The sequence below is a fragment of the Callospermophilus lateralis genome, chromosome 1, assembly GCF_048772815.1.
Source record: "Callospermophilus lateralis isolate mCalLat2 chromosome 1, mCalLat2.hap1, whole genome shotgun sequence".
Lineage (NCBI taxonomy): Eukaryota > Metazoa > Chordata > Mammalia > Rodentia > Sciuridae > Callospermophilus > Callospermophilus lateralis.
Window position 1 is genome coordinate 67501128 of NC_135305.1, and position 72089 is coordinate 67573216.

The 72089-nt window shown below is 35.6% G+C and overlaps 1 protein-coding gene across 1 annotated transcript; it reads right to left on the bottom strand.

Moving 5' to 3' along the window:
- Positions 1–7436: 7436 nt before the first annotated feature.
- On the bottom strand, positions 7437–49178 carry Pnpla8 (patatin like domain 8, phospholipase A2). Its single transcript, XM_076835149.2, has 10 exons — positions 49046–49178; positions 42705–43849; positions 42408–42557; positions 37714–37865; positions 35938–36032; positions 34068–34239; positions 29140–29197; positions 24307–24501; positions 16767–16962; positions 7437–9718 (listed from the first exon to the last, which is right to left on the bottom strand). Exons 2-10 carry the CDS (start codon positions 43758–43760, stop codon positions 9444–9446), a joined length of 2349 nt encoding a protein of 782 aa, XP_076691264.2. The 5' UTR covers positions 43761–43849; positions 49046–49178; the 3' UTR covers positions 7437–9443.
- Between the last annotated feature and the right edge of the window lie 22911 nt (positions 49179–72089).

The following is a 72089-nucleotide window of genomic DNA, read 5'->3' on the forward strand; positions in this document are numbered from 1 at the left end:
GCTATAATCATTCACCAAGAGTTGCTCTAAGATGAGAAGAGATGCCAAAATTCACATCATTTCCAGTTTGATTCCTCTTTCTAAAATTAAAGGACCTTCATATTAACAATTTAACAACTTTACTGTAACATCACATGAAGGTATCAAATTATAGATTAAAATGATGATTAAGACTGAAGAAGGTAAAAATATCCATAAACTATACTTTAAGTGAATACTGGAACACAAAATGGTATGTGCTCTTTATTGCAACTCTAAAAATACAAAAAGGAGAAAGATAATATACATTCTTTTAAGATAACAGAAATTTGGGTGATTTTTAAATCAGTTATCTATCTAAAGTGTGATTAGGTATGTTATATTTAAAATAAAATGTTTTAAGATCTTAATCTGTTTTCTCATTATTTTCTTTTTCCTTTCCCCATTTTACTGTCATGCCCTAGGCCAGGCAGTGGTGGCACCTGAATGTTCAGCCTTGGCACAGACCTTTAGAGCCGAGGCAGCTGATGTTCTTACTTCAAAGTCTAGGGATTGCATGTCTCAGAAGTGTGTTCTGGGGTAGAGGGGACTCCACATTCTGGTGATCTTCAAAAATGGCCCAGAGATAGAATGCACTGTAGTTTTTTGACCTTATAATAAGGGAAGCACACAGTGTAGTGACAGATTATATGCTTACTATAAGAATTTCTGTACTTTGGCCTTTTGGTAGTTCTTTTTGGAAATACATGGTATTTTAAAATAAAAAGACCTAAAGATAGAAATAAAAACAAACAATTCTAAACTTTGAAACTGGTAAACTTTTGCCTATTATTGCACACAGGCACATAAAAGATCTCTGTGATAAAGTATTCTGATTAAATCCTCATTTTTTGAAAGTCCAAATTTTTATAAAGTAATATGGGTGCTCAATGTCAACAATACTATTTTGTGACAACAGCAATGAATTTCTTTTTTCTTTTGTACCAGGATTGAATCCAGGGGCACTTAACCACTGAGCCACATCCCTAACAATTTTTTTATATTTTATTTAGAGACAGGGCTTCACTAAGTTACTGAGGCAGCATTGAATTCATGATTCTCCTGCCTCAGCCTCCCAAACTATTGGGTTACAAGCATGTACCACCATGCACGGCAACTTTTTAAACAATATGCAGTGGATGGTTTCTAAGTTTATGGTTAGTGTTTTATTTTCAAATCAATTTCACAAACAAGGGTTTTAAAATTATTTGGAAGCAAATAACATGGACTGCACAAATTCATGTGCTGTATGAGCACTGATCTCTAAAATCTAAGACATTATTTCACATAAACAAGAGTGGGCATTATCTAGATCCTCAGTCTTTATCCTCAAACTATAATACAGATTAAGCATCTCTTATCTGAAAATCGTGTCACAAGAAATGTTTCAGATTTCAAATTTGTTTTTGAATTTTGAATTTTTTGCATATATAGAATGAGATATCTTGGCGACAGGATTGAAGTCTACATGAAATTCATTTAGGTTTCCTGGATATCTTATACATATGGCCTAAAGGTAATTTTAAACAATATTTTTAGGTTTCAGATTTTGAAACATTTCAGATATCGGATTTTCAGATTAGGGATGTTCAACCTGTACTAGTATTAATGTGTTTAGGCAGTACATTACATGGTACAATAAAACAGAATAACAAAAGGCAATGCAAAAAATACAGAGGTCATATCAAATGATTCCATTATCCTTTCAAAGACTGGAAGAGAAAAAGGAGAGGCAAAGTTAGACTGTATTTGAGACACTGTATTTGAGAAGCAGGCACTTTGCTTTCAGAACTATATCTTTCGGTGAAAATTATTAATTTAAGGCACTTTCCTTCCGGTACATTAATTTCTGGGAACACAAAGATAATATTTAATATTTTAATTAAGCACCTACTAGATTTCAGGCACTTTGACCTATATCATTGCTAGTGCTCACAACTCTGCATTTTTCAATGATAAAAATCTGTCTCTAAAGCCATACTTTGAACTAGTTAAATTTCTCCAAAAACCTTTAACACAAAACCTATTACCTCCCATGAGCTATGACCAGGAGCTTTGGAGAAAGTACATATAAAAAAAGATATCAATGCAACATACTTTGTTCCCTTTGTGTGTTTCTACAATATAAGATACTGTTATGCTTTTATTTATTTACTCATTTATTCATTTTGCAGTACAGGGGCTCAAACACATGGCCTCACATGTGAGGCAAATACTCTACCACTGAGCTATATCTCCTGTTTTTGTTGTTGTTTGTTTTTTTTGTTGTTGTTTTTTTTTTTTTTTTTTTGTTGTTGTTGTTGTTGTTGTAACCTAGATCTTCATTGTGTCTTGAGAGGATAAACTCTTTGAGATGCTAAAATGCCATACAGAAGCAGACTAATGGTATAAATGGCACTTAACAAATGTCATTTAGATGACAGGTTATTTCCATTTTATAAAAATAAAAGCAAGTTTCACAGAAATACACCTTTTATATTATATGACTGGGAAGGAACACAAATTACCACCATGATCAAAACCTATTAAAACCCCCAACAAAGTCCAACTATCTTTTGGAAAGCACTGGAGAGGTGTGAGCAGGGAACTGAACACGCAGGTCATCAAAGGTAATGAGGAGCGCACACAGACCTTGGCCTTCTTTGTACCATAATTTTCACAAGTTCTTTGTGGAATTACTGCTGGCCTTGCCAAAGCTACAGGATAGTTATAAGAATACAACACGAGGAAGTTGTTTTAGAAAGAAAATGGCTACTACAATTATACGTGTGATGTGTATAGATGTGGTATTATAGTGGTTCACTGAAGGTAGAACCCAGTTGGCCATGTGTTAAGAGAATGTGTGGAAGGATCTAGGCAGCAAGGCAGCCCAAGAAAAAGATTCAACCTGACAAGATGAGGAGGATCCCAAGTTAGGCTGCAGTGATGAGGAACGGGAATATGGTCTTAGAATAAGTAGATTATCACTCAAATAGAGAAAAAAGCTCACCTTTCGAACAAAAGAAGGCTTTTATTCTGTGCCCAGAAGAGCTGCATGAGTCTCTGTCAAGATGAGAGACATCAAATGGTGTGAATGATGTTTACTGCAGGCACTAGGTGAAAGGAAATGACAGGCCCTGTGATCTGCACATTTTTTTTTTTTTTTTAATAGTCTAGAAAGGATCCTGGCTCACGCTGAGGAAACAGATCTCAGCTGTGATTCTGCCTACTAGCACAGGGAGCAAGTCCCTTTTTCAGACTCTAAAAAGAAATGAACTCAAAAAGTACTTTTTAAAGCATTTTTGATTTCCCTATCTCCTCATAATGGTATAAGGCAGATGATTCAATAAAGCCTAACTCAAGAAAAATATTACGAATTCATATAATGTATGTAGCAGTGTCCTAGAAGCTATGAGATATTACTAAGAAGCATATGGCAAATTGAAACAGGAATGCATAATCTAGTTAGATAAAAATAACCTGTATTTCAGTTAGGTATTGGCCAATGAGAATATTTCCTTCATTTTCATATAGTTTCAGCTATATGTTTAAAAATTGAAATCATCACTTTTGCAGACATTTTCATATGATTGCTATATTGGCTTTCTTCTGAATACAAGGTACTTTTTTTTTCTTTCTTTCCAGGTAACAATCTAGTTGTGAAAATTACTCAAAATAGGGTTGGTGTCAAATTCTTATTCTTATTTGCACTGAGGATTATGCTTGTGATGAACTGGACAACGCAAGTTTCCACATGTTGTCTAAGGATCAGGACATCACCATTTTCCCATACTGAAAACAATGAGAATGGTATACAAGCCTGCTTTACAAAATTCTGTGCCGTCTAAAGTCACCAAAACCCTTGTAGCATATAATTCCTTATTACATTCTATTTGCATATAAATATAGGTATTTGTATTATATACCAACATAGTCTAAAGTTCCACTGCTTCTACAGTTTTAAGTGTCCACAGACAGCATTTTCCACATTATTCATCACAGGAAATTACTACTAAGGCATGCTTAGATGTGTATGGATTAATTATACCCTGAAACCAAACATGTTCATTCAAAAATCAGTAAAATAACAGCACCTGTGATTTACAAAATGTGGTTTCGATGACTGAGGGATAGAATAGGTTTTAAATGGCTCAATTTTAGTGGCATTATAGGAAAAAAATGTGGTTTTTAAGACTAAATCTGAAAGATAGAGAGAGGTAAAATTAAATTGTCTTTGTTTAACATTTTGTTTTGGTTTTTGTTACTGGGGTTTGAACCCAGGGGCATTTTACCACCAAGCTATATCCTCAGTGCTTTTTTATTTTTTGAGAAAGGGTCTTGTTAAGTTGCTGAGGCTGGCCTCAAACTTGTGATCCTTCTACCTCAGCCTCCCAAGTCACTGGGCTTACAGGCATGCACCATTATGCCTGGCTTGATTAATTTTTTCAATCTGAGAGACTGTTAAGAATTGCTTGTAATGCTCATATGTGTTACAATAAATACAAAAGCTGAGAACTGAAAACTGTTATCTTAGAACACTTTTTCCCCAGATGTGACCCAATTACAAAACAATATGAATAATAAAAAATTTCCCTTTGCAAGATTCATATGTGCATACTAAAGATATGTGTATTTTGGATCTTGGCATATAATATTCTGTTCTGCTTGATCAAAATACAGATTTTTAAAAAACCTTTGTGTGTGGTACTGGAGATTGAATACAGGGGTACTCTATCATTGAGCTACCTCCCAGCCCCTCCTTCTTTCTTTTTTGGTACAGAGGATTGAACAAGGGTGGGGGTGGGGGGGTTATCACTAAGCCACAATCCCAATCCATTTTTTAAAATTTCTATTTTGAGACAGGGTCTTGCTAAATTGCTTAATGCCTTGATAAGTTGCTGAGGCTGGTTTGAACTTGTGATCCTCCTGCCTTAGCCTCCTGAGCCACTGGAATTACAGACACAGGCCACCACACCTGGTTCGGCTTTCTTTTTGAAACAGGGTTTCCTTAAACAGCCTAGACTGGCCTTGAACTTGCAATCTTCCTGTCTCAACCTCAGAAGTTACGGGATTACAGGCATGGGCAACAATGCCTGGAATTTGGATTGTTTTTAAATGCACATTCTTTTAAAATTATTTTGATGACCAATTTAATTAAAATAATGCTAAATTACTTTTTTTGGATCACAATCACACAATATAAATAAGATGACATCACCTTCCTTTCTTCTCAAATAACTGGATGGACTTTCAGATTGTTTATCATGTTTAATAGTAGTAGTGTATACTAAAAGAAAGAGTAGTACCAAGTAACAGCTGTTGACTTACTATTTTTCTTCTATAAAGTAGGTCCATTTATTTTGATCTTTGAAATTCACCTTAATAACACAAATTAGGAATTTAAATGTGATGTAGATTCTTATCGTGTAAACTGCTCATATTAATCAGACTGAATCTTTCAAATATACCTCACAATCTATGTTGCCTGGAGACAAGAAATGAATCTGTATTAAGCTGAAGATTTTTATCATGAAAGTAAGTCAACATTACAGTCAATATTTTATTTTTAATAAATGAATTATTCAAATGAATAACATATCTGTGGAGTGTGATGAATTCTAATCTGCTCACATCAGTTGAATGAAGATTATAATAAACAAAGTAATCAGTGTGACTTATGAGAGACACATTTATCAAACCTTGGACCAACACATGTAAACTGTTTAGCCCAAGGACATCTGTACTCTATGAATCTTTTTGGATGGTGGATAGCTCCTGCCAGCAACAGAACAAACTGGTTTTTTTAATGTGCTCCCCCTCCTTTCTATTTCCTAGTCATGAAAGAGTAATTACCATAGATTTGCTTCAATAAGTAAAATTAAGTGAACAGTTCAGTTGTATTTAAACTTGGCAAGAGAGAGAGAGAGAAAGAGAGAGAGAGAGAAGGTAAATAAGGAGAAATAAATACAAAAGAATTCTTGTTACAATAGAACCAGAATGGAATTTCATAAAGGATCCATGCATCCTAACTTTAGGCAAAGTAGTCTTCAATATCTGGAAGAAGAAATGTTATTACTTGCATTTGTTGGTGTTTGGGGTGGAGTTCTTCATTGTAAGGGACTGTCCTATGCCCTGTGCATTACATAATATTTACCTCCTCTGACTCCTGGAGTATTAAATGCTAGTAGTTCCCCAAGGCAAATCTCTCCTCCCACTACCCTGATCTAGATTTGCAAATCCTTCAGGGAGATGGGTAAAACCACTGCCAATAGACAACCACTTTAAACAAAGACTTAAGGAGCAGTATCCATGTAATTTAAGTTGGAATAATTTCTTTCCCCTAAAATACAACTCTGAGGTCAAAAAGATTGAAATGACATCTACTGAGTGGAGTACATTTTTTTTTAATCAATTAAACTCAACATTTTAGATTCAGTTTAGTAAAATGGATTTCAAGTTCATTTCAATACCAGGAAGGATATTTTAGGAAAGAGGAACAGACGTGGGGCTAAGGAAATGGATTGGTCCTAGCTCTACCACTTCTGGCTGTGGCATCTCAGGCAAAATTTTCTAAGAAAGGGATAATGATATTCATGTCACAGGCTTGTAATGACAATGAAATGTGCTAATACTGTAAACCTGCTTAGCCTAGTTACCAGTACTCAGTAAGCACTCAAAAGGTACCTATGTTATTAGTTACGCTACTGACATTCGGGCTGGTGAAATATTCTAAACTGAGTACAACTGTTTCTAGGGCAAAACTCATTAGGTAAAATTCTGGGATTTGAACTTTAGGGGTCCGAGGTGCTTCAGTAATAAGCAACTCCATCATACATGAAAAGGAGGGGGCTGTAACTACTCTCTGGGGTTGAAAAGCTCAAAGGGAGCTCCTCCCTATCATCAAAACAAGGCAGCAGAATACAACAGACCCTAGTATGGCAATATATAAATCAATGGAAGTGTAACTGATGTGATTCTGCAATTTGTAAATGGAGTAAAAATGGGAGTTCATAACCCACTTGAATCAAAGTGTGAAATATGATATATCAAGAACTATGTAATGTTTTGAACAACCAACAATAAAAAAAATAAAAAATAAAATAAAAAAAAAAAAAAAAAAAAGCTGAAAGGCTCCCCTCTGTCCCCTCAGACTGCATGCCGGCTTTTTGACTTCATTCCCTCTCAAAAGATTCCTTTGACGTCTGTTTTCTCCTGGATAAAAATGTGGTGTAGGAGGGGAAGAAGTACACAGTATAATTATAACCCAGCTTGGGTGCTCTCCACCCACTAAGGGAAATCCCATGCAGCCTCTGTGCCTCTAGGGACAACTCCATCTAAGGAACTATTTTTAATAAAAAATAATATCTGCAGCAAGAACAGAACTGAAATATTTCCAGTATATCATTTATTACAGAAATAATAAACAAGACAGCCAGGAGGGCCTGAGCATCAAAATAATTTTTATTCTACTTTTCAATATAATTGAGTTGGAGGATTTATTACATTTCATAAAGCAGATTATTATTCCTCATTGCTTCTTTGAGAATGGCAGTCATTGTATAGGATTGGAAATTCACTTGAATATCTCTTCCTATCTTTCTCTTGCATATTTACAGAATCTTCTTTTTGGGTTGTTTTTCAACAAAGAAAGCACTGGCCTCATTATAAAATGCAGGTTATCTCAGGTGAATTACACAGTTGTTCAGATAACCAGTTTCAAGTACAAATGGGGATAGGAACAATTGAAAACTAGTGCACCACACAACTGGATGTACCTACTACGTAGATGTCATGCTATGCGGTTGAAGAAAGAAGCTACGACCAGAGTTTACTTGTGTATTGTCCCTTTCAAGAGAAAAATAATTGGCCAAGCACAAACAAGGAACTGAGAGTAAACATCAGCTGCAAAACAGATGAAGTGTGTCAGGTTGCAGAAAGAGTGACCTTATAAAAACGTGCACTGTAAATATTACTTTATTGTGCTTGAAATTTGCTTTATAACAAAGAATTCCCCCCAAATATTCATAATTTCAGTCATCTGTATTTTCTGACATTTATAAGTTGTCCTAGTTGTATAAAAGTTTGTATATATTTGTGATCTGAAAGGGCTATTTTACATTATTTTTAGCAGTCACTGGAAGCTTACTTATCCTGTGCCTAAAAACAAAGTAATTTAGATGTCACAAAATTTTAGAGTTAGCTTTCTTCTTTTCGCAAGTAAAATATCTAAAGCCCAGAGACATTGTCCATCTTCCTTAAAGTCACAGAAGGCCTGTGCATCAGACACACCATTAACATCCATACTGCCAACCTCTCCCAGCACTCTTAGAATGTCTCATTGCTTCTGAGAATCAATGTTAAAAAGCAGCAATATGACAATCTGGGCGACAAGGTAAGCTTTAGCTTATAAGTACAAAGCAAAGGGTTCTTACATTTATTTTTCTTGGGAAATCTAGACATGATTTACATGGCAAATAAATAACACTACAAAAATGAATCTGTTTGGCACAACGTTTCAAGGCAATGTTTTAACTTCTGTGAAATCCAGATGGTTAATGAAGTAAGACGCCTAACAATTTGTTTAAGTATTACTGCTCATAGGTGGGTTCAAATGCTATAAGAAATGGGGAGCTATACTGTGAACAATAAAAAATTCAAAATGACATTACCCTTTAATAATAGATTATTTCAGTAATTTATTTTTGTTAATGATAGAACTATTTTCTCAGTAACTTCAAACAATTAATTTTGTAACAGCAAGTGATAAAGTTAAATCTAGAAAGGTAAACACAAATTTATCATATTGAAATTTCAGGGGGAAAAGGTGGCTCACTGGAACATCACCTATTTCTTTAACCAAACAATGTTGAAATAAGCAAATTTTGAATAGAAAACGGTATCTGCTTATTTCTTATTTCAAATGTAAAAGTATTTTAACAGAGAAAATTCCATTTTCCGCATTTATGTAGATGATAGTACAGTAAAAGGATTGCAGAATTCAGCTTATGAAAAAAATATGTAAGTGTAAGGAGAAATTAACTTTCCTACATGAAAGAAAATCAGTGATCGCGTGAATTCAACATGATTTTGATGACTAAGCAAAAATACAAAGGATAATATGATATTCTCAGTTTCTTGTTTGGCACGTATATTAATGATTTCTCAAACATCAAACAATTTAACACCAACATCTATTAAAACTAGCACAATAATAAAATTCCTAAATCTTAGTTAACTGTTAACATCTTAAAAAACCTAATTCCCATTTGAATTCTGTAACCAAGCATATTTCTGTACTGTGCAAACTCCTCAAAGCACTATCATTTTCAGGATTCCCCAGAATTCATAAGTATTTCAAAGTTAACTGATGTTGAACCACAATTCCTTACTGAATCTGGCGGACCTTTTGAATAGGCTTTCTTTTTCAGAACATACGCATACACTCATCACAATTTTGAAAAGAATGGAAGACCTTCATACATGTCAGTTTTTAACTTTATCCAATCATTAATTTTCTGCAGAGTTGTTTTTTCTTGACTTAATATTTTTGCAACTTTTTTCATTTTTTGTTCATTTCTTTCTATATACTTCAACCCTTCCAATTGCAGCTGATCCAGTTTTTCATTTCGACTTTCATCGAGAGGTATGTTTTCACACATGACAGGATTGAATCTAAAATAGGTGTCAGGAGGTAACAGGCCATCAAGCATTACATGGACTTCTGTTAAAACAAAAAAGGAGGGTAAAAGGTGGGTAAGAGAGGGTGAGTTATTCTACAATGATCTATTCATCATTATTTAAATCATCTTCCTTATAGGTCCATTACAAAGATTTGTTTATTACTCAAACAGTAGGAATATAGAATTCATCAATGAACAGAACTTCAAAATGAAATTCATCTTCCCCAAATACCATATACATTCTGCTAAATTAGGATACTTGTTCCAATACTCTTTTCTCTTTCCAACATTTTTGAGGATCATCTTTATTGAGGTATAATTTATATGCAATAAAATATACCTATTTTAACTATATAATTTGACAAACTTAACAGCAAAGAATCATGACAAGGCATTTCAATACCACCACCCCCCCCAAATTCCTTCAATTTCCTTAACAGCTGGTTCTCGCCTACCGTTTGCCTTTTCTAGCATTTCATACAAACAGAATCCTAATTCTGTAGTTCTCCGTCTACTTCCTTTCACTTGGCAAAATGCTTTGAGACTCATCCACAGTATATCATATACCAACAGTTCTTCTTATTGCTGAGTAAGTGTTTCATTATGTAGTTTTATCAGATTTTGTTCTCAGTTCTTATTGTGGCTCTCTTCAGCTTTTAGCTTTAGGAATAATCCTGCAATAACATTTACACTTAAGTCTTAGTGTAGACATATTATTCCATTCCTCTTGGGTAAAAACCTAGGAATAAAATTCCTGGGTCATATGGTAAAAGTGTATGTTTACTTTTTTTTTTTTTTAAGAACTACCATATTGTCTTCCAAAATGGCCACACCATTTTGACATGCTAGAAGGTAAGCAGCAATATCTTGTGGTTTTAATTTTCATCGAATGACTAATGGTGCTGAGAAGCTTTTCATGCACTTATTAGTCATTTGTTTTCTTCAATGAAGTTTCTTTTCAAATCTTTGGCGCACATTTTCCCCACTGAATTGCCTATGTTCTTTAGATATTCATTCATGTTGCATGTACGTGTGCACACATTCACACACACAAGGTTTTACAAATATTTTCTTTCAGTCTGTGGCTTGACATTTCATTTTATTAAAAGTGTTTTTTTGAAAAGCAAAGTTGGTGAACCGCAGTGCTAATTTAACTGTTGTTTCTTTATTGGTTCATGCTTTTGTGTTCTATTTTAAAAATCTTAACCTACTCAAGATCATTAAGATTTTCTCCAGGGCTGGGATTGTGACTCACCGGTAGAGTTCTTACCTAGCATGTGTGAAGCCCTGTGAGGCACTGGGTTTGATACTGTGTCCATTTATAACTGTGTTCAAACTGTGTTTGAACTGTGTTCGATACTGTGTCAATTTATAAAAACATATTTAAAAATTATCTTATCCAGCATATCCATCTAGAAATTTAGAACTCTTACATACTAGGTCTAATAATCTATTTCAAGTTAATCTTTGTATGTGGTGTGAAGGGTCAAGTTCAACTTTTTGGACTCAGGTATCTAATTGTCTCATCATCTGTTGAAAAAGCTTTCCTTATTGAGTTACCCTGGCATTGTTATCAAAAATCTTCTGAATTTAAATAATGAATCAATTTCTGAACTCTGTTATATGCTATTAATCTACATGTCTATCTCTCTTCAAATACTGTAGTTCCTTTCTAACTATAGTCTTACAGTCTTGAAATTGGAGAAGACTGTTTCCAACTTTCTTCTTTTTTCACTATTGTGTTGGCTATTCTAGGTTCTTTGGAAAACATCTGTATACTTTAAAAAATTATTTTAATTCTTAATTGTAGATTGACAATACCTTTATATATTTATTTTTATGAGGTGCTGAGGATCAAACCCAGTGATTCACATGTACTAGGCAAGCACTCTACCACTGAGCCATAACCCCAGCACATCTGTATATATTTTATAGTATTTGTTTGTTTTTAGCCCCCCAAAAGTCAGTTTGGATTTTCATAGGAACTGCACTGGGTCTACAGGTCAATTTGTGATCTGATACCTTAACAATATTGAGATTTTTAAGTCATTGGCATGGTGTATCTACTGATTTCTTTTGGCATTTAATTTCTCAGTAATGTTGTATACTTTTCAATATTTAGGTCTTGTACAATTTGTTATGTAGTTAAGTATCTAATGCTTTTAAAATATATAGTCTTAGTTGTAGATGGACCCAATACCTTTATTTTATTTATTTGTTTTTATGTGGTGCTGAGGAGCAAATCCAGTATCTCACTCATGCTAGGCAAGTGTTCTATCTCTGAACCACAATCCCAGCTCTAATATTTTTATGCTATTATAAATGATATCTATTGATCTATGTACATATCTATTTCAGATTCCAATTGTTCATTGCTTGTATGCAGAAACACAATTGACTTTTGCATATTGACCTTGTTATTTAAACTTGCTAAACTTAATTTTAGTTTTAGTGGCATTTTTATAGATTCCTTTAGGATTATCAACATAGACAACCATATTGTCCATTTTACTTCTCATGTCTTTCCTTTATTGCCTTATAGCATTGGAACAAACCTCCAGAACAGTGTTGACTTTTTTGGTTCATGCTTTTTGTGTTCTATTTTAAAAATCTTAACCTGCTCAAGATCAAAGGTGGTAAGAACAGAATTCTTACTCTGTTCCTGGTCTTAGGTGGGGAAAGTATTCAGTCTTTCAGCATTAAATATGATGCTAGCTCTATTATTTTGTTTATGCCCTTTTTCAGGTTGAGGAAGTTCCCTCTGTTCCTAATTTGCTCAGTTTTTATCTGAATGTATGTTAGATTTTATCAGATTTTTTTTTTTTGCATTTACTGAGAGAATGTTTTTTCTTTTTTAGTTGAGATGGTGAATGACACTAATTTTTGATTGTTAAACAATCCCATATTCATGAAATGAACCCTTGTTGTGCATATTGTATGTATTTTCCTTTTAATATATTTGCTGAATTAGATTTATTATTATACTTTATGGATTTCTGCATGCATATTAATGAGAAATAGTGACTCGAGTTTTTCTGGGGTTTTAAGAATATAATGTTTTAGTATCAGGGTAATTCATGCTGGTATTTTAAAATAAGCTAGAGAATATTCTCTCCTCTTCTATTTTCTGCAAGTGTTTATGGAGAAATGCAAGTACATATTTTGAGATATTGCTTTTTTACCTCGAGATATTGCATTTTTTACCTTTTTCTTATTGTCTCCTCCAGTTTATTAAATACAAGGAGAAGACTTACAATAGCTACTATAATATCCTTGTCAGCTAATTCTGTCATTGGTTTAATATTTAGGTCTGTTCCAATTTTTATTTGGGTTTCTCCAGGTTAAGGGCTGTCTTTTCTTGCTTCTTTGTATGCCTACACATTTTTTTACTGAATGCCTCACATTCTGGGTTTTACATATCTGTACACAGAGAATTTGTTGAATTCCTTCATATATTGTTGGCTTTTAGGTCAAACAACGATGATGTTAATTGGATTACATGTGTATTTGTGTGTGTGTGTGTGTGTGTGTGTGTGTGTGTGTGTGTTTAGGGTTTCTTCTAAGCTTTCATGGTAGTTGGACTCAATCTGATTTTTTTTTTAAGCTTTCCTAGAGTGGATCTATAGCATTTCTTAGTCTAGAACTAATTTGATGCTATTACTACTTCTATGGACTCCACCACAGATCCTGTGTATAACAAGGCCTTTCTCATTGATGAAAATCTAGTTGATGGAAATTCAAGCTATTCTGGTTCCACATGAGCTCCAAGTATTATTTTCTCTAATCCTTTTTGGTGGATCTTTCTTCTGCCTTGAGTAGTTTCCTCACATGCATACACAGATCAGTACTTGATCAAAGACCAAAGGGACTCTCCTGCATTATCTCTGGTACACTATTTATTACTTATGTAGTTGCTTCTCTGTGGTATCTTGTATTATGATACAAGACATCTTTACATCTCTAAACTCTAAATTCTGTTTACTGAACTCCAAGAGACTGATCTATTGTTTCGGGTTCTCCCTCTATGTGCTAAGTATAAAAACTCTTCAGGTAGCAAGCTGGGTAATCTTGATGATTACCTCATTCATTTTCCTTCTCTCAGAAATACCTTTTGTATGCTGCCTGTAATCTAATATGTGAAAACTACTGTTTTGTCCAATTGTTAATGGTAAAAGGAAATATCTGGGCCCTATTAATTATATACAAGGTTGAACCACATGAATTTACTGTCTTTGCAGGTATATAACAATTTAGTATCAGTAATTATATGCCTCAATAAAATTTTTACCACATCTTTTTCAAAGTTAACATTATTACACTATTCACATACTTGTATCATTAACTAGAGTGTAAGTACACTGAAGCAGCATTTCATATTTCTAGAAAATTCCACAAGGGCTGACAACATGGTTTACAGGAGGTACTAAATTAAGTATTATGAAGCTGGCTGATTAAAGCTGTGTCTCTTGCTGGGGTTGTGGCTCAGTGAGTGGTACAGCACCTGCCTAGAGTGTGTGAGGCACTGGGTTCAATTTTCAGCACCACAAAAAAATAAATAAATAAAATAAAGGTCTATCAACAACTTAAAAAAAATGTTTTTTTTAAAAAGCTGTGTCTCGGCAGATGGCTAATGGCAAGAATATTTTATTGAATCAGAGAAATGCAAAACAAAATCACAATGAGATACCAATTCACACCTATTAGGTTGGTTATTAAAGGCAAGAGATAACAAGTGCAGGTGAGGATGTGGAAGTGTACTGTTGGTGGAAATGCAAACTGGTGCAGACATATGCAAAACAGCACAGAGGTTTCTCCAAAAACTAAAATTAGGCCTGACATGGTGTCACACGCCTGTAATCCCAGCAGCTCAGGAGGCTGAGACATGAGGATTGTGAATTCAAAGCCAGCCTCAGCAACGGTGAGGCGCTAAGCAACTCAGTGAGACCCGTCTCTAAATAAGATACAAAATAGGGCTGGGGATGTGGCTCAGTGGTTGAGTGCCCCTGAGTTCAATCCCTGATAAAATTAGAACCAAAATATGATCTAGCAGTCCCACTCTGGATATATATCCGAAGGAAATAAATAAGAATCTTTTCTTAAAACATTTTTTTAGTTGTTTATAGACCTTTATTTTAACCATTTATTTATATGTGGTGCTGAGAATCGAACCCAGTGCCTCATACATGCAAGGCAAGCACTCTACCTCTGAGCCATAACCCCAGCCCTTAAATAATAATCTTGAAGAGATATTTGCATTTGCATGTTTGCTGCAACATTTCTCATAATTACCAATATATGGAAATAACCACTGTTTATCCCACACACAGTGGAATTTTATTCAGCCTAAAAAAAGAATAAGCCCAGCAATTTGCAATAACACAGATGAACCAGAAGAACATTATACCAAGTGAAATAAGCCAGACACTGAAAAACAAATATTGCATATCGCTCCATATATAGAATCTAAAATATCCAGAGAAACAGAGATTAAGATGGTAGGTGCCTGGGGGCTGGGGATAGGAAGATGTTGATCAAAGAATATAAACTTTATAAGATAAATAAGTTCTACAAATGAAATGTATAGTATGGTGACTATAGTTAATAATAATATCTTGTATGCTCTACATTTTTTAAGGGAGTAGATCTTAATGGTAACCTTGTAGATACGTTAATTAGTTTGGCTGTGTGAATTATTACATAAGGTATACTTATATTAAAACACCCATGTTGTATACCTTAAGTATTATCTGTCAATTATAATAAAGTTGAGGAAAAAACAATATCCTATTAATGTAACAATAAAATTTCAGATGATAAGAATTTTAAAGATAAAAGACCTTAGTGGGGAGTTGAAAATCCTCATTTAGGTTAATGATACAGTCAATAACATGCTGATATGCAAAGAATGACATTTGGAAATAAGAAGCTGTTAAATGATAATCCTTTAAATTTAATAACGCATTTCATACACATAAAAATAAAACAGTACTACAAAGAATGTAAAACCAAAATTCAAACTAGAAATTCAAAATATACTCTCTGACTGCCCAGTACATGCCATGCCCTGGAGTCAATGGGAAACTGGGGTAAGGCAAAGCAAACTGCTGGGGATTAAACATTGAGCCTCACACATGGCAGGCAATGCTCCACCACTGAGCTACATCTCTAGCCTTTTGCCTCACATACTTGTGGGACTAAGAAATAAGTAAACAAACAAACAACAACAACAACAACAACAACAAAATATATATATATCCATGACAAAACAAATGCTCCAAGAGGAAAACAAAAACAAACAAAAGAAAGAAGACTAGAAGCAGGGTAAGTGGTAGGAAGCTGGGCAAGTGGTCAGGAAAGGTCTCTCTGAGGAAATGACATTTGAGCAGAGACCTGAATGAAGTAAGGGTTAAGCACATACCCAGGTATGTGCTGTACAAAGAGAGTACAGCATCTGCAGAGGCCCTGAGGCAGAAGGGTTCTTAGTAAGTTTGAGGAATAGTAAGAATCAAAGAGTGGCTTTGAGAGGATGAAGAGATATACTAGGTCTTATAGGATGTATGATAAATATCAGAGAGAGAGGCTGTTGAATTTTGTTCCACATGTTACAGAAGTCTAAGGGGTTTTGAAGAGGAAGGTAATTTGATTTACATGCCAGATGGATTTTAAATGGATTCAGGAAGAAAGGAAGCGATAATTTATTTAATTCCAGTTTGCCTCCACATCACTAATAATCTAATTCCATAAATACTCTCACAATATTATTATGTGTACATTCGAACCAACCTGACTCCTTTTGTGATTTTTGCTTTCTTAACTGGCTAAAGAATCTCCATTCAGGCTTTTGTGATATTCCTCCAATTCTAAGGAAGCAAAGAGAGCACCAGCTCCTAGGTAGAAAGCAGTCTCTCTACTTAGGGTAACTCTAATAAAAGTGAGGAAAAAGGAAAACAAAATACTTGTTCCCATGTGTTTCCTAGGCACACAATATAGATACAACACTCATATGAAGTTAAGATCAACATGTTCTATCTACCAAAAACTAATCACTCTAAGTTGAAGTATCTTGAAGTAACACAGAAACAAACTAACCTTCTGTGTCTGTAGCACTGTTGATAACATTAGAAAGTTTGGTTTTCAGGCTTGTGTATGTTGCAGTATTTCTCACATCACTCTCATAACGTCCAGTGCCCAGGGATACTATACACTCTAGTGGGACATCTGGCCAAAGACATTTACACTCATGCATTGCTAATGCTGAAGGGTTATTCAGAAGCAAACCTCCATCCTGTAAGAAACATGTTAAAAAATAAGTGAAATTACAGGTTATGAACATGAAAACAAAAACTGTATTTTAAACAGATCGGTATGTATACATTTGGACAACTGAACTATATAATAAGCCAACGTATTTAAAAACAAGAGGTTCTTTTAAATAAATTTATTTCATATATCACAGCTGTAAAATTAGCTGCAAACCCACCAACCTCATGAGGAAATTTTGTATTAAGCTTTCCTTTCTCATCTGAACAACTTCTTGGACTGTTTTGCATATTTTTCCCCACTCCCTCCCGCAATACTGAATTGAACTACTTTTTAAAGGCACACTGTCTTTAACTGGTGGTTAACAGATGGTACATTCTTGGTAAATCCTATAAAAAGTTAACAGAAGAGAACCATGGTTCTACCAATTGAAACTTTCTTCTCTCACAAGACAATTATTTAAAATTTCATCAATGATACAATTTCAAGGTATTATATCCAAGATAATGCAGTTATAACCTAAACAAAATAGGCCATACTTTATATTTCTAAGCATTTACCAATAATCAAGATTACTTTAAAGAATTCAAAAGAAAAGAATGTAAAATATGCTAGTAAAATACTATAAAATTCAGCAAAATAAAAGTATTTAAAATTTAGACAAACTATAACAGGATGCATTGTACGATTATATTAAAATATGCTAAACTGTTAATATTATATATTTTACTTAAAAATTTTGATATTTATTTATTTATTAGTTGTAGTTGGACACAATACCTTTATTTTATTTCTTTTTAAGTGGTGCTGAGGATCGAACCTAGGGCCTCACACTTGCTAGGCAAATGCTCTACCACTGAGCTATTTTACTTAAAACTTAGGGAAAGACGTCTGATTTAAGGTAGTTTAAGTGACTAATCAAGTCTTTTCCTATATACATCTAGTAATCCAGTTAAATGCTTATCACTCCTAAAGACCAAGTAGCATGACAGAAAATAAACAGCAAAGAGCAAAATCCTAAACTAAATGTTATCACAGAGCAAATTAAGAATGTGAGAAGTGGGCCTGGAGTAGCACTGGTAAAGTGATTGCCTAGGATGTATGATACCCACCATTCAATCCTTGGCAGTTTCAAAAGAAAATGAGAAGTAGGCCTTTGACTTTCTCTGGTACCAAGTACATGGTTTCAGTTCACTAAGAAAACCCTAAATGACTACCTCTGTACTCGGTGGCTAGCCAAAAAGTTTAGTGACTACAGTTTTAGGGACTGCGATCATTATGTGGACTGAGTTTAAAGTCCATGAACTGCGCCTGCATTTGCTGAAACCAATCACCATGGATGGTGGAACAAGTTTTTCTGGACCTTAGGCCCATTTTCCTCCAAGTAACAGCAGAGACCAAATATGCATGCCATTCTAAACTCCACTGTGCCTTCCATTCTCTTCTTCCGTCCCACTCATGCAGCCCTCCTCTTTTCCTACATCCTAAAACCCTCCCCTGTGCTCTTACCAAACTGTTCCACAGTTTAAACTCCCAGTGTAATCTCACCTTCTTCTGAAAGTGCTATCTTCTTTTCTGACTTAAGTCTTTTCCTGATATTACTACCCAGGTACCTCAGGGTTGGGAGTGGGCTGGTAGTATCTGATTTACTATTTCTTCTAGATCACTAGGGCAAATTAACTTGGAAAAATGCTTCATAAAGGCTCTGCTGCTCATTACATACTACATATTAATCTACAGTCACTCATTTGGTGAATGAAGTCAGCATCTGGTTCATAGATTTCTTTCCACCTCAAGCTTTTACATCACCCCCATATGACTTCAACATATTTTATAACTCCTTACAGTCTCAATTTTTAATCCCCTTAATCTCAAAATGCTATTCATTCATTTACTCTTCAAGGTCACAAATCAGATTATCAAAATATTTGAAATTATTTAGTAGTACCCTTATAGGTCTGACTTCTATCATATAAAATGCTTCTGACATTTATCCATACAGTTGAACATGTAATTCATTCCTCTTTACTGCTGAGTAATGCCATTGCTTAGATATACCATAGTTAATCCACCAATTGAAAGTAACTATTTTTAAATTTAGCTTTCTTTATAAATCTATTGAAAGTCATACATTAGTTGGGTATGAGTACTGCTGAACTTTGTAAAAAAAAAATCAACTTAAATTCTTCAAATGATGGTAATAATAATTATTTCCTAAAGACTTTTTCAAGTATGAATTTAAATTTAATCTTTCAACTTTTTCCTTTCTTTTAAATAATAGGACACTAGAAGGATACTCATCTCATGGTAGGGGAAACATTTAATTATAATTTAGTAAAAAAAAATCTTTTTATAAAACAATTTTTACCTTAAAGTCTATGTTTATTACACTCTGTGTAATTTATCAAATGGATATTTAAGACAAAATGCTTTCCCATTATTATAAAAGTCTGTTAAGAGGTTTAGAATAGACAAAAAGAAAAAAAAAAAAAAAAGAAGGGGCAAAAAAGGTTTACCAAGAACTGATTACAGCAAAATCAATCCCAAATTTAAAAACTGCCAGTTTTCTAATGGTTTCACTAGCCATTTTTCAAAGTAAATTTCTGTTCCTTACACTTTACCCACTTTTTAATCAAGAAGTACAATAGTTAAGATTTTTGGTATTGATTCTCATCTAATGGTGATTAGACTTAAGCTTTTCTTATATTAACTTACTCCTGTCAGACACCTCACCTCTTCTACTGGTAGGTCCTTAGGCTATTATGTCTATGGTACTTCCTTAGCCTTTCCATTGACTCAAGTATTTATAATTATGATTATTTATTTTAATGTGGACTTAGATGCCAGGCACAATGGTAGGTGCTGAGGATTGGAAAAATGAACTGATGGAGTAATTTACTAATTATCTTCTACAAAACACAGAAGCCTGCATCTTAAGTATATACTATACGTTTGCTTAATAGCATAAAATGTAAAGATTTTTTTTTACTTTTAATATACATTTAATCATTTCATATCATAAATCAGGGCACTTGCCAGGAACCAATGGACAATATCAATAACTCTTAATCATATCAGCTTTTCATTTTAGTTTAAATTTTATTGTAGTAAATTATATATAATATAAAATTGGCCAATTTAAAGAGTATGATTCAGTAGCATTAGTTACAATGTTTTATAATTTTTGTTTGTAATGTTTCCAAAAACATTTTTACCATTCAAAACTCTTAATCATTAAACAATCATTCCCCATTCCTCCTCGCTATTCTTTCTCCCACTCACCTCATATTTTGTAGGACCAGGGATGAACCCAGGGCTTCACACATGCTAGGTAAGCAATTTTGCTACTGTGCTACATCTCCAGTCCTGCCAATCTCATTCTATTCCTAATCAACTATTCATTCTTCATACATCAATTCAATTTACAACTTCTTTGATGACCCTGACAGAATAAATATCTAATTACTCTCAACACTGTACATATTTTTACTAGTGAATTTATCATCTCATTTTATAACCATGTTTATAGTTTTCTAGCCTGAGTTATTTGAGGACAGGATCCAGGAAGCACAAAAAATATGCAAGCTATTATTAAAAACCTTAATATCCTTCCCAGCTAGTACAATACCTAGTACTGAGTCAGCATTCACTACATTTATGTTTAGTTACGATGAAAATTATTAGTTGTGGCCCAGCACAGACATAATTTTGCAGGTGGTGGGCAGGCTCTTTCTGCTAAAAATATTCTTTACCTGCAATATTTGTATTGAATTTTTTTTTAAAAAAAAGGTTAATGTATCCTAACTTCTGAACATAACCTTTTCAAATATTAACAAATTCAAAGAGGAATGATATGTTAGAAGCTACCATCAAAACCTTCAATGTAATGGCTTCAAGTGTAGTTTGGTGGTAGAGCACATGCTTAGCATATGCAAAAACCTGAGTTCAATCCCCAGGACTCCTCTGCTCCCCCCAAAAACTCTTTAGCATAAGTCAATGTATCAGATTCTTCCTTTAAAGATAAGGAATGAACAATTTAATCTTGGAGGTAGAGATAAAAAAAGATAAAGAGATATGGGATAATTTTGTGTAAAAAAATACAATTTCAAGAAAAATATGCTACTACTTGGCAGGCAGGAGTAACTGGAGCCTATTCAAAAAGAATTCTTCCTACTCTACCATTTTCTAGAACATGTAACACACTTTATAAGTACTATAATAATATTCTTCTTCTTTTTATAGTCAAAAGAAAATGAAATCTTCCCATCCATCTACTCATACCTCTTAATTATAGCACTACTTTCAATAACTGCTCAAATAGAATATTAACCTATAATTTATATTCTACGTGGCTCCAAAAGCATATAAAGTAACTTAAAATAAGACATGTCAGACATGACAGTTAAAAGGGATTTTAAAAATGAGACTAGAAATAATTGAATATAATTATTCAAAAGTTTTAGGATAGGAAGGTTGTAGTAAGTATTGTGTTTTAGTTTTAACTTTGAAAACTTCTAAAGATCAGAACGAGGCAGGAACTCTGCTTGAATTTTTTCTTTGTTTAAGCAATCATTATCACTCAAACTTCAGAATATTCATTTCTTTTCTTTCAGTACTGGTGACTGAACCCAGGGCCTCATGCATGGTAGACAAGTGCACTACCACTGAACTAACCCATAGTTCTTAATGAAACTGAGATATCTTACTATATTGCTCAGGTTGGCCTGAATCTTGTAATCCTGCCTCACAACCTGAGTAGCTGGAATTAAGGCATGCTCCACCACGCCTAGCTTAGAATGTTCTTATCAATCTTTATAGTTGTCTTTTGAGGGGAAATATACCCCATGTCTTCTTCCTCTTGGAAGAAGAGAATGTATAATAAGAAAACTATTAAATAGTTGTTTAGATTCAGATTTCATTGGAATGTATAACAAGTGTGCCAATTTTTCTGGATGCTAACGATTTACATGAAAGTATAACCTCTGTCCACGTGGTTATGTATTTTACAAAAATTTATTTAAGCAATTTTTAAAATATGTAGTTCAAAATAAACTGAAAGGTTTGCTCATCAATATAAAAATGGCAGGGCTGGGGCTATGGCTCAGTGGCAGAGCACTTGCTTCGCACATGTGAGGCACTGGGTTCGATCCTCAGCACCACATAAAAAATAAATAAATAGATATAAAAAAGAGTTAAAAAATAAAATGGTGAAGCATGAAAAGAAATATCACTAGTCTATCTGATATAGAAAAAGATCCACTGAGTTATTTTGTTACACACACATACAAACACACATATTCAAGAAAGACTGAATTAAATATCTGAACTACTTTTCCTTCAGCAATAAAGAGAGCAAGTGAGATGACTTCTTTTTTTTTTTTTTTTTTTTTTTTAATTAGGGATTGAACCTAGGGGCACTTAACCACTGAGACACACTCTCAGCCTTTTAAAAATATTTTATTTAGAGACAGGATCTCACTTAGTTGCTTAGGATGGCTTTCAAGTTGAGATCCTCTTTCCTAAGCCTCCCAAACTGCTGGGATTACAGGCATGCACCATCCAGCTGGGTGAGATAACTTCTTTTGAAATCTGAAAACATTTGGTCCCAAAATGCAGGTATCCAAATTTATTACTTGAAATTCTTGCTGATATTTGGTGTAACTGAGAAGTCTTACCATAATGACCATCTTACAGCTATAACTTCTGTGTATTTTAAATACATTGTCTAAGTTATTTTTCCACTTGTGATATGGCAAGAATAAAATAAGAAAGAGGGAAGTTGTTATTAAAGACAGCAAGCTACATTTTACAATCAACATTTACTGTGACCAATAAATCCTGCAATCTAAGTCAGAAAGAAATTCAATAGCCATCACTTGCTGCCCTGAGGGGGTGGAAGAAAAAAAAGAAAGGCAAGAAGGGAAGTGCCTTACATAATTCAACAATGACAGATTTGACCAAGTAAGAAGTGGTTTGAAGTGACTCTTAAAGACAAAAGAAATCCTATTTTAATGTCTTGACTACAAAGATTATGATATTACTCTCAGAAAAATTTTTTAAAAAATAGGATCGTTGACCATAAAATTTTAGAATGTATCTAAGCTATTCTATCAAAACATAGGAGAAAATAAAATTGATAAAAATATTTCAGTTATTTATTAATAACACATGTAAATTAGAATTATGCATTAGAAATTTCAAAGCTTTATAGCCAATATATAGTTCATAAAGATCCAAGTATAGTAATGCTACCTGAAAATCCTTGTCAGTAATATTAAGACTTTTTTCCAAGAGATAGGTAATTACTAAGTAAAGAGAACACGCAAACTTCAGTAACTAGAGAGGAAAGTTAAAATTACAGATTATATAGTGAGACTGATTTTAAGTGGGACATCACATAAAAATTACCTCTTAAAAGCTATTGGTTTTATTTTTTATCATTTAGGTACAAATTATAGAGTAAGTATTCCAAGCCAGGTGTGGTGGCACACACCTGTAATCCCAGAAGCTCAGGAGGCTGAGGCAGGAGGAACACAAGTTCAAACCCAGTCTCACCATTTTAGCAAGACCCTAAGCAACTTAGCAAAACCCTGTCTCAAAATTAAAAATAAAAAGGACTGGGGATGTGGCTCAGTAGTTAAGTGCCCTTGGGTTCAATCCCTGTTACCAAAAAAAAGAAAACAACAACAAAAATTAAAAACTTAAGCATCCCACAAATAGTGGGAAACACCTGACAGAAAGAAATTAAGTACATGAGACTACATAAAAAGAATGACCAGAAACAATACTTAACTCTACAAATAACTTAAATTTAAAACTATAATTATAGGTAGTATCCTGTCACTGAATAGTTGTGATTCTAATTACTTAGCCTTTCTTAAGACCCCAATTCCTTACTTGTAAAATGGAAATAGTTGTCTCATAAGTAGCAGAGATTAAATGAGACAATCACGTAAAAAAATTAAACAAGTGTCTGGTACATAGCTAACTTAATAAATGTTTAAGTATCCTCCAAACTATACTCTCCAAAATTGTCAGACTGGGTTCTGCATTTGCTGGAACTTATTTCATATTTAATTTTCATGTTTGAAAAGCTACATACTGCCACATTTTTCATCAATAAAATTATCATAATTGGCTTTAAACCACACTGTATAGAATATTTCAAAATTTTCCTAAATTATACATTCAAGGCAGAAGACTTATAAATTTAAGACAGACAAAAATATAATGAATTGCACATCTTTTGAAATATAAAAACCTTAAGAAGTCATCTTGGTTGAGTCTTACAAAGTTGAGTAACAGTTAATAAATGCTGATTGTTTTAATCATGTAAAATTATAAAAGATCGCCATACAAGTCAACTTACTTGATGAAGATCATTTCCCAATGCGTATTCTGCAAAGTAGCCTGGAGCTGCTGATGAAGCTCGAATGGCTTGCCACATTTTATACTGACAGCCTCCCAAATAATGAGAGTTGATTCCAGGAAAATGACCATAGTTTCTGAACACAAAGGCTTTTGGCGTTATCCCTCTGTTTACTATGGTACTTACAGCAGCTACCTAGTGAAATAAAAAGTGACAGTACCTCTGTAAGCAGCAATATTTGGCATTTAGAAGTTAAATACTACTAAGTAGTATGAATAAACAATCTACAACTCTCCAAAAGATCAATGTGTGGCATAAATTTAAAGTTCAGCAAAAATTTTAAATTAGATATTTCTTTATGGCACAATAGATGTAAGATGTTATTCACCACATCAATAGACTTAAAGATAAGAACCATATGATCATCTCGATAGATGCAGAAAAAGCATTCGACAAAGTACAGCATCCCTTTATGTTCAAAACACTAGAAAAACTAGGGATAACAGGAACTTACCTCAACATTGTAAAAGCTATCTATGCTAAGCCTCAGGCTAGCATCATTCTGAATGGAGAAAAATTGAAGGCATTCCCTCTAAAATCTGGAACAAGACAGGGATGCCCTCTATCACCACTTCTATTCAATATAGTTCTCGAAACACTGGCCAGAGCAATTAGACAGACGAAAGAAATTAAAGGTATAAAAATAGGAAAAGAAGAACTTAAATTATCACGATTTGCGGAGACATGATTCTATACCTAGAAGACCCAAAAGGGTCTACAAAAAAACTACTAGAACTAATAAATGAATTCAGCAAAGTGGCAGGATATAAAATCAACACACATAAATCAAAGGCATTTCTGTATATCAGCAACAAAACTTCTGAAACGGAAATGAGGAAAAACACTCCATTCACAATATCCTCAAAAAAAATAAATAAAATACTTAGGAATCAACCTAACAAAAGAGGTGAAAGATTCATACAATGAAAACTATAGAACCCTAAAGAGAGAAGTAGAAGAAGATCTTAGAAGATGGAAAAATATACCCTGTTCATGGATAGGCAGAACTAACATCATCAAAATGGCGATATTACCAAAAGTTCTCTATAGGTTTAATGCAATGCCAATGAAAATCCCAATGGCATTTCTTGTAGAAATAGATAAAGCAATCATGAAATTCATATGGAAAAATAAAAGACCCAGAATAGCAAAAGCAATTCTAAGCAGGAAGTGTGAATCAGGCGGTATAGTGATACCAGATTTCAAACTATATTACAGAGCAATAGTAACAAAAACAGCATGGTACTGGTACCAAAACAGGCGGGTGGATCAATGGTACAGAATAGAGGACACAGAGACTAATCACAAAGTTACAACTATCTTATATTTGATAAAGGGGCTAAAAGCATGCAATGGAGGAAGGATAGCATCTTCAACAAATGTGTTGGGAAAACTGGAAATCCATATGCAACAAAATGAAACTGAATCCCCTCCTCTCGCCATGCACAAAAGTTAACTCAAGATGGATCAAGGAGCTTGATATCAAATCAGAGACTCTGCGTCTGATAGAAGAAAAAGTTGGCTCCGATCTACATATTGTGGGGTCGGGCTCCAAATTCCTTAATAGGACACCCACAGCACAAGAGTTAATAACAAGAATCAACAAATGGGACTTACTTAAACTAAAAAGTTTTTTCTCAGCAAGAGAAACAATAAGAGAGGTAAATAGGGAGCCTACATCATGGGAACAAATTTTTACTCCTCACACTTCAGATAGAGCCCTAATATCCAGAGTATACAAAGAACTCAAAAAATTAGACAATAAGTTAACAAATAACACAATCAACAAATGGGCCAAGGACCTGAGCAGACACTTCTCAGAGGAGGACATACAATCAATCAACAAGTACATGAAAAAATGCTCACCATCTCTAGCAGTCAGAAAAATGCAAATCAAAACCACCCTAAGATACCATCTCACTCCAGTAAGATTGGCAGTCATTATGAAGTCGAACAACAACAAGTGCTGGCGAGGATGTGGGGAAAAGGGTACTCTTGTACATTGCTGGTGGGACTGCAAATTGGTGTGGCCAATTTGGAAAGCAGTATGGAGATTCCTGGGAAAGCTGGGAATGGAACCACCATTTTGACCCAGCTATTGCCCTTCTGGGGCTATTCCCTGAAGACCTTAGAAGAGCGTACTACAGAGATACTGACACATCGATGTTCATAGCAGCACAATTCACAATAGCTAGACTGTGGAACCAACCCAGATGCCCTTCAATAGAAGAATGGATTAAAAAAATGTGGCATTAATACACCATGGAGTATTACACAGCACTAAAAAATGACAAAATCATGGAATTTGCAGGGAAATGATGGCACTAGAGCAGATTATGCTAAGTGAAGCTAGCCAATCCCTAAAAAACAAATGCCAAATGTCTTCTTTGATATAATGAGAGCAACTAAGAACAGAGCAGGGAGGAAGAGTAGGAGGATAAGATTAACATTAAACAGAGACATGAGGTGGGAGGGAAAGGGAGAGAAAAGGGAAATTGCATGGAAATGAAAGGAGACCCTCATTGTTATACAAAATTACATATAAGAGGTTGTGAGGGGAATTGGAAAATAAACAAGGAGAGAAATGAATTACAGTAGATGGGGTAGAGAGAGAAGATGGGAGGGGAGGGAAGGGGGGATAGTTGAGAATAGGAAAGGTTGCAGAATACAGCAGTCACTAATATGGCATTATGTAAAAATGTGGATGTGTAACGGATGTGATTCTGCAATCTGTATTTGGGATAAAAATGGGAGTTCATAACCCACTTGAATCTAATGTATGAAATATGATTAAAAAAAAATCAAGAAAAAAAACAATGATGTAAGAACTGAGACCATTCTGAGAAATGTATTAGAATAATAACAAAAAATATCTTTGACTATATAATTGGATTTGACTTAAAGACATTCAAGAAGGCATACATTTCTCGATTTTTATGTGTTAAAAGGCATAGCAGAAGTTAACAATTAATAAAAACTACTTAAAGATTAATAAGTACACTATTTTCACAATATTATTTACAAGTTTAGTCTTTGTTTTTGTGCTCTTTGAAAGCATTATGACTTTGGTAAAGCTGAAACAACACTACACAAACTCCTAGGGCTTTTATTTGTGTCTTTTTTTTTTTTTGAGAGAGAGAGAGAATTTTTAATATTTATTTATTTTTAGTTTTCGGCGGACATAACATCTTTGTTTGTATGTGGTGCTGAGGATCGCACCCGGGCCCCACGCATGCCAGGCGAGCGCGCTACTGCTTGAGCCACATCCCCAGCCCTTTTATTTGTTATTAAAACTTGGTAGCTGATAATTTTTATTAAAAAACTCTAACACCAATCACTACATGTCTCAGATTTTATGGCTGTACATTGAATGTATGCAAAATATGTTGTATGATGATCTGCAATACAAACTTAATAAGCAGAAATATACCAAGGCCAAAGTTTTTAGTGTCCTATGCCAAGCCCTACCAAGGACCCATCTGCTTTGCTATTTAATAAACAAGTCATAGCCTGAATTCCTATAAGTAATCCAACTCTGTCTCTAGGTTGCTATGGTTAAGAGTTGGTCATGCACTTAAGATCAGAAGGTCTTTCTCTAATTATTATAGGTAAAACTGGATTAAAACATGTATAGATGACTGCTGCCTTTATCATAATGAAGCACTTTTTAATATGGCTAAAGTTTCCTTCTATTCAGTCTATTCTTTTGTTCAAAGTCAACAACTTCTGTGATTTGGAAGGAGGCAAATAGAAATGGAGCCCTGAAGATACAGGGAAAGAAGCAAGAGGCACAGAGTCCATCCCAGGATCCTCTCCAAAGAGCTATCACAGCCTATAAGGCCCCGTACACAGTCTGATCTGCCTACTGCACCAGCCTTATCCGCACGTGCTGCCCTTGGGTTCCTGGGCTGTAGTCTTCAGGAACTCTTTCAGTTCTTGGAATTGTCTATGACTCCTCCTGCACAGCCCATTCCCTTTGTCTCTTTGCCAGAAATGCTCCTACTCATCAGCCTTCACGTTAAGATCTCAAAGTAGCCTTCTTTTACATCCCTTTAAATGTGTGCTTTCAGAAAACTGTTTCTGTGTTCTACAGATCTTATTTCAGAAAAAATATATCTCATCTGCGTGATTATTGAATGAATAGCTAAACTGCTGTACTGGACTATAAACTCCATGTCTATGGTTGCTTATGAATACATCCAAAGTGCCCAGCACAGTGCTGCCACAATGGGCACTAGTAGATAACTGCACAATGAAGGAAAGCATGAAAGACCAGAGTTCAAGAGCAACAGAGGAGCTGTATCTATTGGACTTTTCTTATTACAGCTTGTTATCCGAGAATACATATAAGCTGCAAGGGATTCTTAGGCACATAAATTATAAGAAAACAAAACTCAAGTACTACTCAGGTCATTGAACTTCAAATAAATAAATGGGGAGCTATACTGAGCTTATATATGACATATAGATTTTTTTTCTTTAAAATCTAGGGGAGGAAATGCTATAACTTTCCTAAATTTGATTAAAATAATTATTATAAAATAATTCTTCCTTATTTTTAGTCTCAGACTTTCATGTTTTTAAACCTTTGTAATACTTTTACTAGATATACAAAAGATCTAATCATCACATCCTAGATCATCATAGAAGAATAAAATCTATTAGCAGAAATTTCTTAGAATTTTTCTCCTTAACAAAAGAGCCCTCAGAATTACTGCTTTTGTCAGACCTTCTTAGAAATGGGTATTATTTAAGATAATACACTACACTTACCTTAGGACATGTAGGGTTTCTTGCTGTTTCAATCATTAGTGCAGAACCCATTCTATCCCTTTATTAAAAAAGAAGAAATAATATATATCAAAATGATTTTCTTTTTTAAGAATCAGAAAACATGTACTTTTTTTTTTTTAATGGTACCAGGGATTGAACTCAGGGGTGCTTAACCACTGAGCCACATCCCCAACCCTTTATATTTTTCACTTTGAGACAGGGTCTCCTTAATTTGCCTGGGGCTTCACTTAATTGCTGAGACTGGCTTTGAACTTGTGATCCTCCTATCTCAGCCTCCTGAGCTGCTGGGATTACAGGCGTATGCCACCACACCCAGCAAAACACGCACTTTTTTTTTATTTTCCTGGTGGTGCTGGGGATCAAACTAGGGCCTTGTCCATGCCAAGCAGAGAAAACCATTTCTGTGTTCCACATAACTTATTTCAGAAAAATATATCTCATCTGTGTGATTATTACATGAATAGACTATAAACTCCATGTCTGTGGTTGCTTATGAATCCATCCAAAGTGCCCAGCACAGTGCTGACACAAGGGGCACATAGTTGATAAACTGCACAAGGAAGGAAAGCATGAAAGACCAGAGTTCAAGAGCAACAGAAAAGCCACATCCACTGAGCCACATCCCCAGCCCAAAACATACATTATGAAATTACTATTTGCAGATGGCTTTCTCAAGGTGCTATAAGGAACAAAAAGAAGTACAACAATTTCCCCTAAGAGGCTTACAATCCAATTAATACACAAGAAACAATATGCAGTGATTTATTAATCTCTGATTCAGACTGTAAGTATAGTTCTGAGGTGAAGAAATATAGGATAGAGTTACTAAGGAATTGTAGTTTGAGAGAGATACTGAATGATGGCAACATCCTAAAAGCCAGTACCTATATAGAACAAAGGCATAAAAATAGAATAAATCTATTTGTTTCAGGGTCCTGCTGCCAGGATATAGAAGTTTCGTTAAGACTGCAGGAGTGCCAGGTATAGTGGTGCACACCTGTAACCCCAGTGACTCAGAAGGCTGAGGCAGGAGGATCACAAATTCAAGCCCAGCCTAGGCAACTTAGCGAGATCCAGTCCCAAAATACAAATTTTAAATAGTGGTGGGAGCAAAAGGTTTTATCTGAATGGTAGAGTGCCCCTGGGTTCAATTTCAAGGGTAAAATTAAAAAAGACTACAGAAGTGTTTATACAGTATACTTACCTAAAAACCTGGCCAAGACATTTACATTTAGACATTAAACTTGCTTTAGTAACACAGAGCCAATGTTATAAAAATTGCTTGTAAAAACATCTCAATTGGTATTTGAATTAATGGGAAGCAATTTTTACAATTCCATTACATTAATTTCAATGTACACTTTTTTCAGTCTTAAAGATTATTCTCTCTGCCTTGCAAATACTATGGTTTTACCAATTTTATCAATCTTCCTCTAAGTAGGTATTTTCCTAATGATGTTTTTTCAAATCACACTTAAGTTTCTCAACTGTTAGTAAATCTCAAATACGCATAATATTTACAAACTGCTTGGTGATTTACCCTTTACAAGCTTTTATAAACATCAGTGTACTAGTGTAATACTTTCCAAAATGAACAAGATCCTTATCTTTCCCAACCTGATCTATATGTTTCTTCCATATGAAGATCAATTCAATTTTACTGTTCTACAGACTCTTGATATATATTTGGAACAGAAATTCTGGGAGCATTCACACTTTCAAGCAAAGTTCAAACTTTGTTATTGTTGTTGTTTAAACCTTGGTTTACTAAAAGAGCTAAAATTTTTGCTTTAGTGATTTATGAATGTAAATTTGAAGAGAAAGGAATGATAACTGCTTATTAAAGAAAGACCAACATATGAAAAAAATTCTTAGCAATCTCAGATTCTACTGATGCTATAATCAAAATAGTACCCACAAAATAACACAAAGTCATCATCATAGGAAAAAACAAACACGAAAGTGTTCTCAATAAACAGCAAGACTAAAAAAGTCATGACAAACAGAAGAACCATTGGATAGGTATGGTAGAGTATAACAATAGTGCCCCCCGTGAATCACATTTCCTCAAATCCATGTCCTTATATATTGCCCTTTCCAACACAGATCCTTGGTTTGAGAAGCTTCAAGCAATGAGACATCAGGAAACAAGGGATAAGACCAAGGCTTGATAAGTGAATTATGCATTGAGGCTTGCCCTCTGAGAATGCTGAGATGGACATGATGAGATGAAGCCCAGGATAGAAATGTCCATGTGAAGAGAGACTGAGCTGTTCCAGCCATATTAACTCAGCTACCAGTTGCCAGTAGCAAAACTGAATGCAGGCAAGCACAGAAGAAATGCCCAATCAAATCACAGAATTAGAGACTAAATCATTATTATTTTAAGCTACTAACTTTGAGAATTAGTTTGTTTTGCTATAACAGTTAAGAGAAAAATCAAAGAAAGGATAAAAAGTTTATCAAAGCTATGATTAAAAATAAAGAAGTCTCTGAAAAAGCAAAAATGAAATAGTAATATGCAAATATGAAGATTCATGAGAAACAAAATGAAAAAGAATTTCATAGTAAAGTGATTATTTTATGTTAAGATTTTAAATCTTTATTTAAAAATCTTTAAGAAGCAGTATTATGATTTCATGAGAACTGATAGGAGTTCTTCTTTCTAGTAAATGCAAAAGACCTAAAATAAGTAACATTTTTATATTTGCAACAATAGATGGAGAGATTTCACAATTGGAAAGATGTCAACATTCCACAATATAACCTGTACAGTTCACATTAACTTCCATTAAAATATTAGTAAGATTTTTATGAGAAAGGTAACCAAAAATTCACTTTGAAAATTAAATGAAAATAGTTAACAGAATTATGAAAAAGAATAAAGGAGATTCATTATTTCATTCAAAAACACCTTATACAAAGGCTCAAAACTTAATTTACAGAATTAAAAAAAATCAAAGGGAAAAATAAAAAGATTGGACATTATACTCCCATGTAAACAGATAAAAATGGTGTTTTAAATCAGTGAAAAAAAAAAGGAAAACTATTTGGTAATGGTACCGGGACATTTAAATTAATATGAGAAAATAATACAGTTTGACCTTCTCACAATATGTCTCAAAATGAATTTCAGTTGACCTAAAAATATAAGTTTAATAAAACCTTAGAACTAGAAAATAATGTAGATATTTACCTATTTTCAGGGTAGTAAAGACTTTATGAGTATGAAAGCAAAGCTAAAATCATTATAAAAATGTGGCTAAATTAATATTTTTAAACTTTCTTCATTAAACAGATGATTAATTAGAAAGTACTTTTTCAATATATGGTTATAAATACAATATAGTGTGCCACATCCTGACAGTAAAATAAGCAAAGACCTTGCCCTCAAAATTCATAGTCAAAAAACAAAAAATATTGAAACTCACTAATAAACAAAGTGGCATAAATTGAAATACTGGTTTCAAAAACTGTCAAACTGATATATTTTAAACATTAAATTGTTGAGTGTTGGGCTGGGGTTGTGGCTCAGGGTAGAGTGCTTGCCTAACACATGTGAGGCACTGTGTTTGATCCTCAGTGCCACATATAAATAAATAAAATAAGGTGTTGTATCCACCTACAACTTTAAAAAATTCTTTTTTTTTTAATTGTTGGGTGTTCATAAATATTTCCTAAGATAAATATAAATTGATTCTGGTAGATAAGTATATATATGTACTTGTCAAGATTTTTAAAACATGCATACCCTCTGACCCAAAATTGTACTTCTAGAAATTTTCCTTAAAGCTAAAGTAAAGATGTAAGATGTCCATGGAAACTTTCTTTTTGAAATATAATGACATCTTAAGCATCCTTCTTTTTCAATAGCTAATTTTTAAAATAAAAAAATAGTACATTCATTAAAGGGAAGAGTGAACACCATCAAAATGTTTCAAAAATATTAATGAAATCGCAAGAGACTGTGATAAATACTAAATGAAAATGCAGATATCAAAATACATGTGCATTATCATCCCCAAATTGTGAAGGGAATGAACACACACACACACTCACTCTCTCTCTCTCTACCTGTAAAAAATTCTAGAAAGAAATGTGATCTTAGTAGAAGTACTGGTAATTTTCTTTATATATTCTCTATTTCCAAATGATGAATATTTTAAAATGATATCAACACTCGATTCAATAATTATGTTCTTACAAACTGATCTATTGGTATATTCTGAAATATGGACATAAATTTAAAGTTTTCTATCAAAGCAATGTTCATAATCACAAAACATGAAAAGCAATATAAATGTCTTAAATGCCCATAAATATCATATATGGAAATGGTTAAGAAATCACAGTACTGTCACATTCTGTAGTATAATGTAATATTTAAAAATGTGTCAAGAAATTTTAATAAAATTGGAAAAAGGGGGGAAGATATCAATTTACAACTGTAATGTCAGCTGCACAAAATGTTTATAAAAATGTATACAATCTAGGAAAGACCTAGAAGGAAAGACATTGCAAGGTCTACAGCTTTGAACAATAGGATTGTAGTTGATTTTAAGTTTCTACTTTCCACTTATACTTTTTGATTCATAGTATTTGGAAAGAAATTTAAAAATTATTAAACAGCTTAGAACAATGACTTCAGAAACAACAGTGTGCAACTGTGGTCTATGTACAACATAGTCTCAAATTTTTAAAAAGGTAATTTTCTCATTTATATGCAAATCTCATACACATGAACCCAAGAATTTATGACTACAATGTGGTTCATTAAAATAGGAACAGTGATTATCTCCAATTAATGGTATTAATAATGAGTCTTCTTCATATTTTTTGTATTTTAAAACTTATATATGCATATATACCTACGTAATTAGAACATTTTTTAAAAAATTATAACTTACTTAAGAATCTTTTCCCATGTTTGACTGTCATAGAATGCATGGCTCCAACTCATTTTGACTGTCCCAACAATGACATTTTGTGAAAATACATCTGATCCTAATTTTCGATAAAGTTCTTCACATTCGTCCAAGGGCATATGAAACAATCCCAACATGAAAGCTAATATGGCTCCTAAAAGAAAAAAAATTCTTAGTTTTTATGAGCATTGATGTTACTGCACTTATAATTTTAAGAACTCCTGGGTCATAGACCTGGCTTAAATTCTAGCTTTAACACTGGGTCAATTCTAGCTATGTCACCTGGGACAAGTTCCTTAACTTCTCAATTCCAATTTTTTTTTACCTGTAAAATGGCAAAAAAATAACAACTAAAATTCCTAAGCCCCTTGTATTGTGACAACACATGTAAAGGGCTTTACCAGGTCCCCAAAATGATAAAATACATCTACCTCAAGATGGTAATTCTAAAAATTTTTAAATATACAAAAATATTTCTTTATATTAAATATATAAGAAAGATATCATGGTTATTAAAGATATTTCTCACAATAATTACTTCGTTTTAGTCATAGAACACAGTATATTTAATAACTCACGAATTCATTAAGCAACTACTCTTTCAAGTTGGTTCTAGAGTCAATGTAATTAAAGAAATCACACTCTGGGATCTCCTTTTAAATAGCTGATTTCATGTACTAGTTGTAATTGGTAGGAAACACTGCCATCTAGTGTGTCTCATTGGCCTAACCCTTAAAAAAAGATAAAAGGGAGGAGAAAGCTTTGGGGTACGAAAGAAAAAGATAGAAGAATTCTATACATATACCAACCACCTCTTGGTCCCCATCCCCTGCTTCTCCCTCCTACTGGGGATTAAACTCAGGGGTACTTCACCACTGATCATGTCCCCAGCTCTTTATTTATTTATTTAGTTGGTTTTCTGTGTTTCGGTTTTGTTTTGTTTTGTTTTGTTTTGTTTTTTGAGAACAGGTCTCACTAAGTTGTTTAGAGCCTTGCTAAATTGCCAAAGCTGTCTTTGACCTTGCAATACTCCTGCCTCAGACTTCAGAGGGATTATGGGAATGCTCCACCATATCCAACCCAACTAGCAATATTTAAAGGTAACTTTTCTTTTTTGGTACTTGGGATTGAACCCAGGGGCACTCTACTACTGAGCTACATCCCTGACTGTTTTATAATTTTTAATTTTGAGACAGGGTTTCACTAAGTTGCTCAGGCTAGCCTTGAACTTGTGATCCTTGTGCCCCAGTCACTGGCAATTACAGGCATGTGCCCCAATGTCCTGCTAAAAGTAGCTCTTTTTTAAAAAATATTTATTTTTTAGCTTTAGGTAGACACAATACCTTTATTTTATTTTTATGTGGTGCTGAGAATCGAATACACTGCCTCTTGCATGCTAGGCGAGCATGCTACCACTTGAGCCACATGCCCAGCCCTAAAAGTAGCTTTTTAAACACAGATTCTCAGATTTCTCAACTTAAATTCTGCCTTCAAACAACCATATAAAAATGACAAAGGGAGAAATCTTCAAATTGAGAGACTCCCCTCACAGAAAAAAAAAGTATTCACCTTTAATTTTCTATTGGTTTAAGTACAATGTCTGCCTTCTGCTTCATTGCTTTCCTTACAATGAATATACCATAAAGCAATAATTTATAATCTGCCCTTGTTATAGTGGTTTATTGAAAACATATTATAAAAGCACATTAAAATCTTTCTGAATGTTAACTTACTTAAAATAAATATCTTTACAGGTTTATTAAGCAAACTGAAAAATTATTCACATCAAAACATGAAACTAATGCCCAACATTTCATAATATAACCACGATCTTTAACCTAATAATCATTACCTGTGCTTACGCCACAAATATAATCAAAGAGCTGATGAACTGGCTTCTGAGTAAGTTCAACTAATTTCCTCAGTGTCTGAAGAGCAACTACACCCCTATGGGAAAAAAATCAAAAGCAAAATGAGAATTCCTATTTCAAGGAAAATAAATCCAAGTCATTGAATAAAATAATCCTATCAACTGCTTTTATAGTTTATGTGCTAACATGAAAACTAATATGCAAATCAGTATTAGTAAAAAATGCCCATCCAAACATTTAGGATTATTTTTAAAAATTCAATTATCTAAATAAAGGTATCAAACTTGTGGTATTGCAGCACATCTAAAAATGTGTATTAGTATCTATTTGAATTAGAACATAAAGATGTGTGGATAAGATATTTTTTAAAATACTCCAACTCTGAAAAACTTAAAACCTTACCTGACCAACTTTGGGATGACATACAATGGTTTCTTCTTTCATCAGTACAATGGGTCACCTATGCTTCTATATATTTCTGTTTTACATAGTTTAACAGATTCCCCACACCCTCTGGGGATTGAACCCAGGGGCACTAAACTTAGACTAAGTCACATCACTAGCCCATTTTTTAAAATATTTTATCTAGAGACAGGGCCTTTCTCTGAGTTGCTGAGGCTGGCTTTGAACTAACAATCCTATCTCAGCCTTTCGAGCTGCTGGGGGATTATAGTTGTGCTCCACCATGCCCAGTCAGATTTTTTAGCTCCCTTTCATTCATTTATTTTTTTTAAATTCAGTAAATTTAGGACAAACCTCTGCATTAAGGTGTATTCACTAATGCTGCTGAATTTGTTCATTCATTTGTAAATCTTTGCCAAAGGCCTGACATACTTCATAAAGATAAAATAGCCCAGGAAGTATAGGTCAACTTAGGGCATATATACCATATGGACAATTCTCAACATTGGAACAATATACAAAAAAAAAAAAAAAATTAATGAAAAGTTCTATTCCCAATACACGATGTAGGCCAGGTCATTCCTAGAACAAAAAAAGCACTTAGTCACCACATAATAAAATTTAGAGTTTCAAATTGTGCCTTAATTCTGCCAATAGGAAGTCACTAGAAATCTTACAAAGTCTAAGATTAAAGTAGTAATACTGAAGATTGGTAATGAAATTATCTCTTTCTGAACAAAGAATGCATTTATTTCTTGTATAACACCAGAACTAGCATGTGTAAGGGAAGACGGGAAACCAGGGAGTTATTGACATAGATTCCTTTTCTAGCAATCACTTTTTTTTTTTAGAATTTTAGTATTTATTATTATTATTATTATTATTATTATTATTATTTTAGTTTTCGGTGGACACAACATCTTTGTTTGTATGTGGTGCTGAGGATCGAACCCGGGCCGCACACATGCTAGGCGAGCGCGCTACCACTTGAGCCACATCCCCAGCCACGCAATCACTTTATTGATTAGTGACTGACATACATGAGTAAGATAAATATAAAAGAAAGCTGAAACTACAAAACATTCCTAAGATTTTTAAAGAATAATGGCTGAAAAGTTCCTGAACTACCAAAAACATTTAAAAACATCAAAATAAAATACTAGATCAAATTAAAATAAAAGTGATTCATATGTTGAAATGTTTCATAGACTCATGTAGTAAATTAATAAAAATTCAATTTCATATTGCAGTTTAGAATTTGATTTTAGAATAATATAAATACATCAAATCAGTTTTTTTGATGCCTAAGGCTGAATCGAGTCTGAGGTTTTTAAAAGTTATTTTTCTGTCCTTACCTCGTTCCTCCACCATCAATTGTGAGAATTCGGATGCCCCTCCCTTTCACTGGATCCACATAGCCAATTAAAGCCAAAATTTCTCTTACTGCAGCCTGAAGAGTTTCATCCTTAATTTGTCTCAGTCGTAATAAATATGGAATAATTTTTTCCTACATTGAGAGAAAAGATATTTGGTTGTTTTTGTCAAATCAAGAAGAAAAATGGATGATTATTTTTAACTAACTCAAGTAGATCATCACATAAAATAAAGGTGTAAGTATACATTATTTTCTCACTAATTTACATTATAGATTAGTTTTTGACATGTTAATATCAATATGTATTTAGGATATATTTGTCCTAATAAAACAGACAAAAAGTAACTTCTAGCCATATATCTTCTTTAAAATGTGCAAATTTTTAAAATGTTTAAAATTTAGAGAAAATATAACTTGCTTAAGACAAATTTACAAATATTATTTGTGACAACAAAAGGTTAACATCATAAATTTTATACATATTTTGTCTGAATCCTGAAGAGGATAAAACTCCTTCATAGTATTCAGTATTAGAAATTAAACTGTTATCAGAAGAAAACAAATAAACCATGTTGTGTACAGTGCACATGGGACAAAAAGAGACCTTATAGTACAATATAAGCAAATGTTGACTTATAAAATAAAACTGAGACAGAAGATAAAAGATAACCATTAAAATTAAATAATAAGTTTAAGATGGGGCACTGGCATGTGCCTGTAGTTCATCTACTGAACAGGCTGAGGGAGAAGAATCAGTTATGCCCAGGAGTTCAGGGCCAGCCTGGGCAACACAGCCAGACACTCTCTCTTAATATAAAAAATAAAATAAAATAAATAATTATTTAAATAAAACTAGGACTGCAAGATTTAAATATTAAACTTCATATTGTTAGTGACAGATAAGAGCTTAACTCTTAGGGTTCTACACTGAGCTTACTCACACAGGAGCATTTTATATAGTCAATACCCCAGGTTTAAGGAAATGGCTAAGTGGTAGATACACTTCTGCTGTGTACTCTGTAGGCCATGAAATAGTTTTTCAATGTATCACCCATTTTCTTTTTTTTATGATCAAATCTGAAATACTATTGCTCTAAAGGTTTTCTTTTTTCTTTTTTTTTTTGTCCCTGACTAGTAATGAGTTTCAAAGTGCCCTTATAGGAACTTGAACAACCGATGGAGTTTAGAAAGGCAAATTTCCTTCTCTGGTTTGGATGGAACACTTTGTTACAGATCAATGCTCATGCCAAGAAAACTAGAACAGCTTGATAAAATGCAAGAAAAGCACCATCTGTTTAAAGGCATCGTAGAGCTGCTGAGGCAATGAGTATGGGAGAAACTAGGAATCTGAAGAAGGGATAACTGCTGGAAAGTGAGCTGATAAACTATAGCCTATACTGGGGGAACATAAAGATGATCTACCAAAATGGAATAATATACCAAATTCAAGGCATGGAAAACTCCATATTACAAAGATAAAATTTACCCTAAATTGTTCCATAGATTCAAAGCAAATTCCACATGATTTTATTCTCTTTTATTTTTATGGATAAATTAACTTGAAAATTCATATGGAAATATGATAGGCCAAGAATAACCAAGGTAATATTAAGAGGAAGAACAAAGTTAGGGGATTTATAACTACCAAGTGTTAAATTTATTGTAAAGCTACAATAATTTAGGCAGCATAGTATTGAAGCAAAAACACATAAATATGCCAATGGAACAAAATCCAGTGTCCAGAAACAGACTCATATTAGTGACCACATTTATGACAAGTCTTTTTAATAAATGGCTCTGTGTCACTTGGACATGTGTATTTAGAAAAAAAGGGCAGAACTCTCATCTCACACAATGCAACCAAATCTATTCTAGATAAATAATAAATAAAAGCAAGAAAGGTAAAACAAAATTTTAGAAGAAAATACAAAACCAAAAAATTTATTCAACAGAACACAAAGACAAATATAAATTGGACTAATATCCATTCATCAAAAAACAACAGAAGGGGCTGGGGCTGGGGCTCAGAGGTAGAGCACTCACCTAGCATGCGTGAGGCACTGAGTTCAATCCTCAGCACCACATATAAATAAAATAAAGATACTGTGTCTAACTAAAATTAAAAAAAAAAAAAAATTAAAGAAAAAGGTACACCCCAGAGTGGGAGAATATATTTTCAAGACACACACACACACATACCTAGCCATAACAAATAAGGAAACTATACAAATCAATAATAAAAAGCTGGCTAACCCCCCACTCCCCCCAAAAAAATGGGTAAAAAGTTTAGCTGGGAAAGTTCTCAGCAGAGCATATGATACTGACTTGCTTTAAGCAATTTATAGAGTTCACTGTTTTCAGATGCTTATTATTTAGGAAAGAGCAACAATTTTCTTCAAACTATCTAAAGTATTAATTGACCTGAATATCCATTTCTATAGCAAATTTTTTCTTGGTATTGCAGAGTCCTTAGATTTGAGATCAGTTGTGAAACATTAAGAGAATCCCCAAAGTTTCAATTAGCAAGACTTTTCATGGCAGACTAAAATTGAAAACTACTCAGAAATCCAACAACATTACAACAAATGTGATACACAATGAAACATGAAAAAATGAGAATGAATAATTGACAACGACCACACAATACACTGAGTAAAAGAAGGCAATTAGCCAAAACTAATCTGTGATTGCCTTTTTGGGAGACTGACTAAAAGAGGTACAAGAGAGACTTCTGAGGCACTGGTAATATTCTGCTTCTTCATCTGGGTTCAATTTGTGAACTTTATGCTTACAAATGTATGTATGTGATACTTGAATGTTTAAAATGGTTCTTTAATATTAGTCTCTCCCTAAAATTCATCTGTTGGTTTTCTTTTTTTAGAGACTTTTTTGGATAGACTTTATTTCAAACAGGATTTTAATTTATTATTTCTACTCCATATCTGTTGGTTTTCCACTTCTTCCTCTCTCCCAGCTCCTCCCTAATCTCAGGGGAAACAGGATTACCTTTCTTCCCCACCCTAGATAGAATTATCTGTCCTTGAGCACTCACCCAAGCTAGGAAAGAAGTAATCCAGACTTAGGGGATGGTAACTGAAGACCTCAGAAATGACTATCTCCCAGATTAACAAGGAAATTACAATGCCAACAGAGAATATGGGAATCTAGCCTTTGAATCATCTCTTTACAAGTACCCCAGTTCCTGCTGAAGGGTGGAATTATAGCCTCTGTGAGAGGAGTCCCTGTGTTTCTCCTTTGCTAGCAAAGCAATAAACCTTCTATTTCCTTTTTTCTTAAAAAAAAAAAAAAAAAATCATAGGTTGATACCTAGTACCCAGTGCAACACAATTAAGAGGTAGGAGGGCCTTTTGGAAAGTGATAGTCATGAGATCTTTGCCTCATGAAAGAGATTAGTGTCCTTGCAGTGTCCTTGCCCCTCCTGCCCCATAAGTTTGCCTTGCCACAACAAGCCACAATACTGAGGAACAAGGCCTTCACCAATACCAAATCTGCCAGCTCCTCATCTTGTGTTCCCAGCCTCCAGAACTGTGAGAAATAAATTTCTGTTATATATAATATACCCAGTTTAGGGTACATTGTTACAGCATCCCAAATCAACTAAAAGATGGTAATTATATTTCTATATACATCACTGAAATGTGAAACAATTAAAAACACATGTATATTTAGAAAATTTGTCTTTTAAGTAGGATATTTTTAAATATGAAAGACAATTTCAAATTTTAGGAACATGAAATATTAAAGTTTATGTATCATAATATATTTGTTATATAATATAAAACTATGGAAAGGTGCATTATTCAAAGACCTTTTCAGCAAGGCGATTTGTCAAAAAGTAGAATAAATGTGAATGAGTGAACTAATAATTTCTTGAATGACAAGCTAAACACAAGCACTAATACATTTCTAATACAATTTTAACAATTGTATTATTACAGATAAAGAGACTCAAACATATTTTAGAGAACTTTCTAAAAACAGTCCATTTAAATAGGTCTAAATTATGTTCACTATTTTAGATTTTCAAAAATCAGGTAAGGGAAAGCTCACTGTTTCACTTAAGATTACCAGTACCATTAGTACTAAGGTCATTAAAATTCTTAGGCTTTCAAATATGGAGAGGCCATGAAATAAAAACTAGCAAACGCTTTACATATGAATTATGTATCTTGTCTTAAGAGTAGTTAAAAGTAGGCTGTAGTTGTAGCTCAGTAGTAGAATGGCTGTCTGGCATATGTGAGGCACTGGGTTCAATCTTCAGCACCACATAAAAATAAATGAATTTTAATAAAGGTAGGGGAAAAAAACTTAAAAAAAAAGAGCAGTTAAAAGTACAAACATCTATACTGCAAGTAAGAAAACTTTGGCAGCTATTAGGTAATTCAACTAATATACTGATACTAACCTTCTGTTTTATAAATGTTTAACCTCAAAATATAGATGCCAATACTAATAGTATAATTTATATCACAGACTAGGGAATTCATTGGCATAATGTATATCACAGAATCAATGAAGCAATTACTGAATACATACAAAACTACAAATAATTTCAAAAAATAAAAAAGAGAAAGGCCTTGCATTCTCCATTGAAAAAGGTTTATTAACATTTTTATTCCAAGACAAAGCTAGATTAAATAAATTAGAAATTACCTTGACAGCCACTCCTTTGCCTTCAGGAAATTCTAGAAGATGAAAAGTCAATTCTTCAACTCTAGTAATGCAGAGCTTTGGGTCAGCTGTTCTTCTTAATGCCTGGACCAATGCCCGGGTTCTGTTATCAATACTCACTCTTGCAATAATCTACAAAGAAATAACATACATACATAATATATTTAGAATATGAAACTGCTCTAACAAATAGTTAATGTTTCTTAGGTTCTATTAGGAAATGAAACTTAAAAATCTGACAAAAATTAACACAATCAAATCATAGTGAAAAACACTTGCCTTTTCTCGCTGAAGAGATAAGTGCTTTTTCTCTTCTGCAGTTTTTTCTTTGCTGACAGCCTGCTCAGTTTTAGTAGGATCTTCCTGTTCTTCTGGCTGACTCTTTGAATCATATTTTAATTTGGGGACAAGTCCACCAATATAACCACCCACCAAAGCCTGAACACCTTCAGTGGGTCGAGAAAGAAAGTTAGCAATACTTTGTTTAGTAGAAACTGGAAGAACATCAGGCATTCCACTCTGACTTGCAGGCTTGTCCACAATATCTATGGAAGATCCAGAGCCTGGCTTATCAGTCAGGATGCCAGGATCTGGAGATATAGACTTCTTTTCTTGAGTCTTTTCACCTTCAAGTTCGGATTTGACCTGAAAATGTTTATTTTCCTTTTTTGGAGACATTTTTTCCTCACGTTTGAAGTATGAATTAATATGATTTGATAAAAAGTAGAATGACTCTCCAAATTTTGTAGTTATGCTAGTTGTGTAACGAAAAAGGCTTTGTTTACCTAAATCTTCTTTATCTGTAATGTGACTTTTCTCTTCTGCAACAGGACTCTTTTCTGCTGATTTATCACTATATTTTTTCAGAGATTTGATGGCTTGTTTAAAATTTTTCTGTTTTAACCAGTCACCATCTGATACTTTTCTTAATATTCGAGAACTTGGCTTAAATTGAGCTAAACGTGAAATCATTTCATCGTGATTGCCAAAAACAGCCTTTGAAACAGAGTTCAAAGTACTTTTAATACGGGACATATGAATGCTTACTTTTGAAAGTCCCTTAGGAGCAGAAGTACTAAGTTTCAAAATTCCAATATGTAAACCATGGTTGCTTGGGGAGTAATAGTGCTTACTCCAAGAATAAGCTTCATTTTTGGTCCATTTACATCTTACTTTGCTGGCATGGAAACCTCTTTGTAGACTGATATGGCTTATCCTCCAGAAATGTTTAGGCAAACACCCAAAAAGCAGCTGCTTGCTTCTCTGCTTCCCACAAAGACTTCTTGCATTACTAAGGAGGTAAATATATATATCTATAGTCAAACTAAAAGACATAACTTAAAAATCATTTATTTTCTATATGACATTCTCTCACTTCATTTGTGAATGCTTCATTTAAGAAATGCCATAATTCATGGTCTTACCTAAAATGGCAAACACACACACACAAAAAAAAAAAAAAAAGAAAAATTAGGATTTAAGTTAAAATCAAAATTGAGTATAATATAAAATTTGAACCATACTTAGCAAACTGCCTCAAAAGAAAAAAGAATATATTTCCAATATAGCTGATATAGATTTCACTTTTAAACTAATAGAAAATAATTCCCCTTTTTAGCTTGAGTAATAAGATGTTTAGAAAAAAAGCTAATCTAGGAAAGTTTCCCAATAGGTAGATTTTTCTTCTACAACACATAATTTAATATGCAATTTAGATATTATGCTATTTTTTCTTCCTATTGTTAATTCTTTGATTAGTTTATGTGACACCAGACTTTAAGTGCTTTGAAGACAAGACCAACTATCAGAGTGAATAAAACAAAACCCAACTATGTTGTTTGTAAAAAACCCATTTTAAATATAAAGACACATAAAGATTAGAAAAATATGCCATGCTAACACTAATCAAAAGGAAGCAAGAGTAGGTATGTTATTTTCACTCAAAAAGGAAAACACACAGAATCAGTAAGGACAGTTTCACAACACCATCAATCAACTGGATATAATTGACATTTTGAAACTACTAAATCACAGAGAAAAATACACATTCATACCATGCCTATATGGAACATTCACCAATAAAGACAACATTCTAGGTCATAAAAAACTACAGAACATAGATCATATAATGCCTGTTCTTAGACCACATGAATTAATTAAACTAGAAATTAATAACAGAAAGATAACTGGAAGCCTCAAAATATATGGAGACACAGAGAGAAAGTGAAAGAAACATGAATTACTACCTCAAAAATGAAAGAAGGAACATGACTATCCAACAGACTTTGAAAGGATAAAATAGAAATACTATGAATAACTATATGCCCACAATTTTGATAACCTAGATGAAATGCACCTATTCCTTGAAAGACACAATCTGCCAAAAGTCACAAGAAACACACAATCTGAATAGGCCTATATCTATTAAAGGAATTGAGTTAATAATTAAATAACATTCCAAAGCAGAAAGCACTAGGTTCAGATGGTAGCAAATAAACACATGTAAACAGAACAAAAGCATGTAAAAAATCCACAATGAGTACACTAAGAAATTGTGCAGTAGTGCAGTTTTACTGTAGGACCTAGTGAGATTACAGGAGGAGAAGGTAGAAGATGATACTGAGGAAGACAAAACTAAGAACCTATTGTCATTATCCAGATAATAGTCTCAAATAATATTGCATGTGCACATATTATTTTAAAACATTTGTGGGAAAGGACATGGGAAAGGACAGAAAAAAATGTAAACCTGTCTGCTTTCTTGGCTCATCTGAACTTGATTTGCAGACAATGTGAGAAAACAAGTTAATAGGAAAGCCCTTGATAAAATATATTTAAACTACTTGTAGATAAAAAGTCATACCAATGGAGGGAAATCTACAAGTTGAACTTGAGGTCTGGGCATATAGTCAAACTACCCTCATGGTGCAGAGACCCTAATGAAACTGGTCAGCTGGTGACAACTGGAATTCCAAGTCAACTGAAGCCACTAAGTAAAGACACTTCCAAAGCCCAGGGCAACTAGACTCCCACACTAAACAATTACCATTGAATGTAAGCACGGAGATTACAAAACATGCAAGGAGATGAACTGTCACCTACAGAGGATCAGCAAATGCAGCCAATAAGAAAATGTGTGCAACCAAGATTCAGAAATACAGAAAAAATAAGTAGATCTAAAATGTTCAGAGATATATCAGAAGCAAAAATAAAGTGAACAATAGACATAGATAAAAAGTAAAAAGGAAGAGCAAAATTTTGGGAATGAAAACACCAACTACATGCTAGTTTTGAGACCCTCTTATAATCTAATGACAAAACAGGTGAATAAAGGATTGAGGGGAAATTATGTAAAAACCAATATAAAGGACACAGTCTTAAGGCAATTTAAGGGAAAAGCATTACATAAACATAAAAAGGGGGAACTATATAATAATAAAAAGAACAAGCCATTTACTTATTAAACTTCAGGTAGTCTTGTGGGCCAACACAATATTTTAGAAAATAAAAAAAATAACCATTAATAATGTATATCATCAGAATGAGATGTGCTATGAATTAAAATAAAGCAGGAGGTAAGAGAAGAAGGGCATAGAGAATACTATTTTAGAAGTATAATTAGAAGTGAGTTGACATTTTAGTAGAGGATCTTATGTGAGGAAGTAAATTATTAAGAGAATCTAGGGGAAAAACTTTCTAAGAGGAAAAAGCAAGCAAAACTTTGGAGACAGTAATTAGCCTTCAGTAAAACAGCATGCACAAGGTGGATGAAGGGAAGTCAGAAAGGGGATTAATCATTGAGATGAGTTCAAGATTGAGGCAAAGACAGAGCAATGTAAGCCTAGACTGTGATTAATAAGTGTGCATTGTCTCTTTCCAAAAAGATTTAATCATCATGAGTTATCATAAAGGTATCTTTCAACTTTGCATAGAACTATAGATTATAAAGGGAAAAAAAAGAAGAAAGAAAAATGGAAACCACAGCAGGCGAATGATTTTATGATCCTAACGAGGGATTTTAATATACTCCTCTCAGAAAACTATGACTATCAAGCAAAAATTACAAAACTTAGAGGATGATCAACAAGTTTAACTTGTTACCAAATGCCAACACTAGAAATTCAAGATAAATATTTTGAGAGAAAATTCAGTCAAACTTAAGTCAAGAGTGCAAAAATGGGGAAAATAATTCAAAGTTCCATCATCAATGAGAAAAGAATAACAAATATAGAGGCGGTAAAAATACAATGGAGGCTTATATAAAAGAAGAAGCAGGCGTAGTGGCACACACCTATAATCCCAGCAGTTCGGGGCTGAGGCAAGAGGATTGTGAGTTCAAAACCAGCCTCAGCAATTTGGTGAGACCCTGTCTCTAAATAAAAAAAAAAAAGGCTGGAGATGTGGCTCAGTGGTGAAGCGCCTTTGGGTTCAATCCCCAATATAAAAAAATAAAAATAAATAGAAAGAAGAGACTTAGATAGAAATGGAGTTTTAACTAAAGGAATCAAGGGATTTGCCAGGAGGAGGCCCATATTGAAATCTAAGAATGAATTACAGATGTTATGCAATCATTGCAATAATGTAGCCAAAAAGGTAACCAGGGTCCTAGCTAAGTAATAGTATTGGAATGGAAAAGAGGGCTACTGTAAGCCACATCTGGTAACAGGTCAAGGAAACTAATTGAATAATGAAACACAGGATTGGTGACACCAAGAATGGGATATGGAGAAGTAAGTGTCAAGAGAACTGACTTATGGTTCTAAACCAGACACAGAGGGAAAATACCATTTGTGAATATGAGAAAACTAGGAAAGAGCTAATTTAATATGAGGGAAAAATGAATTTTCTTTTGGATTTACAGAATGCAAGTTGGGGTATATAAATTAAAATGTACCTAGACTGTGGATTCCTGTGTGGAATTATCAGCACGTGACACCTGAAACCATTATACTGCACAGATTTACCAAAGGATAGTTTATGGTATATATTACCTGAGTATTCTTGAACCTGATAAATGCTCCTCTTTATTGAAAATGCTTACTTGCAAATATACATTATATCTTCTGAGACATTTCAGAAATATTCCCAGACCTATTATAGTTTTCCTTGGGTTTCAAATATCAAAGCTCTGGCTTAGAGAGAACAACATGTGTAGTAGAAATTTGAATGACATTCATGTTTAGGAAGAGAAAGAAACGCCCTCTAAGGAAATGACAGAGCATGGGAGAAAAGATATCCTCCAAAATTCAGGAGCAACTTTTAAAAAGTAATGGACATTAAACAGGATAAAATACAAGATATAGGAGAAAAAGTTCAAAGCAGAGAAATGACAGGACAGGAAGGTGTCTAGGGCCTAGAATTCTAACTCTGACCTTTTTATAATAAATATATGTTCCACAAGTGAAGCAAGTTCCATGCTTCAGCACAATCCTTGTCTCAGTTAAGGGAAAAAAACAACTCAAAGTACAAACTGTACTTGAATCAACTCTGCATGTGAAAACAAGTGAATATATAAACTAGTGAAACTGATCCACCATCCAACATCACTAATGAAAAGGACACTACTTACAAGATTTTATTTTAGATCTCAGAAAAATAAGATCAACACTAAAGTTTAATTAATAAAAATTATGAAATAACATGTTCTTATACTGAAAATACCACTAATCTGCATAAGAAATTTAACAAAATAGCTAAAATGAGCTTGATACAACTACTTCACAAGCATAAACTAAGTTTACAGCTTACTGTACTTTTTAAAAATTCTCAGATTTTAAGGTTCTTTATATTACATTATTTTAATGACTTTTTCTTGAGATCCTGAAACATACTTTTGTCATTTTTGACATCTCAACAATTAGGATCCAGAATACAACTGTTCCTGGAAATAAAAATAGTATTTTTAAAACTACTATATGATAGTCCCTTACGTCACATCTCTGCTGACTCTTTAAGAGTCACCACTTAGAAAAGTTATCATTGTACTAGGGTGGAACCAGGTTCCTCTCAGCATAATCACAGAAATGGCAAAAAAAGTAGGAAGTATTGCAATAGATTCACACAGCTTCACCTTTAAAAAAGAAAAAAAAAAAAAAAAAAGCACACGCACTTGAATCCGCTTAAGCAGTAGAAGCAGGCAGTGACGGGGCCAAATACGGGTGGGGCGAAAAAGAAATATCTAGCAATGAAAGCACGAGGTATACAGTGACAGTCAAGATCAATGTAAAACAGAAAAGTTGTTTTTGAGAGTCACCAGGGACCTGCTGGAGAATACTACAATCCAGCGGAGACAGACTCCGCCAAACTGGAAAATCTCTGGGGTGGGACAAGAGGCGCAGGGAGGGACAAGCGAAACCAACCGCGTCCGAGGCAGCAGCACCCGAAGAAGCAGAGGGGGCAGGCGGCGCTGTGCACCAATCAGCCCCGGGACCCGCGGTCCCTTCCGGACTCGGCTGCCACAGGGTGCCTGGATGCTGGGACCTCCAAGAAACCGGGCATCTCCCCACCCCCTGACTCTGAAGTGCCCAGGATAGAGAGACAGGAGGACTCCGTAGGCAGACAAGTGCCCGGAGCGACCAGCCTGCCTCTCATCCCGTCCCCATCATCTCGTGGCCACTTACCGGGATGCAGGCCGCAATCACAGGCGACTGTGGATACTGGTCTCTTCCCGGCATTGACGTCTACTCTGGCCGGCCCGCATCAGCTGAGCTTCCAGCACAAACAAGCGCAGCAGCCGGAGCTCCACCCACTCAGCTCCGCCCCGCCCCAGCGGAAGTGACGCACAGGCCGTTCGGGTCTACCCGCCCGACACCGTGCTGTTCCCCTGTCTCCTACCGGCACTTGCCCTCCGGGTCAGTCGCGGCTTCGTCCCCGCCCTGAGGCATGCGCAATAGAGCGTGACAGCGCTAGCCCTGAAAGCCCCGGCAGAGGTGCTGGTGTGCACGCGTGCGTGCTTCCGGAGAGGCGTGGCTTGGCAAAGGGGCATATTGGCTTTATGGTCTTGTCTGGGCGCTGGAGCTGAGCGAGACAGGTTTTGCGCGGTGTCGGATCTCAGAATATCCAGACTTGCTTTTGAGTCACCCGTACGAAATGTCACTTAAAAGCACTTTCACATATATTGTTGGAAGTTAGCAGATTCGGTCTCTCCCGTGGTTAAGACACTGCTTTCAAATTCTGACATTTTATGTGTATCAAGTAGGTAAACTAGAACCCACAGCAGGTCTAGTGTTAACTATAAAAACTGTTAAATTCCACCTTCAACAATAGCCTTCTCAAGAGTGTCGATGCTATAGCACACTGTAAGATTATTGTAAAGTCCTTTAGGAAGGGGATTATATAAGCTGCCAAATTTAGTGTGTGTTAAACTGATAGTATTTTTTAAAAATTAAGGAGGAGAAACCAACTTCCTAGGCCCTTGAGGCACAAATGGCTGGACTATGTACATCATAATGCCTGGTAAATCCCAGCAGTACATAAACTAGACATATTTAGCTGCACAGTAGTTCATAGATGTACACCACAAATTCAAACATGGAGGAGAGTGGTAATAACTTTAGTACTTGAAACATTTTTTCCCATTTTAAAAGAAAATACAATAGTTTGGCCTTGCTAAAACATAAATTGAGACGATATAGGACTACTGCAATAGGTGTCAAGACAGTAAGGGAGAAATTGAGCTTGATCTAAACACAAAGACAGCTGGGATGAGCAAAGTGACTGGTCAGTGGATTGAAAATTACCAAGAGGTGACATCAAGAGTCAGGTACATTCTTGCTAAAATGGCTTAACAGGATTCTTGCTGAAGGTGCATGCCAATGACCAGAAATCGATTACAGGATGGAAGAGTCTTTCTAAATTGACTTACAGGATTCCTGCTGAAACTGGATTTAGGTAGGTATGAGGGAAAGGCGGAGGCCTAGTTGAGAAAAGGGATCAGAGGAGCATAACTAAAGTTTGATAAGAAGAGAGTCTGTCATCATACTCTTTCCCCTTGTTTTCCTTCATTCTCCAGTTTAATCAGATAATATCAAATATCCAGATTTTTTCCCTAAAATTTCCAAGTAACTCTCAACTCCTCCTCCTTCTTTTTTGACCTGCTTTACCCACCACCTACCTTTAATTAGTCATGAAGCCTGATGAATCTCACTGTAGAACCTCTTGTACCTTTTCTCAGTTCTATATTATTTTCACTTCCTCGGTTTAGGCTTTCATCCTCACTCATCAATCTCATCTAAACTGGTTTTACAGCTAGTAACTAACCTCTAGCCCAGTCTCTTTTGTGCAACCAGAGTAATCTTTCAAAACTTCAAATCCAATTATGTATTCTCCCTGATTAAAAAATATTTTCTGGCATGTCATAGAATAAACCAAAAGGGCAAGATAGTCGCTGATCCTGCAGCCTTCCAGGCTTCACTTTCCCACTCACTGCCTCTTACTTTACCCTCCAGCTACACCTATACTTACAAAAATACTGAGCTTTTTCATATTTAGTGCCTCCATCAATGCTGTTGGCTCAGCTTCCCTTCCTCCCTCTTCTTATGATTTATATGTCCTTCAACCAGAAAAATCTTACCTTACTGTTTCCTAGAGTAAATCATTTCTTCTGCCTGTGCTTGCTTCTACTATTACCCTGGCTGCACAAAATTGTAATGTATTCATTTATATGTAGGCAAGCATCATACAAGCATGGAGTGTAAGGAAATCATATTTGTGCTTCCGGATCTAGTATAATACCCAACAAATAGTATACTTTAAATTTCTGCATAATTAAATTGACTTAATTATATTCAGGTTACTAGTTTGAAAAGTTGAAAATGGAAAATAAAATCCACTTATGATTTTTTTTGATGTTGGGCAAAATTTGAGAGGGAAAGATAATTTTATTTATTTTCAACCCCCCAAAATTTGTAGTATGAAAAATAGAAGATTGTTATATGTGTAAATAGCGGACAGATTCCTTCAGAAAACTATCCATATTTGGAATAATGATAAGTACAGTAATTGCTTAACCCTATAGTCTTCTGTAGCTAGGTAAAATAGACATTCATATTGCTCCTGTATCATTTATTTATGTGCTCATATTTATTTACAAGGTTTACTGATTTTTGTTATCTATTTTAGATTTGTTTCCTTCTTCTATATCAATCCTTCTTTCTATTAAGATCAGTTCATAATAATTCTTCAGAGAACTTCTAGTCTCTTTAATGTTGAAGCAAAACTTAGTACAGTAGACAAAATAAATTTAGTCATATTGTTGTAAAATATTTCTCCAGATTACCCAAGTGAAAGATAAGCTAGAAAATACTCCAGATTATGGTCATTGTGGTAAACTGAATGATGGCATCTAATAAAAAGGCACTTGCCCAATCCTTGGAACCTATAAATATGTTGCTTTTATGGCAAAAAGGACTTTTGCAGATGTAATTGAGTTTACAGATTTTAAGAAAGGAAATTATCCTGTATTATTCTTGGGGGCCTAATCTAATCTGTTTGGTCCTTAAAAATAGCAGAGACGTGGCAGAAGGAAAGTCAGAAATATTCAAGAAGGGAGGTGTGGGGGAAGGCAGGGAGCAATTTGATAAGAAATGTAGGTGACCCTAAGAGAGGCTTCTACCTGAAAGCCATCAAGAAAAGGTACACTCAGTCCTATAGTCTCAAGGAACTCCACTCTGACAGCAACCGAAATAACCTTGAAAGCTTATTTTTCTGTAGAGCCACCAGTTAAAAGCCCAGGTCAGCTTGTTTTCATTATTGTGACACCAATAGCAGAGGAACCAGCAGAAATGTGACAGATGAATTTGAGTTGTTTTAAGTCAGTAAATTAGTAGTATTTTTTTTCAACAGCAACAAAAAGTGAATATGAATAGCTTTATGTAGTTTAAGACATGAAGGCAAAGATTTTATCTGTTTTGGTTCTTAGCACTGAGGTCTGCATTTATTAGGCACTCATTAAATATTTGGTGAGTGCATACTGAATGAATTATATTCTTTAATTCAATCTTTACTGAGTGCGTACTATGTGCCTGACATTGACTGTTTTCTGGATATAAAAAAAAATTGAAGATATTTCATGGAATTCAAGGGATAAAATAGGTAATCATGAAACCAAAATTAGGCAGTCAGTATAGATAGGTAAATCGAGTTAGGACTGATCAAGGGGACCAATTTTGATTGAGTCCAAGGAAGTTAGACACTGTTCCCTGAGGGATTGAAATGTTATTTCCATCAGAGCCCTTCTTCTACCCTTATCAAGAACCTGCCCCTGCTCCAACCTGTTGCCAAGGTAACCCATCCAGGAATTTCCCCTCCCTACAGGAGGTATAAAGTTGTTAATTATTGAGTCCTGGGCTGCACCATCCTACCCTTCCTCTTTCAGCCCACCAGTTTCCCACCTTCTGGCCATCCCACCAAGCATTCCTGGGCCTAGTTCTGGGCCTAGTCATGTAAGCAGGAGGGAAAAAGATAAGGGGAAGAAGGCAGGAGGACAAAGGAAGCCTAGGACACAAAAAGGGCAAAACACTTCATTTCTTGGGATATCAGGATACCAGCTATGCCCCCTTCTCCCTCCCCGGAGAAGTCTATTTTACTCCTTTTAAAAATAAACCCTGCTTTATATGCTTGCCCTTGCATGCTTCTCTAATATTCAAACTTCAGAATGTGAGGAAGCAAAACTCATCACTGATAACTTGTGGTATCAATTATACTTGTAATGTGTAAAGAGTATCATGAAGGTATTCACCAGATGTTATAAAAACTCATAGATAATTCCCACAGCCTGTTGGGTCAGGAAAGGCTTACTAGGGGAGAGAACCTTTGAGACAAATGTCAAAAAAATGACATCTTGCTGGGCATGGTGGGGCACGCCTATAATCCCAGTGGTTCCAGAGGCTGAGGCAGGAGGATCACAAGTTCAAAATCAGCCCCAGCAATGTAGCAAGGCCCTAAGCACTGCCTCAAATTAAAAATGACTGGGGATGTGGCTGGTTAAGCACCCCTGAGTTCAATTCAGAGTACAAAAAAAAAAGACATTGTTGAAAAGGTACATGACAGTAGTGGAGGCAGTAAAGGTGAGGGAGAAAAGAGAAAATTTTAACAGAGAGAAGGGACCACTCATGAGATCAAAGGCATTATAGTAACAAGTTAATAGGTGCTGAAAAGAGCTACTTGCTTCACGTTGCTGATACTGGAAATGTGATAGAAGGTTGGGTGAAAGTTGAAACTGAGCTTGGACTTGATTTTCTAGTTGATCTAAATCACTCTCAGACTTTAAGGCAAAGAACAATATGGTAGAATTTAAGTCTTACATAGATTTCTTTTGGCACCATAAGAAAGCAAGATTTGAAGATAAGGAGGCCTGTTATCATTTTCCTATTTAATCTCTTCATAAAACCATTCTTTTTCCACCCCAAAATTTACCTTGAAGAATTTTCCTATCTATACTTGTACTCCAGGCCTCTCTGTCTTGTTTGAGATCAGTTTATCTAACTTCCTTCTGGGAAATACCCCAGATGAATTAAGCAAGGAGAAAATAAAAATTATTTATATAAGGTAATTTTCTGAGTGAAGAAAGAATGATTTTATTAGCAGAAAAGTTTTATCTCAGATTTCAGCATGAGTAACAACACAAAATCTAAATCTTTTTTTCTCTTCCATTCATTCTTTATTAATTAAAAAATATTCAAGGAATCTATTACCTATCAGGCATTACAGATGGCACTGGGCAACAAAATCTAAATCTTAAGGAAACAAATAATTGCATTTTCTTTCATTTGCTTTTGAATTTGAATCATATTTTACCCTTTACCCAACAAAATTATTCCCTGCCTTACTTATTCATAGAACATGTCATCCATTTAAAATTTGGGGGAAAATGTAAAAATACCCTAATATTTAATTTTATGTCAAGTTCTTGTAAGCAATTATCTATAGTTCTATTTATTATCTTCAGAGTTAAGGCAGGTTTGGTGGACACGACTCAGGTTTATTTGGACAGCCTCACAATTTACTGGTTTTAATACTGTGTCATGCGAAAACTTCTGCAAACCCCCCTTTTCTTACCAGTGAAATTTCTCAAAATCCCAATTCAGTCACTTAAGGACATCATGATCTATGATCAGAGTATGAGGTACCATGAGTAGACTGCATGCATACTGTGAGTAGGCTACCCCAATTTCCTCAATAGTATCCTAGGGTATTGGGTTTCTCAAGAAAACAGTAGTTCCTAGAGAAACACAGACTTTGTCTTCAGAGAAAACTTTTTCTCAGATGAAGAGGAATGCAGAGCAGAGAAGGGAAAAGGTAGGGCCACAGAGTAAGCAAATATACACTGATAGGCAGTATGAATGAATGCATGCATAGATGCAACAGAGCAAATGGCATTTTTCCTATAATGTTTTGCATAATTTATGAGTGGTTAGACATTTATCAGGTGCTAGCAGCATTGAGGAATGTCTATGAATAGCATTTGCTTCACAGTGGAGCACACTTAGATTCCAATTCTAACTTTGCCACTTACTTGAACAAATTACCTAATTTTTAAGTCTCAGTTCCAACAGTTGAAATATATACTGTTTATCAGAATTTTTCATGGACATTTGAATCCAATTTGACCCAGACTAACTATTTTCATTTCCTTTTGGAGCTGATGATTGAACTCAGGGTCTCAAGTATGCCAACCATGCAGTCTACCTCTAAGCTATACCCCTAGTCAGATTGTTTATTTTTAAAAGGCTATAAAAGTTTCTTGTATTGTATCACAAAATTATTCAATAATGGACTCCAGAGCTATAAAACCAGACATATTATTTTGTAACCCTCAAAGTGATAGCCAGCAATACTCATAACCTCTCTGAGTCTTACTTTTCTCATCCAAAAAAATGGTCACAGTGATACCCATCACATATTGTTCTGTAGAGCAATAATTGTGATAACACATGTAAAATATCCAGTATCTATTAAAAATATTTATTGTATACCTGATAATTGTGGTAGTCCTTGGATACATATCAGTCAAAATAGATACAATTGCCAGGCATGGTGGCACATCCCCTTAATCCTAATGACTCAAGAGGCTGAGGCAAGAGGATTACAAGTTTGAGACCAGCTTCAGCAATTTAGCAAGGTCCCAAGCAACTTAGAGAGATCCTATCTCAAAATAAAAAATGAAAAAAGAGCTGGGAATGGGACTTCGTGATAAAGCACCCCTAGGTTCAATCCCTGTATCCCCCCCCCCAAAAAAAAAAAAATTCAAATGCAGTCCTAGCCTCATTAACTGTACAGGAAGACCTTGGAGATATTGCAGGTTCAGTTTGAGACCACTACAATAAAGCAACCGTTATTGTAATGCTAGATTCACGGGACCCCAATAGACCTCCAGGAGTCAAATCCGATGCAATCAAACAAGAGTCTTTATTGCAAGCTCAAGCCTGGATTCACAACTGTCCGATGCAGTGGTCCCAAGGAGTGAGTCCGACCTTTAGTTCAGTAAGGATTTATAGGTTTGGGGGGATACTCTATGTGTCACTGAATCACACAGCAAATCATTTCACACAGCGGGAAAGTCAAACAACAACTCTTAACATTGATTAGCATATTCATTGGCAGAAACAAGATGGGTGAGGGTGATTGGTTAGTTCAAGTGGTAGGTACATTTGAACTGATTGGTTTAGGCTGTGAAGGGTTGCAATAGTGTGTATGCTAAACTTGCAGGGTTGCCTAATCAACAAAACTCCTGGGAGGGTTGCCTGGTATTTCAGGTATCTCCCCTGTCTCACTCGCCTCAAGCATTCTTTTGGTCTTTTCAGGAACTTGCATTTGCTGAGTCAAGGACATCTAGTACTGACAAATGACTCATCAGAGTAGCTTATGTGCCTAGGATCAGATTTTCCAAGGACAAAGGTCACAACCCCCACCCCCTTGGACAGGCCCTGCTGTGAGGTACAGGCTGGTTTTTCAAAAATGGAGTCACATCAGTTTTTTATTATGATTTGAATATGAGTTTTCCAGTCCATCCTACTCTGAATGGACTCACTGACAGGTGGGTCATGGCTGGAGGAGGTGGGTCACTGGGGGTGTGCTCTGCAGGCCCCTTTTCATTTTGGCTTCCTTCTTCCATGAGGGGAGCAGCTTCCCTCTACCTTGCCATTTTGCCATATTGTCTCACCTTGGGCCCAGAGCAATGGAGTTGGTTGTCTGTAGCCTGAGACCTCTGATACTATTGTTGCAGGAAACAGATCTGTGAAGAAGAAGCAAGCAGTGAGACTGGGGTGAAGGACAGGTAGCTGATTATCAAATAAAAAGAATGGGTAGATAGTATTCCCTTCTCCCATGGGGCTGAGAAGGATCACATTTTCCAACATAAGCAATCACATCATGGATGGTTCTCTTCCTGCCCTTTTGGTCACATAAGCAGGATAAGAGGAGAGGGGGCATGAGAAGAATAAAACCTAAAATCTATAAAAGTGGCAGGATACTCCCACTCCCTTGGGAATAAACTCGGGACCCCCTCCTCTCCTGAGGAGTCTCTCTCCGTCTCTCTCATCCTTTAAAAAAATGTCTTTCTTGCATTTGCCTTGGGGTTTCTCAGGTGTTTAATCTTCAACAGTAGGATAACAAGGTCCAGGTCCTGATTTTCAAAGACAGGTTTCCAATGGAAGCTCTGCCAGGAATGTCACCGAGATAAGCTCCTCTGCATCCCACATCTTTCTGAGGTGTGCCTTTCTCTTTCTTTCTTTCTGGAGGACAATAATGGGGACCTGTCAGCTAATTAAATGCAGTTAGTGCAGGCCACCACTCTACAAGATTCAGGTATGAGTATTCATGGCCTACTGTCTCCTAAACACCTGTACTGTGGGTCAAGCATATTGGGTTCTGCCAAAGCCATTCCTCACTGTCCCATTGATACCGCCAGTTACTGGTGATGAGTCCTGCTTCCTCACATGTTAAGTTAGAGAAGTACATGGAAGCAAGCATATAAAACAGGGTTTATTTCCGAATGCAGAATGTTTTCTCTGATATAAGGAGGCTGATTTATATCTGGGTTGGGGGGAGTGGAGCATGGGAGGATTAGATAAACTCTTGATAGGGCAAGGAGGGAGCATGGGGGTAGAAAAGACAGTGGAATGAGATGGACATTATTACCCTAAATACATGTATGAAGACACAAATGGTGTGACTATACTTTGTGTACAACCAGAGATATGAAAAATTGTATTCTATATGTGTAATATGAATTGTAATACATTCTTCTACCATATGTAACAAATTAGAATACAAATAAATAAATAAGGAGGGTTTATTTAAAAAGGGGTAACATAGACTTTTCCCAGGAGGGAGAAGTGGGGCCAGAGCTGGTATCCTGGTAGCACAAACCATGGGCGTTTGACTATTTTATATGTCCTAGTCTTCCTTTGTTCTCCTGGTCTCTTCCCCTTATCTCTCTCCTTCCTGTGTGCTGTGACTAGGCCCAAGAGATGCTCAGGTGGGATGGCCAAAAGGTGAGAATTAGATGGGCTGGAGGGGCCAAGCAGGTAGGGGGCCCAGGTTGCATTAACAACGTTTATAACTCCCTGTAGGGAGTGACAGTCCCAGGGACAGGTTACCTTATCAACAAGTTGAAGCAAGGGCAGGTTACTTGGTAAGAGTGGAGGAAGGTCTCTGAAGCCATTGGCATTTCAGTCCTCCCATCCTCTGGATCTGACCTTGTCTATCTGCCTGTCTAATTCTGGCTTCACTATCCAGCCCGTGTGTCTGGCAGTACTGGGATCAGTGTCCCTGATACCAGTTTGCCTTGAGATGCCCAGGGAGATGAACAAAGGGATCAAACTCTAAGATTCTGGCTAGGGCAACTCCCCAGTGAATCTCAATAGTTTCTCCCCAGACCTCCTCTGGGCATGTCTTAGGGTGACTGGGTCCATCCAGCAGTATTGGTGAACACCCCAGTGACATACACCTCCATATGAGGTGAACTTCACTGTCCCCACTTGCTCCTCTCAAACACTTCCCTCCCCCTCCTCCCCATCAACTCCTTGCCAATTAGAGGCTAGCTGTTTAGACTCCAGCTGTTGAGAGAGGGACATTTTACATGGCATGGTTCCTAAGGAAATGCCTAGGTTTCCTTTGATCACATATTAAGCCCCTTACAAGTATGTAGGGAATCCCCCATTGTTGTTTCTATGCTCCCTGAGTTTCTTTGGCTGCAAAATGGGAGATGTTTTCAATTCACTCCTCTGATAAAAGGAAGTTAAGTATCTAACAACCACTACATGTCCTCCTTTTCCTCTGGAGATTCCTTTAGTCCACAGAGCAGAGGGATATACCCCACTGTAGGTTGCTCCCCACCCCCATGGGTCATCACATTTGGAAGTTTAATGGTGATCAGTCTTGCTGCTGAATCTGAATCCTCCAAGGTCTTTTTCATGCCACAAAACAGGGACCTGGTTCATTCTTGTTAGTAAAGCAGCAATAAACCCAGCAGAACCAGGTAGTGAGAAATGGGTTTGCTGGCCATCAGAAGCTCATCTAGGGAGACATCCCTAACAAAATGTGTTCACATGGAAACTTCATTCTTAATAGTTATGCCAGGTTCACCACTAACCTACATACTGAAAAACTGGGATAAGTTTGACCCACAGGTACTCAAAAAAGTGCTCATTTTCTTCTCCTGCCAGGCCCGGGAAATGACCTAATTACAATCAGAAAAAGAAAATGTCTTACAATCTTCTGCATCCAAACCTTTCCTCATTACGAATTAGGGGAATAGAAAATGATCTCCAGAGAAAACAAACCATAATACCACACCTTAATATTGCAAAAGAAAAAAAGTGGTTAAAATGCCCTATGCATTAAGTTTTGCCTCTGAAGCTGTAAACACTAGCTTACCGTATTTGTTAGCCTTCTGCGAGAATGCTCTCTCTCCAAGGATTGCATCTGAAATGTAAGCTACAGAGGTGATTATCCAAAACCAGTTTGAGACAAAGAGGAAAAAAAGTGTCACTTTTAAATTCAAGCAGCTCTGGGACCTAAGGGACTGGCTATCTTATCTACTCTTGCACTCTACCACCTGCTTTCTTAACAAGTTCTTCCTTAAATACTATGGCACAGGGAGGAGAAATAGAATGATCTCAAATATATGTCTTTTTTACCTTGAGAACCTTTTCCTGACATGGTAGAACCCTCACATTCTTTAAATATTTGTCCTGACTCTAATCTAACCCCAAAGTGCATGCTGATTTGATAAAGATGTTCTGGATGTTCCTTTACTAATTATTACCATGTCTTGGTTTTAGAACTCCTGTTTTTGTTTTTGTTTTTTAATTTCTGTATTTTGAAGCTCATGGTATTATGATGAATTCACATTTGATCCTGCATGACTAAATAAATATATTTTTCTGATCAGTTTTATTTTATCTAACTATAGAGGTTTCTATACTTTGTCTTTGTTCAAAGATAACTTTTTAAAGGGTTACCTCTTGAATGCATTGGAAAAATCTCCTTTCACAAAATAATAATAAGGACATAGACATAGTGGTGTTGAGAATAAATCCAATAGATATCGAGTACAAGTGGCTACTATGGCTGTCAGACTTTATACCTAACATTTCCAACTGTACAGGACTTCCCTATATTTCAGTAATAATGTAAATGTCTGATAGGCTTTTTAAAAATTTCTAACAAGTTAAATCTAATAGAGGTTTTAATAAACATCTGTAGCTTTGTCTTCTACCTGTGAAGATCTATAGAATAGGACTATTGTCCTTAAAGATTTACATTTCCAAATAGATACCATGTCTTCACCAGTCTTGCCATGGGAACAACTTCTTAGCTCTTGTATTCCTGATGAAAAATTGCCAGTTTCCATCATTGTTATGATATTCGTGGACATGTTCCAGATGCTATGACATTTATTTGTATTAATCACATTCTAGTACTTATGTCTTCCCGTTTCTGTCATAGAAGCCCCTCCTTTGAGATGAATATACAGCCTGTTCTTTCTGAACCAGACTTTTAGAACAGACCCCTCAATTGACCCAAAATATTCCTAAAAGAGAAACCCAAACCATTTGCCACATGTCAGCCTCCTCAGCCTGAAGCAGCCAGAGCAGACATTGCAATTTCCCTTAATCAGAGGAGGGGATGAAACTGGGGCAAAGGACAGGTAGGTGTTTATCAAAGAAAAGGAAATAAGTAGATATAATTTCTTCATTGACTGGGTGCTAATACCTCTTGGGGAGGGGAAAAATTGCACTTTTGAACACAAGCAATAACTCGCAGGTGGGTTCCTTTCCTACATTTGGTCACTTTGGATAATGTAGACATGAGAACAAAGGAAACATAAAATCAATAAAGGGGCAAGACACTCCCCACTCCCCTTTGGGTCCCCTACTGTCTAGAGGAAAGTTTCTGTCTCTATCTATATATATCTCCCTGCTCTCTTAAATAAAATTTAGTTTTCACTCTTGCCTCATCATTTCTCAGGTGTTTAATCTTCATCACTGAGGGAATGAGGACCTGATCCTGAGTTTCAAGACTGGCATCACAATCATACATCCCACAATTTCATCTGTCTTTTTACCTATCTATCTATGCATGCACCTACTTGCTTATCTGTCCCATCATCTATTTTTCCATCCATCCACCCAACCAACCAATCCGCCTAAAAAACTACTAACCAACATTAAGTGAAAACCTCTTAGGGTTTAGGTTCTGTACTGGGTGCTGGGCATCCAAAATTAAACAAGATCCTGTCCCTGTTCTCATGGAAGATAGTTCTTAGGCTAGGAGAAGTGCTTAGAGCAGAGAAGTTTTGTGACATGTGTGGGACTTCGATGTTTACTTTGGCCCTTGGTTCAGAATGGTTTGTGTCCTTATGAGGAAATCAGAGTGGGGCCCTTCCTGGTTCAGCTTGGCTTGTGTCCTTATAAGGAGAAAAGAGTGTCCATTCAGCATGGACATTGTAAGTAGGTATATAAGAGAGTGGCAGCCATTGGGTTTTTGTTCATAAGTATAGGAATCTCTTGGTGGTGACCCATTGGATTCCCAGATAGAGCATTTTGTGGTGATTGGTGGCAGTTGTTGGCTGGTGGTTGTGGTCTTTGGATATTGGTTTTTTGATTTGGGTATCCCCCCCTTTTTTTGCTCTTTTTTTTGGGGGGGGGGTTATTTGCTTTGGTTTATTATTTTTGTTTTAGATAGCATCCTAAGATGGTGTTCCATTTTAAGAAAAGCAGTGAGCATAGTCAGAGCAGTGTAGTGCTGCAGGGACCAGACTCTTTTGAGCGGGACTTCACAGACCATTATGGATTTCTGCAGAACACTGGGCAGGGGGGCAGGGCATTAGGCAGGGGGGCAGGGCATTGGGCAGTAAGGTGACACTTGCCCGCCATCTCCTCACTGGGACAGAAGTTGCAGTGAAGGTCTTGGCAAAAATAGCCTCGAACCTTCCCCTCCTGTCTGAACCAGATTTCATGGTGGGCTTGGACACCCAAATGTGATCCAGGTCATTGAGACCATCAAACATATGTACATTATAATGGAGTATGCAGGTGGGGGACATCTATGCTACCTCATCTCAGAACCTGGTAGCATGCAGGAGAAGGAAGCCCACAGACTCTTCAGGCAGATGGTGCATGTCGTGCCATACTGACAGAAGAAGGCTATCGTGCTTTGAGACCTCAAGCTGGAGAACATTGCACTGGATGCCAATGGTAATGTGAAACTCATTGACTTTGGCTTGAGCACCAGACTCACAGCTGAGCAGAAGGTGAACAGGTTCTAGAGTACTCTTCTATATTTTCTCCCTGAATTTGTCTGGCAGGAGGAATATGAGGGCCTGGAGCCTGGGTGTCATTCTCTATATCATGTTCATGGGGAGGCACCCAATGATGGTCAACATTACTCAGCAGCTGAGGAAACTGATCATGGGGAGAACAAAATGCTTCAGATGGAGCTCAGAGCCTCATCCATGAGATCCTGATGGTGGACTCCATGCAGAGTCCCATCCTAGAACAGATAATGGGGCACCATGGCTGAGCCAGGGCAAGGAAGCTTCACCCAGTCCTTCTGGGGAGGCCCTCCCCAAACTCCCAGATCCCTCAATTATAACAACCATGTTCAACATGGGTTACGACTCCTATAACACCTGGGGTAACCCTGAAAAATAAAAAATATGATGACACAATGGCTACATATCTCCTGTTTAGGCACCAGAGAACCCAGGTTGAGGACTGCAAGTGCAAGAGGGAGAACGCAAATTGTGGGGTGGTTGGGCTTTGCCTGTGCCTTGTGCATCTTTCCAGCATCTTCTCCAAGAAGTGTTCCAGTGAGCCTACCCTTCCTTTGTCCTGTGAGCAGCAACAACAGCCTGAGAAGGCAAAGCAGCCCTGGCAGAAAGGTGGTGGCAGTGCCAGCTTGCCTGCTATTCCTCTCTGCATTTTCTACAGGGACACACCCACTCCCAGCCTAGCCTCTCAGCATGACCCTGTGCCCAGCAGGCCCAACCCATCAAGGGTTGCAGAAGATGGCAGCTCATTCTCCCAAGGTACTTCCACAGGACAATTGCAGGGGTTGGGAGAGGGTGAGGAGGAGGATCACCACCAGCCTTCAACAGCTCAACTGTTACTATGCTTTGGTAGGTCAGCATTAAGAAACAGAGTGGTTCCATTGGAAATGCTAAGCCAATACCAGCAGAACCAATGGACAGCCAGAAGACCCTGAGGTGTGTCAGCTGGCTCAGGCTTCTCCACACAGATTCCAGGAAGGAGCACATCTGGATCCACCAGGAGTCTCCTCTGCCCCCACCTGCAAAGACACATCCTGGAGACTTTTCCTTGGACATTCCCCCTGCCCTTCCCTTTGTCCTTTCTCCAATGCTTTGGGAGAAATTTATTGTTAATTTTTTTTCACAAATTGTATAATAAAATTAATGTTTCAAAGATTTAATAAAAGGCAGTATTTCTCAGCTTGCATAGACTTGAAAAGAGTTAGAGCCTTGCTCTGGATTAGGTATTGGCTGAGAATAGTTGTAGCTGATTTGATCTTTTGTACAGACCCACTAAAACTCTCTCCTTGTTATCAGTAAAGTGGTTTCATTTTCTTAACATTGGTGTGTTCACTGGAGTAGCATTTGAAAAATTAATTTATTTTAATTAGATATATATGACAGTGCAATGCATTTTGATTCATGGTACACAATTGCAGCACAACTTATTTATTTATTTTTTAATTTTATTTTTTTAAAAGAGAGAAAGGGAGAGAGATAACTTTTCTTTTAATATTTATTTTCTTAGTTTTCAGTGGGCACAACATCTTTGTTTGTATGTGGTGCTGAGGATTGAACCTGGGCCGCATGCATGCCAGGCGAGCACGCTACCGCTTGAGCCACATCCCCAGCCCTGCAGCACAACTTTACATTTCTATGGTTATACATGATGTAGTGTCACACCATATGTGCAGTCAAACGTGTACTTAGTAAATGATGTCCATCTCATTTCACCGTCTTTTCTGCCTCTATGCACCTCCCTTCCCTCCCTCCCCTTTGCCCAATCAAAGTTCCACCATTTTTCCCATGCTTCCCCCTCCCCATTATGGATCAGCATCCACTTATCAGAGAGAAGATTCGGCCTTTGTTTTTTTTTTTTTTTTTTTTGGAATTGGCTTACTTCGCTTATCATTATCTTCTCCAACTCCATCCATTTACCTGCAAATGCCACAATTTTATTCTCTTCTAATGCTGAGTAATATTTCATTGTGTATATATATACCACAGTTTCTTTATCCATTCATCTATTGAAGGGCATCTAGGTTGCTACTACAATTTAGTTATTATGAATTGAGTGGCTATGAACGTTGATGTGGCTGCGTTACTATAGTATGCTGATTATAAGTCCTTTGGGTATAGATGAGGAGAGGTGGGATAGCTGGGACAAAACGTGGTTCCATTCCAAGTTTTCTAATGAATCTCCATACAGCTTTCCAGATTGACTTCACCAATTTGCAGTCCTACCAGCAATGGAAGAGTGTGCCATTTCCCCTACATCCTCACCAACATTTATTGTTGTCTATATTCTTAATAACTGCCATTCTGACTGGCATGAGATGAAATTTTAGAGTAGTTTTGATTTGCATTTCTCTAATAACTAGAGATGTTGAACATTTTTTCATATATTTGTTGATTGAATGTACATTATCTTCTGAGAAGTATGTGTTCAGCTCCTTAGCCCATTTATTGATTGGGTTGTTTGTTTATTTGTTTGTTTGTTTTGGTATTAAGTTTTTGAGTCTTTATATATCCTGAAGAGTAGTGCTCTATCTGACATGTGTGGCAAAAATTTGCTCCCGAAAGGTAGGCTCTCTATTCACCACATTGATTGTTTCTTTTGCTGAGAAGAAGTTTTTTCGTGTGAGTCCATCCCATTTTTTAATTCTTGATTTTATTTCTTACACTTTAGGAGTATTGTTAAGGAAATCGGGGCCTAATCTGACATGATGAAGATTTGGGCCTACTTTTTCCTCTATTAGGCTCAGGGTCTCTGGACTAATTCCTAGGTCCTTAATCCACTCTGAGTTGAGTTTTGTGCATGGTGAGAGATAGGGGTTTATTTTCATTTTGCTGCATATAGATTTTCAGTTCTTCTAGCACCATTTGTTGAAAAAGCTATTTTCTCCACTGTATGTTTTTGGTTCCTTTGTCTAGTATAGCTGTATTTATGTGGGTTTGTTTCTGTGTCTTCTATTCTGTACCATTGGTCTACATGTCTATTTTGGTACCAATACCATGCCCTGTTTGTTACTATGGTTTTGTAGTATAGTTTAACATCTGGTATTGCGATGCTTCATGCTTCACTGTTCTTGCTAAGGATTACTTTGGCTATTCTGAGTCTCTTACTTTTCCAAATGAATTTCATGATTGCTTTTTTTATTTCTGTAAGGAATGACATTGGGATTTTAATTGGAATCATATTGAATCTGTATAGAACTTTGGGTAGTATGGCTATTTTGAAAATATTAATTTTGCCTATCCAAGAACATGGGAGATCTTTCCATCTTCTAAGGTCTTCTTCAATTTCTTTCTTTAGTGTCATGTAATTTTCATTGTAGAAGTCTTTCACCTCTTTTGTGAAGTTGATTCCCAAGTATTTTATTTTTTTTTAGAGGCTATTGTGAATGAGGTAGTTTTTATAATTTTTTTCCCAGAGGATTCATCACTGATGTATAGAAATGCATTTGATTTATGGGTATTGATTTTATATCCTGATACTTTGCTGAATTAATTAATTAATTCTAGAAGTTTTCTGGTGGAGGTTTTTTTTTTTTTTAATCCTCTAAGTACAGAATCATGTTTTCAGCAAATAATGATAGCTGGAGTTCTTCTTTTTCTATTTGTATTCCTTTAATTTCTTTTGACTAATTGTTCTGGCTAGAGTTTCAAAAACTACGTTGAAAAGAAGTGGTGAAAGAGGGCATTCCTATCTTGTTCCAGTTTTAGAAGGAATGCTTCCAATTTTTCTCCATTTAGAATGATGTTGGCCTTGGGTTTAGCATAGATAGCTTTTACAATGTTGTGGCATATTCCTACTATTCTTAGTTTTTCTAGTGTTTTGAACATGAAAAGGTGTTGTATTTTGTCAAATGCTTTCCCTGCATCAATTGATATAATCATATGATTCTTATCTTTAAGTCTATTGATGTGATGAATTATATTTATTGATTTGAACATGTTGAAGCAAACTTGCATCCCTGGAATGAACCACACTTGATCATGGTGCACAATTTTTAAAATATGTTTTTGTATGCAATTTGCCAGAATTTTATTGAGAATTTTTGCACCAATGTTCATCAGGGATATTGTTCGGAAATTTTCTTTCCTTGATGTGTCTCTGCCTGGTTTTGGTATCAGGATGATACTAGCATCGTAGAATGAGTTTGGAAGGGTTCCTTCCTTTCCTATTTCATGGAATAATTTGAGGAGTATTGGTATTAATTCTTCTTTGTAGGTTTTGTACAACTCAGCTGTGAATTCATCTGGTCCCAGGCTTTTCTTGGTTAGTAGGCTTTTGATGGCGTCTTCTATTTCCTTTCTTGAAATTGATCTGTTTAAATTGTGTATGTCCTCTTGATTCAGTTTGGGTTGATCATTGACCTCTAGAAATTTGTTGGTGTCTTTGAGGTTTTCTATTTTACTGGAGTATAATTTTTCAAAATAGTTTCTAATCATCTTCTGTATTTCAATAGTCTTTGTTGTGATATTTTCTTTTTTTCATCACAAATTTTAGTAATTTGAGTTTTTGCCCTCTTTCTTTTCATTAGAGTGGCTAAGGATTTGTCAATTTTATTTTTTTTCAAAGAACCAGCATTTTGTTTTGTCAATTTTTTGAATAGTTTCTTTAGTAGTTTCTTTAGTTTCAATTTCATTGATTTCTTCCCTGATTTTAATTATTTCCTGTCTTCTACTACTTTTGGTGTTGGTTTATTCTTCTTTTTCTAGGGCTTTGAGCTGTAATGTCATTTATTTGTTGATTTTTCCTTCTTTTAATGAATGAACTGCATGCAATGACCTTAGCACTGCCTTCAAAGTGTCCAAGAAATTTTGATAAGTGTATTGAAGTTTTCATTCACTTCTAAGAATTTTATCTCCTCTTTTATGTCTTCTGTTATTCATGCGTCATTTAATAGCGTATTGTTTAGTCTCCAGGTTTTGGTGAAGCTTCTCTTTTTAATTTTATCATTAATTTCTAATTTCATTCCATTGTGGTCTAATAGAATGCAGGGTAGTATCTCTATTTTTTTTTTTTTTTGTATTTACTAAGACTTGCTTTGTGGCATGACATATGGTCTATTTTAGAGAAGGATTTAGGTGCTGCTGAGAAGAAAGTGTATTCGTTCGTTGATGGATGTACTATTCTATATATATCTGTTAAGTCCAACTTATTGGTTGTATTATTGAGTTCTATAGTTTCTTTGTTTGGTTTTTGTTCAGAAAATCTATCTAGTTGTGAGAGAGGTGCGTTAAAGTCACCCAGTATTATTGTGTTGTGGTCTATTTGGTTTTTATATTTGAGAAGTGTTTGTTTGACATACATAGATGCCCCATTGTTTGGGGCATAGATATTTATGATTGTTATGTCTTGTTGATATATGAATCCTTAAAGCAGTATGAAATGTCCTTCTTTACCCCTTTTCACTAACTTTGGTTTGAAGTCCACTTTATCTGATATGAAGATGGAAACCCCTGTTTATGCGGTCCATGTGAGTGGTACTTTTTTCCCACCCTTTCATCTTCAGTCTGTGGATGTCTTTTCCTGTGAGATGAGTCTCTTAAAGGCAACACATAGTTGGGTCTTTTTTTGTTTTGTTTTAAATCCAATCTATTAGACTATGTCTTTTAACTGATGAGTTAGGTCATTCACATTCAGGGTTGTTATAGAAATATGATATGTATTCCCAGACATTTTGGCTTAATTTTGGTTTTTATCTTAACTTGGCTTCTCCTTTGATTGGCCTTTCCTTTAGTGTAATTCCTCCCTTTGCTGATTTTCATTGTTGGTTTTCATTTCCTCCTCCTGGAATATTTTGCTGAAGATTCTCTGTAGTTTGGGCTTTCTCACTGTAAATTCTTTTAAATTTTGTTTATCATGAAAAGTTTTTATTTCATCATCAAATCTAAAGCTTAATTTTGCTAGATATAAGATTCTTGGTTGGCATCATTTTCTCTCAGAGCTTGGTATATGTTGTTCTAGGATCTCTGTCGGAGTCCAGCTCCAACAGGGGGTCTCAGGAGACGAACGGATGGTGAGAGTCAGTGAAAGAGGGGTGGAGAAACAACACAGACACCAAAGTGAAGGTGTTGATCCCAATCTTTACTTGTGAAGTTGATCATATATACTTTTCATTTTGGCAGGCTCACAGTACTTTGTGGTTACAAAACAGGAATCATTATTCAAAGAAACAAAATATTACGTAGCTACAATTAGAATAGAAGAATGTATCTTGGCTTATGCATAAGCAAGCATTTGTACTTTCAGTTCACGTTTTGCTTTGAGCTGTTTCTGCTTAGTTAACTTTTAATAATAGTTAGAAATGTCCCAAACTATTGGCCTATACCTTGACTATTCCTTCTTGACTTACTGACTGGAACCGGTGCCATGGTTACGGCAAGTGGTTGACTTGTTATTAATTTTAATCAAACAAGAGTAAGAGCACAAACCATTGTGCACAGGAACAAGAACAAGTTGCCCAGTACTAAGCACTAATCTGTCTTCTTAACATTAATTTTTCTTCTCTAGATTTTAATTTAATTTCTCAAAAACTTCCCTGACAGGAATACAGGGAGTTTTTCATTAGACATTAACAATTTACACTCCATAGCTGAATCATTGCATTTAGAGCAAACAGATCTATTCTTTAGAAGTAGTTGCATTAATTGGGAAAGTCATGTTTTTTCCTTCATACTTAATGGTCATATGAGAAGTCACAACTATACTTATTAAAGGAATACAAAAACAAACCAACCCATTCCCAGAAACATACTGCACTCCTCCAGAGGATGGATGCCTTACGCCATCCACCTCAGTAGGGCCTTGCCATTGCCTGAGTCAGGGGAGGGGCGCAGCAGATCTCCTGGCTTTAAGGGTCTGGGTTGTAAAAACTGCTGAGATATGAATTGGTCTCCCCCATATGTGATCTGATTCCTCTCTCTTGAGGCCTTTAATATTCTATCCTTATTCTGTTTGCTAGGCATTTTCATTATAATGTGCCTTGGTGTAAATCTGTTGTAAATTTGTACATTTGGTGTCCTGTAAGCCTCTTGTATTTGATTTTCCAATTCATTCTTCATGTTTGGGAAATTTTCTGAAATTATCTCATTGAAGAGATTGTGCATTCCTTTGCTTTGAATTTCTGTGCCTTCCTCTATCCCAATAACTCTTATATTTGGTCTTTTGTTGCTATCCCATAATTCTTGGATGATCTGTTCATGGTTTCTTACCATCTTCACTGTGTGGTCAACTTTATTTTCCAGATTGTATACTTTGTCTCCATTATCTGACGTTCTGTCTTCCAAGTGATCTAGTCTGTTGGTGATGCTTTCTATTGAGTTTTTTATTTGTTATATTGTTTCCTTCCAAGGATTTCTGATTTTTTCCCCCAGAATCTCTATCTCTTCCTTGAAATAATCTTTTGTTACTGTATTTCCTCCCTTATCTCCTTATTGGTGTAATCAATGGTTGCCTATATTTGCTCTCTTATCTCTTTGTTGAAGTGATTAATTTTTGCCTGTATTTGCTCATTTAGGTCATTCTTTAATAGACAGATCATTTTAATTATGTACATTCCGAACTCCTTCTCTGATATTTCATCAACTGTGCTGTCAATGAATTCTATTATTGTAGTATCCTGGTTTGTTTGGGGCACTTTTTTTCCTTTGTTTTTTCATGTTGTCTATGTATCTTTCTTTCTTGCAGTGTGGATCTGAGGTATTACAGTTTCTACCCGATAATCTTATAGTATTCGTGCAGATTATCTGTACCTCACTTTGGTGTTAGGTTTCCAGTCCCTGCTGGTGACCCACGATGGATGCTACTGCAACTATAGGTGGTGGCTGCAATATCAGAGGTATCTCAAGATAGCTGTGGGGGTGTCCTAAGATAAATGCAACCTCTTTCAGAGATGGAGCTGAAAGGGTGGGTCTTACAATGACTTTGGGCTGCCTGTTCCTAGATGTAGCTGTTTCTAGACGTTGTCTTTTGTCACTAAGTGGAGACTACTGCATGGGGAGGGCTATGGTGATGGCTGCAGTTTCCCAAGATGAAGATGAGTTCAGCCTGGGCTTCCATTGGCTCCCACACAGGTCCACAGGGGCAGTCTTGGGCTGGGGCCTGAGCTCCAGGATGGATCTGCCAGTTGTGGGGTTGGCCAGGCCTACCCTGGGCCTAGGCTCCCGTGCATCAGCGGGGACCATCTCCAGCCTGGCTGGGCCTCAGCTCTGGCATTGTATTTTTTTTTTAACAAAGGATTGGACTCAGTGGAACCACTGAACCACATCTCCAGCCTTTTTTTTTTTTCTTAACTAAGGCAGGATCTTACTAGGTTACTTAGGGCCTTGCTAAATTACTTAGGCTGGCTTTGAGCTTGTGATCCTCCTTCCTCAGCTTCCTCAGCCACTTGAATTACAGGCCATCTTGCCCAGCTAGCCTGAACCAGTTTAGCAGAATGCTAAATTAAATATTTTTTTAATGGCAGTTATAAGAACCCAACTATAAGCAAAACAGTGATCTAGTATAGTTCCCATCTTCAAAGGGTTTGTAGACTTATAGAAGAGGCAGGTCTCTGTATTTAAGACAAGAAAGAACAGAATATGATGTCTAACAAAAGAAACAAAGTGATGTAAGAATTCAAAGAAGGCAGTGATTGATTCCAAAAGGAGGTTAGGAATAAAGTTGTCAACTTTAGCAAAATAAGAAATTGTGCTCCTTTTGTGTATGATTTGTCAAAATGCATTCAATTGTCATGTATGACTAATAAGAACAAATAAAAAATAAATAATTATAGCATGAGACTTATTTATTGTAGAATTTTTGTTGTTTATCTAAAACTCAATTTTAACTGGGGAAATCTCATATTTTATCTGGCCATCCTAATTAAGGAGAGTTGCTGCCCAGCCATAGACCTTAATTATTTCCAAGTGGAAGAATATGCAGTATGTGAAATAGGCATGGAAAGATGTTTAGTATAAAAAGAACAACATCATGCCCATTACTCCGGGGAGGGGGGGGGGAAGAGCAACAGAACAAAGGCACAAAAATGGGATCTGTACATGCCCTTTCCTGAGAGTGGGGTGAAAGCCAAAGGATTGTAATGAAATGATCTATAAAGCAGGAAATTTACAAAGAGCTAAATCTCAAAGGAACTTGAATGACTGGATTAGGAATTTGATCTTTTTGATGAAGACTTACACTGGGATATAAATCAGGTGAAAGTGATTTATATTTCATTGCATTTTGAATATTTAAATTACATATATTACATGGCTATAAGAGGAGAAAGTAACATGGAAGTAGCCAGGTAAGAGTGCTCTGAAGAAGTGATTTATTGGAGAAAAATGGGACACTGAAGGAAGCTAGTAGTGACTTCAGATTAAAAACAGACAAAATAACAAGATAAAAAGGAACAGGAAATTAGTACTTTCTAGGAAAATGAGTTAATGTCTAGGCATGTGAATCATAGACTTTAGAGTAGGTGAAGCAAGCCCATAAGCAAAAAAAAAATGTTCCAAAACTATAATGTACCTTCCAAATCTCTAAGGAACAGGAAGTGAAACAGTTTCAGAGAATCATAATGTATTAGTCAGGAAAGTATCTTATCTCATCAAGGATGCCCAAGTAGGAAAACTTTCCTAATTATTGGGCCAAACAGGTACAATGACAGAAATTTGCAGCATGGAAGAAGGAAGTATTTGCTAGCTACTGTTGTAGCTTCAATGATGGTTTCAAGTATATTAAATTATAAGGAAAAAAAAGAATCCCAGAGGTAAAATGGTCCCAAGAATGTGATGTGAGGTGAGGGAAAAGTCAGAGCATGCTATCTCAATAATGTTCTATAACATTAATTAATTAATGTTCCATAATACTAATTACTATGAGGAAACCATATAAAGATAATGGTGTTCTCTTC

Bases quoted from the DNA above. Each gene is read 5' to 3' on its own strand.
- Pnpla8 (XM_076835149.2), bottom strand. From the start codon at position 43,760: ATGTCTTTTAGTTTGACTATAGATATATATATTTACCTCCTTAGTAAT. The intron at 29,198-34,067 runs GTAAGTTATAAT...TTTTTAATAAAG, and splicing joins ACATGGGAAAAGATTCTTAA to GGATAGAATGGGTTCTGCAC. The intron at 24,502-29,139 runs GTAAGTGTAGTG...TTATTTCACTAG, and splicing joins GAAACCCTACATGTCCTAAG to GTAGCTGCTGTAAGTACCAT.